Source organism: Lithobates pipiens, unplaced genomic scaffold, assembly GCF_037356315.1.
Source record: "Lithobates pipiens isolate NorthernLeopardFrog02 unplaced genomic scaffold, aLitPip1_a1.2 Scaffold_27, whole genome shotgun sequence".
Classification (NCBI taxonomy): Eukaryota; Metazoa; Chordata; class Amphibia; order Anura; family Ranidae; genus Lithobates; species Lithobates pipiens.
Window position 1 is genome coordinate 45411195 of NW_027507788.1, and position 72089 is coordinate 45483283.

The window sequence follows — 72089 nt, forward strand, 5'->3', positions numbered from 1 at the left end:
GCAGTTGAGGCGGGTGATGATGACGTCAGCACGCCGCTCACCTAGGCCGCCATCGGGTGTACCAAGATGGCCACCACTCCGGAGCTAGGCCAAAGCCGCGGCCTTTCCTATGGGCTCAATCCGCAGATCGGCACACCACGCGATCCGCGGATTGAGAGGCAGACCCGGAAGGAAGATGGGTGCAGATAGAAGCGGCCTCCAGTGATACATGCTTTGTTTTTAGTTAAGTAGCACATTATAGGAAACTCTGGACAGCCGCACTCCAAAAAAATCTTGTGCCTTTTATTGTAAAAGCACTCTTGGTATTGTGAAACGCGTTAGATGATATTGCTTTGCTGTGGCTTGTACAGTGTGATCCTGTTTTTACAATAAAAGGCACAAGATTTTTTTGGAGTGCGGTTGTCGAGTTTTCTAATTATCTTCATTGGCCGTATGGCTTTGCCTGTACCCGGGGCTCTTTGTTCCTGGAGGAGAGTTTTTTGTGTTCCTGTGGACCTCCGGTGGTACCCCTTCTCTTCAAGTAGCACATTATACCTTTACCTTGCAGATCTGAAAAAAAAAAGTACCCCGTGGTTTACAACTGCTTTAACAGAAGTCAATGCAAGTCACAATGAAATTACAAAAAAAAAGTAAAAGCTGATATATATTTATGTATCATTGATGTCCATTATATATGCATATGTATGCGCATATATATATATAGGATCTATACTTTTTACTTGTTTTATATCATTCATATGTATTTTTTACATCTTTTCATGTTATTAAATATGTCTTTACCAACCTCTGCCTCAAAATAAAAGTTCCCTTTATAATCTTCCTCCTCCCAGAGGAGAGTTTTTCTTTTTTCGCTGCCGGTATATCTGTTATATTTGTTACATGAGGTTGGTTTTGATTTGATTTATATGTTCATTTTAAAATGGTTTTATTTGATATTTCCTTTCTATTCTTTTTTATTTTTATTTTCTTTGATATTATGTTGATGTATTGTCATAAATGGAAAAATCCTTTGAATAAAGAATTATACTTTTAAAAAAAATGCTCTCCTGTGAACCAGAGCTTAGTGGTTAATCTACAATCATTTAATATAGAGACAACATTTATGGAAAGTCAGTTTGTAAAGATGTGGAAGTATTATTAGAACATTACAAAGGAGCTATTACATTGCATTGCTATGGCTGTGGTGTTCTTACAGATTGTGGCATGTTGCAGATTAACTATGATATTCAGGTGCAGTTATACTTTTTACACAAACCTAATGATTGTCAATTGTATTTTTAATTTTTTTTTGCTTGTCTTATTAATTTATTTTATATTGCTAATGTACTCTTAGCCCTTGTACACACGGTCGGAGAATCAGTCGGAATGTGTCCTATCTGACCGTGACGTCGGATAATCCGACTGTGTGTGGTATGCATCGGACTGATTCCGTCCGAATATCCATCGGACCCAATTTTCCAACATGTTGGAAATATTTCCCGACCAACTGGTTCGATCGGACATACTCCGATCATGTGTAGCGAATTTTGATCGGACCAAGTGCCACGCATGCTCAGATCAAATTCCTACATCAAAGCTATTGGCTACTAGCCTGAATGTAGTCCCATCGTAACGAAATTACATCATCACGTTCTGAACGATCGGATTTTTCGACAACTTAGTCCGACCGTGTGTATGCAACAGTTTCGGACACAATCCGTCAGACTAAATCCGACGGACAAAATCCGACGGATTTGGTTGGCAGAATCTCCGACCGTGTGTACAGGGGCTTAAAATGGTATTAAAGCCACATCTAATAATGTAATATATTGCAGGTTACTAATTAGATATGGTAGATATTAGTTTTCTTTGTTAAGCTTTTTCCCTTTTGGTTTCACCTGGTGATCTGGCCAGTAACACACCTCCTGTATTATGCCCCACACACACGGTCGGACATTCTGACTACAAAATCTGTTGGATTTTTTCCGACGGATTTTGGACGAAACTTGTCTTGCATACACGCGGTCGCACAAAGTTGTCGGAAAATCAGATCGGTCTGAAGGTGACATCCAAACAGGGGCGGACTGACAACTCATGGGGCCCCTGGGCAATAGGAGATTATGGGGCCCCCAGTCAATCAGACATTATGGGGCCACACACTATACACAAACACACACCCACAGTATACAATCACACGGTATACACAGACATGTTTCTATTGGCTGAGAAGATATTGGAGAGGTGGGGCAGCTATAATCTCGGGATTTTTAGACCAAAAGGTTGTTGGTAAGGGACATTTCAGAGACAGATGTAAAAAAAACATAGATTTTTACATACTGTCCCTGGTTTTACTGAGGCTGGCAACCCTGATGGGGCCCCTTAGTGGTACGGGGCCCTCGGGCAGTGCGCGAATGGCCAAATGGTCAGTCCGCCCCTGCATCCAAAACATACGACGGGACTATGTAGAGGCCAGCAGCCAATAGCTTTTGTCTCCAAATTTTTTCTGAGCAAACGTGGCACTTTGTGCATCGGAATTCTCTACACACGATCTGAAAAAGTCAGATCAGATTTTGTCGTCGGAAAATTTTAGATCCATCGCTCAAACTTTTTTCATCAGAAGTTCCAACAGAAAAAGTCCAATAGAGCCCACACACAATCGGATTTTCCGACAACATAATCCGATCGGACTATTTCTGACGGAATTTCCGACTGTGTGTATGGGGCATTAGAGTGTCTCCACTCTGGATGGAGAAAAACAGGGGCACCTCTGGACAGCAGCATTGTCAGTATGGGGGTGGGGAGTGTTAGATATGCTAGCAGCAGGGGCGTAACTATAGGGGGTGCAGCAGTTGCGACCGCAACCGGGCCCTGTGATGCAGGGGGCCCATGCAGCCCCCTCTACATATGGCCGGCAGCAGCATAGGCAGCTAGGGGTACCAGTGTACCATGCACACGGGTGGCTGGAGGTGGAGGGTGACTAGCAGAGCTCCATGCTCGACTATCGCACTGGCTGCTCTTTAGTTGTGCATTCCCTGCATGACCTGTGTCCTCAGCCGGCTCCTCAGAGTACCCCTCTCCTGCTCCATGCATTGCCGCTCAGTCCGATGTCTGTTCTCCCCAGCCAGAGTCTGATAAATACTGATACCAGTGGTGGAACTACAGGGCTCACAAAGGTCATACCTGTGACCACGCCCTGGAGTTCCACCGCCAGACTCGGAGGGAAGGGCCCTGGCTGTGGTTCAGGGGGGCCCTTCATGGTTTCTTGCATCGGGGCCCTGAAGGTTCTAGTTACGCCACTGGCTAGCAGTATTAAATACTGTAACAAAATCTAAGCCAAACTTTAGTTAATACTTTATAAAAATTACAGTGAATAGTTTTTTTCCTCTTGACATATTGGTTTTACATAAATTAAAGCTAATCATTGTAAGCACCCGTCAGTCTTAAATGGTTTATCTCATCCCCGTATTTGCAAGAGAGCTTGTTATTTTGAACAACAACATATTTACTGGCTGGATCACCAGTTGAAAATAGAAGAAAGAAAGCCTAATAAAGAAAATGAACGCATCTAAGAATTGGTAAGCTGCAATATAATAAATGTTTTCTTTTGGGTTTAAAGTAGTACAGGTATACCCCGCTTTTAAGTACACAATGGGGTTTATCTACTAAAGCTGGAAAGTACAAAATCAGGCTCACTTCTGTATAGAAATCAATGAGCGTCCAGGTTTTTTTTTACCAAAGCTTATTACCAATGAGCTTCCAGGTTTTATTATCAAAGCACTGTTACCGCTGCACAGGCTTCCATCTTCCCCCGGTTTTCCTTCTGGGTTCACAGGCTGCAGCCACTTGAATGGCCAAGCCGCCATGACGTCAGCCACGGCACAGAGCTCTGAAGGAATGGCACAGGTATGTCGTTCCTTCAGAGTGAATGCGCTGGTGACATCACTGACTGCTGCTCACTGGTAAATCTCCTAAACAGTGCACATTTAGGAGATATAATATATATCTCCTAAATGTGTAAAAATCTAAATGCAGAATTTACTACTGTTTTAATGCTGACCTCTGCCTCAAAATACCAGTTCCCTTTATAATCTTCCTCCTCCCAGAGGAGAGGCTCTTTTTTTTTTGGAAATCTGTACCTTTTTTGGTGGTACCGACTCCCACTTCCTTGTTCCTCTCCAAGATGACATCACTACTGGTAACTGCTGACTTTTACATTTCCTATAGCCAGGTCAAATTCTTCTTTAACCCCTTCCTGACCGCTGCACGAACATATATGTTGGGAGAATGGCACGGGTGGGCAAAAGGGCGTACAGGTACATCCCCTTTAAGAGGCGGCATTGTGGGCACGCACGCTTGCGCTGCGTGTTCCGTGACTGTGGGTCCCGTAGACTGGATTTCCGCCAGGTGCCCGCGATTGTGTCACGGAGTGGAAGAACAGGGAGATGCTTTTGTAAACAAGGCATTTCCCTGTTCTGCCTAGGGATATGACAGAGATCACTGCTTCGTGTCATCAGGAGCAGTGATCGCTGTCTTTTGAGTATTAGCCCATCCTCCCCACAGTTAGAACTCCCTAGGATACACTTAACCCCTTGATTGCCCCCTAGTGTTTAACCCCTTCCCTGCCAGTGTCATTTACACAGTAATCAGTGCATTTTTATAACACTGATTACTGTATAAATGACAATGGTCCCAAAATAGTGTCAAAAGTCCGATGTGTCCGCCATAATTTCACAGTCCCGATAAAAATCACAGATCACCTCCATTACTAATAAAAACGCCATAAAACGATCCCCTATTTTGTAGACACTATAACTTTTGCGCAAACCAATCAATATACGCATATTGCGATTTTTTTTTACCAAAAATATGTAGAAGAATATATATTGGCCTAAACTGAGGAAACCCCCTGGCGGTATTCCCGAGTCTGGCTCGGGGTGAAAATTTAGTACCATTAGAGGTAACCTCGAGCCAGACTTGGGACCGCATCTCTGGATCCAGGAAGAGGTTACCTTGTCCCCTGGATCCAGCGAAGTCCCCCCGCAGTGCGAGCGGCTCGTCCTACGCTCGATCTATCACATCGCCGGGCTCCGTTCCCTGCAAGCGTTGCGACGCACAGGGATGGAGAACGGTGCCAAATTCAAAAAGTAAAACACACACATTACATACAGTATAATGTAATCTTACAGATTACATTGCTGTATGTAATAATTACACATCCCCTTTGTCCCTAGTGGTCTGCCCAGTGTCCTGCATGTAGTTTTATATAATAAAAACTGTTATTTCTGCCTGGAAACTGGAGATTGTCCATAGCAACCAAAACTGTCCCTTTACATCAAAAATGGTTTTAGACCAGCTAGAAAACAGCGATAATAAATTAGAATCACTCGCAGAATTAAGCGATAGCGATTTGTGGGGAGATCCGTCATCAAATACTGAAAAGTAATGACAGCGACAATTCTGCAACTGAGCAAATTTCAGTGTTTTTGATTTGATTACATTATTGAATAATTTTTATTATTGTTATATTATTATTTGGTATAATTATTTATAGTTATTTATTATATTATAATTTATGATTTCATTTTTCAAACTTTATTATACCCGGGATGTCTGCTAGACTCTGGTTTGGACAGATTTAAGTGAGTTATTCCTAAGAATTACAGGACTACAATATAAAACGCAAAATTTTCATGTAAAATAATAGTACCGCTTTCAGCACCTAAAATCTGAAATAATCATACCGCCAGGGAGGTTAATATATTTTTGGGGGATATTTATATAGCAAAAAGTAAAATATATTGCATTTTTTTCAAAATTGATGCTCATTTTTTGTTTATAGCACAAAAAATAAAAACCGCAGAGATGATCAAATACCACCAAATGAAAGCTCTATTTGTGGGGAAAAAAGAACGTCAATTTTGTTTGGGTTCGATGTCGCACAACCACACAATTGTCAGTTAAAGCTCTGGTCAGGAAGGGGGTAAAATCTTCCAGGGCTAAAGTGGTTAAAGTGTTCCTATGGCTTCTCTGATCATCCCTTTCTTCCACTGTCCCCTGATAATTTCCTGATAACACAGAGTCTATGGAGTCAGGCTGCACATGCTCAGTTTGGTGTGTATTGCTAGAGAGTTTAAAAAAAAAATAGTATATGTGATCGGCACAGGGTCAATCAGCACTGTCCAAACAGAAGGTCAGGGGTCCTGCAGTCCAACAGGACAGTCAAAAAACTCCTCCTACAAGCTTTAACCAGACTCTGATAGAAGTCACACAGGGGCATGGCTAGGTCAAAATCAGGCACTGAAGAGGGAGTTTAATGCATCTTTTAGGGCGTGCCCCCCAAATATCTTGTTTGTCTATTGTAAGGATTCTGACCAAATCCCTTTGGGTGCGGAGCACCTTATATCAGTGCCTCTCATTAGTGTCCACCTGTCTCATGGTTAAGGTTATATGCTGGGTGCAGTAGTACCTCTGCTCCCAATTACTTTGATTAAATTACTAATTTCCCAGGAAGGAAATCCCAACTGCTCAAAGAGGCCATGTCCTGAGTGGGGGCACTGCCAACTTTATTATCAAACCCACTCTTCCTTTTAAGCTGTCAAATCCGTCAAGCCGTCAAATCTTGATTGGTTCAGCAGGCACCAGACGAGATTTGAACCATGTATGTGCAGGCTGAATTTACCAAAGCTGATCAATTTGGGTACGACAAACCTGCTGGATTTTACATGCAATTATTGCTAGATACTGCTATAACCACTTGAGCCCTGGATCATTTTGCTGGTCAAAGACCAGACCACTTTTTGCGATTCGGCACTGCTTCGCTTTAACTGACAATTGCGCGGCCGTGCGATGTGGCTCCCAAACAAAATTGACGTCCTCCTTTTCCCACAAACAGAGCTTTCTTTTGGTGGTATTTGATCACCCCTGCGGTTTTTATTTTATGCGCTATAAACAAAAATAGAGCGACAATTTTGAAAAAAAGCATTATTTTTTACTTTTTGTTATAATAAATATCCCCCAAAAATATATAAAAAAACATATTTTTTCCCTCAGTTTAGGCCGATACGTATTCTTCTACATATTTTTGGTAAAAAAAAAAATCGCAATAAGCAATTATTGATTGGTTTGCGCAAAAGTTATAGCGTTTACAAAATAGGGGATAGTTTTATGGCATTTTTATTAATAATTTATTTTTTACTAGTAATGGCAGTGATCAGCGATTTTTATTGTGACTGCGACATTATGGCGGACACATCGGACATTTTTGGGACCATTGTCATTTATACAGCAATCACTGCTATATAAATGCAGTGATTCCTGTGTAAATGACACTGGCAGTGAAGGGGTTAACCAGTGGGTGGCAGTGCAGGGGTTAAGTGTTCCTAGGGGTGTGTTACTAACTGTGGGGGGGTTGGGCTTTCATTTAGTGAACACTGATCTCTGCTCCAATCACATGGAGCAGAGATCAGCGTCACTAGTTGTTAGGCAGAATGGAGAAATGCTGTTTACAACGGCATTTCTCCGTTCAGCCACCCCGTGAGACGATCGCGGGTATGCCCGTGGTGATCGAGTCCGCGGGACCCGTGACCGGACTCACGGGGGTCCCGTGACGGCATTAAAGATTGGACGTACCTGTACGCCAATATGCCTGCCCGTGCCATTCTGTCGACATACATCGGCGTGCGCCTGTCGGGAACCGGATAATCACTGTGTTCTCCCAGCGGGGGCGGCTTCCCCTGCCCACCTTCCGGGAGAACACAATAGCTCCACGGGAGGGATTCCACTGTCAATCACTGACTGTGTTGCAGGAAAGAAATTTGCTCCGTCTATGGCCGCCTTAGTGAAAGTTCTGGTTCTCTTATTTTTTTTTTTAACAAGCAGAAACTGGTTCCTATTATTTACCTACAGGTTTAGTGCAATATTCTGTTTGGGAGGGCCATTTTTCATAACTCCCCAAAAGAGGGCTTTTTTTTTATATTTCAGGGGGAAAAAATCATCATAGTTTCATAGTTTCATAGTTAGTAAGGTTGAATAAAGACACCAGTCCATCCAGTTCAACCTAAATGAGTGTCTACAATTGTCCCTATCCCCGTACATTGGTCCCTACACTCAATGAGTCCACAATCCAAGGTCCCCATTCATATACTAGGGCCAATTTTGGACAGAAGCCAATTAACCTACCTGCATGTCTTTGGATTGTGGGAGGAAACCGGAGTACCCGGAGGAAACCCACGCAGGCACAGAGAGAACATGCAAACTCCAGGCAGGTAGCGTCGTGGTTGGGATTCAAACCAGCGACCCTTCTTACTGCTAGGTGAGAGTGCTAACCACTACACCACTGTGCCGCCCACTGTGCCATCCTTTTAGAACCACTTTAAAGTGTTACTAAATGCGTGACCCTGCATTCATTATTTCTGGTTTTCCACAGTACACAGCACATGGAAATGTAAAAGTTTTAGTACATATAAACTGCTAAATACCTTTTTCTCATCAACGGTATATAGCAGTCTTGTGACTTCTATCAGTGCCTGGTTAAAGCTTGTAGGACCCCGACCCTGTGTCTGGACAGTGCCGATTGGCCCTGTACTGATCACTAGGGATGAGCTCCAGCGTGTTCACACACTCCACGTGCAGAGATCGCCAGGAAGTCGGCGCAGCGCTGTGCTAATCACAGGCAGTGAGACATTGCCCAATCTCTGCAGCCGCGCATCGGGACAATGTCTCACTGCTTGCGATTAGCGCAGCACTGCGCCGACTTCCTGGTGGGCCAGGAGCTCATCCTTACTGATCAAACACATACACTCTCTCAAGAAAAAAAAAACTCTCTAGCAATACACACCAAACTGAGTATGTGCGGTGTGACTCCAAAGGCTCTGCCTTATCAGGAGATGGATTGGGGACAGTGAAAATACCCCTCCCTTCTTTTGCATTGGTTGCAAGGGGCCTTCTGCCCTGTACACACGGTCGGACTTTCCGACGGAAAATGTGCGATCGGATCCTGTTGTTGGAAAATCCAGTCGTGTGTGGGCCCCATCGGACTTTTTCCATCATAACTTTCGACACACAAAGTTTGAGAGCTGGATCAAAAATTTTCCGACAACAAAATCAGATTGTTTACATTCCAATCATGTGTAGACATTTCCAATGAACAAAGTGCCATGCATGCTCAGAATAAATTACGAGATGAAAACTATTGGCTACTGGCCTCTTTATAGTCCCGTCCTACATGCTTTACGTCACCTTGTTCTGAACGATTAGATTTTCTGAAAACTTTGTGTGATCCTGTGTATGCAAGACAAGTTTGGGCCAAAATCCGTTGGAAAAAATCCGACCATGTGTACAGGGCATTCCTTTTAACTGCTTCAGCCCCGGAAGATTTTACCCCCTTCCTGACCAGAGCACTTTTTGCGATTCGGCACTGCGTCGAATAATTGACAATTGCGCGGTCATGCAACGTGGCTCCCAAACAAAATAGACGTCCTTTTTTTCCCCACAAATAGAGCTTTCTTTTGGTGGTATTTGATCACCCCTACAGTTTTTATTTTTGCGCTATAAACAAAAAAAGTGTGACAATTTTGAGAAAAACGCATTCTTTTTTACATTTTTCTATTCTTTCTCCTTGTGAGACGTTCACGGGTATCCCCGTGGCGATCAAGTCCGTGGGACCCACGGTCAGACTCACAGAGGTCCTGGCCAGCATGCGCACCTGCGATGGCCCGGCGGAAAATTTAAAGGGCCCATTTGCTTGTCCGTGCCATCCTGCCAACGTACATCAGCGTGCGCCAGTCAGGAACCGGTTAAATTACTATTTCAACCTTCCATTGTTAAATACTACATATATATACCCAAAGAGTGGCTGCACATGTTGGTATCCAACTTTTACATTTTTCCCAATATATAATAAAAAAATATAAAATCCATATAATACCCGTACAATACTTCCATAATCTTGTTTATAACCACAATCCATAAATTGTAGAGAAGTTTAGTATAGGGAGCATGATACATCCATCCCACCCACGGTTTTTTAAGGGATAACTGCAGCTGGCCCGTGATATGCGTCTCAGTCAGAACCATTACATCAGCCCGTAACTGTTTAAGGTGGGATAGCACCGCAACCCTCTTTGATCTCTCCCGCAGGCCACGCACATTCCACGTGACTACCTTAAGGGTCGCCATAGCAAATGGAAGGCACAGTGCAGGATAATGAAACAAGTGGTACCCAGAATGCCCCAGCCACCCGCCCGTGGGAGCCCCCGCGAGGGGCGGCATACAGGGTGAGTACACCACCACCACCCATCACGGGGGCTATCCCCAGAATACAAACACATACCAGAGGTAGCACAGGCAATACATGAGATACATGAACAGGTAGCAGAGTATCTGTCAGACATGGATTGGTAAATTCAAACAGAAAAAAAACATGGTGTGTTAGCAACAAACAAGAACTGAAAAAAACAAAGATTAACAGTACAGTGCCTACACTGGACCGGCAGGGCAAACCAAGTGCACAGTAGCCCGCAAAACATAGGGGAACTGAGGCCGGCCAGGGAAACATTTCTTGAAATGACAGTGGGGAGTGCGCCCGGCCACCATGGGTAGCAGGAGAGGCGTCCAGGAGCGTAGAGCATATGTGACCGGGCACCTTCCCAGCCGGGATTGGGGGCGAACAGAAGTCAACTGTGCAGTGCGGCCGGGTAGGAGGGTTCGGCATGGAAAGGTCTTCGCCAAACACGGTGTCCATGTCCCCGGCTGCAATAATGTTTGTGGGACGAGGGGACCCAGGGAAAGCAAAGTCAGGGCGACATGCAGCACATGCAAGGGCATGCAAAGTACAAATAGAAGCACGCAGGCTCTGTAAAGTAGCAGGGGAGAGGGGGGGCCCAGCGTGCCAGGGGAGGGTGACAAGGAATCAAAGGTACTCACGGCTAGTGGCATGGTTGACGGTTAACTGTTGCAGAGAAGGAACAACTGCAGGGCCACATAGATGTCACACAGAGACCAGCAGGGTCAGGCAGGGGCATCGTCCGGGCGCTGCTCCAGCCAGGAAAGAGCAGCCGAGGGATCTTCAAAAAAGTGTGCCTTGCCATCACGCACCACACGGAGCCGAGCAGGGAACATCATAGCATACACTAAATGACGGATGCGGAGTTGGCGCTTGACTTCCGTGAACTGGGCCCTCTTCTTCTGAATCTCTGCGGAGAAGTCCGGGAACACCGCGATACGTTTGTCATCATAGGGGATATTACCCTTCTCCCTGGTGAGGCGCAGGACCGCGTCCCGATCGCGGTAATTGAGCATCTTTGCGATGAATGTTCGCGGTGGGGCACCTGGGGGCGGAGGTCTTGAGGCTAGGCGATGGGCGCGCTCAACAGCGAAGGTGGACGAGAAGGCCTCCCGGCCAAAGTTGGCAATTAGCAGGCGTTCAAGGAATGCGGGGGGGTCAGAGCCCTCCGCCTTCTCCGGCAACCCCACAAAGCGAAGGTTACAGCGTCGCATCCTGTTCTCGAGTTCGTCCTGTTTGCACAGGACAGCGGTGAGCTGGTGCTGCAGTCGTTCAGTGGAGATCTGAAGGGGAGGGATGTCATCCTCCAGCTGGCCCAGCCTGCGCTCCGTTTCACCGACCCTCTCCCTCAATTTGTGCATATCCTGGCGGATGAGGGAGATGTCAACCTTCACCTCCTCTATCCTGGAGGTGAGGGAGGTTCGGCAAAGGGTTACGGCCTCAAGAATGCGCGCCGTGTCGCCTGAGGGAGGATTCTCGGCGGCCGGGCCCGGAGCGGCGCCATCTTCCTCCACGAGGTCCGGAGCATCCGCGCGAAACTTTCCCAACTTAGCAAGGGCTCCCTGGGATTTCTTTGGCGGCGACATGAACGCGGGTGGTTCTCCCGAGGGAGGCAGAGTAGTGTAGCGGGTAAAGGAGTCTCTCGGGTCCGCAAGGATGGTAGAAAGGATGATAGGCAGCCGGAGCTCACAGAAAGAGCGTCCTACACCATGCAGCAGCAGGCCACGCCCCAAATTGTAGAGAAGTTTAAAGCAGAGTTAGGTTATAAAAAAATATCCCAAGCTTTGAACATCTCATGGAGCACTGTTCAATCCATCATCCAAAAGTGGAAATAGTATGGCTCATCTGCAAACCTACCAAGACATGGCCGTCTACCTAAAATTACAGGCTGGGCAAGGAGAGCATTAATTAGAAAAACAGCCAAGAGGCCCATGGTAACTCTGAAGGAGCTGCAGAGATCCACAGCTCGGGTGGGAGAATCTGTCCACAGGACAACTATTAGTTGTGCACTCCACAAATCTGGCCTTTATGGAAGAGTGGCAAGAAGAAAGCCATTGCTGAAAGAAAGACATAAGAAGTCCTGTTTGCACTTTGTGAGAAGCCTTGTGGGGGACACAGCAAACATGTGAAAGAAGGTGCTGTGATCAAATGTGTGGGTAGGGCTTTTTTTCAGCTGGAACTTGGTGCAATTCCGTTCTCCACCTCTGGCTAAGGCTTCTGTGTTTACTAGTGACAGCTTGTCTCTCAGCAGTCCCCACAAATCTGGTCTCCTTAATGGCTCCCACTGAGTGCAGGATGGGGACAAGGGGGAAGGTGCAAGCAGGGGCGTAACTATAGGGGTTGCAGCAGTCGCGACCGCAACTGGGCCCTGTGATGCAGGGGGCCCATGCAGCCCCCTCTACATATGGCTGGCAGCAGCATAGGCAGCTAGGGGTACCAGTGCACCATGCACACGGGTGGCAGGAGGTGGAGGGTGACAAGCAGAGCTCCATGCTCGACTATCGCACTGGCTGCTCTTTAGTTGTGCATTCCCCGCATGACCTGTGTCCTTGGCCGGCTCCTCAGAGTACCCCTCTCCTGCTCCATGCATTGCCGCTCAGTCCGATGTCTGTTCTCCCCAGCCAGAGTCCCCCCCCCCCCCCGAGTCCGGCCCACACTGCACTGCATACTTCTCTTTAAGCACACAGATGCAGTGCAGCCCTATGAGAGCCGGCTCCCGGAGGACACTGCAGGCTTGTCTGCCAGCCCCCCTCCTCCCCCTTCATACACAGATGATGAAAGGTCTTTCTGGGAGATATGCTGATCGCCTGTCCAGCACACTGGATGGAGCCCAGGGCAACATGGATGAATGCGTGGCCTGCAGCTTGGTCATGGTGAGTGAGAGGACCCCATCCCCCACACACCATTACTTACCCCCTCCATCTCCCCCTGGGGACAGGGGCCCCTTCTCACGTGGGGACAGGGACCCCCATCTCCCCTGGGGACAGGGACCCCTTCTCACCTGGGGGCAGTAACTTCATCTGCCCTGGAGAAAAGGACCTCATCTCTTCTGGGGACGGGGACCCCATCCTGCCTAGGGACAGTCCCCCAATGGGGCACCTAAAAATTAAAAATAAATAAATAAAAAAAAACTACTGATGCCAGTGGTGGAAGTACAGGGCTCACAAAGGTCATACCTGTGACCACGCCCTGGAGTTCCACTGCCGGACTCGGAGGGAAGGGCCCTGGCTGGGGTTCAGGGGGGTCCTTCATGGTTTCTTGCATCGGGGCCTTGAAGGTTCTAGTTACGCCACTGGGTGCAAGAGCAGATGCCAACACCCCCACTGGATGATCTCCCTGCAAGTGAGAGATGCAGAGCCATTTACAGTGCGGGGAGGTCCAAAAGCCAGCTGGGAAGAGGGGTGAAAGTGAAATGTGGATGGGGATGCAGAGGTAAGGTGGAACTCTGCACTCTGTGTGTAGCGCAGCCATGAACTCTGCACTCTGCACATGTGCTCCTGGTATTTAATGCCCCTTTAAGACCCACTGTTAGTGAAATATGACCACACCCAGTATTTGATGCTGTTTGGAGGGTGTGTGTGGGGGTCAAGGGGGTTTTGGGGGTCATGGTTGAGTTCTTGCACCTATTTTCTGAGAAAAAAAGCCATATGTGTGGAGGAAAACTAACACTGCACATCACCCTGAACACACCATCCCCACAGTGAAACGTGGTGGTAGCATCATGTTGTGGGGATGCTTTTCTTCAGCAGGGACATGGAAGCAGGTCAGTGTTCATGGGAAGATGGATGGAGATGGGCTGATAGAGCAAAATAAAGGGCAATCTTAGAAGAAAACCTGTTATGCCGCGTACACGCGATCGGAATTCCGGCCAGAAAAAAGACAGATGTGACCGTGTGTATGCTCCATCGGAATTTAGCTGTCCGAATTTCCGGCAGCAAAAAAATGATAGCATGTTCTCAATTTTCCCGATGGAAAAACTTTCTATTGGAAATTCTGATTGTGTGTATGCAATTCCGATGCGCAAAAACTCACGCATGCTCAGATTCAACTAGTAGATGGAAGCTATTGGCTACTGGGTATCGAACTTCCTTTTTATAGTCCCGTTGTATGTTTTGTACGTCACCGCGTTCTTTATGGTCGGAATTTGGTGTGGCCATGTGTATGAAAGACAGCTTGAGCGGAATCCCATCGGAATTCCATCGGGAAAATCATCAGAGCTTTTTCCGACCAAAATTTCCGATCGTGTGTACGGGGCATTAGAGTCTGCAAAAGACTTGAGGCCAGGGCAGAGGTTCACCTGTCCCAGCAGGACAATAACCCTAAACATACAGCCAGAGCTAAAATGGAATGGTTTGGATCAAAGAATATTTATGTGTTAGCCCTTGTATCAGACATTCCGACAACCAAATCCATCAGATTTTGTCCGAAACTGGTGTTGCATACACACGGTCGGACAAAGTTGTCGGAAAATCCAATCGTTCGTAAGGTGATGACGTTATTCCGTTACAACGGGACTACGTTCAGGCTAGTAGCCAATAGCTTTGGTCTAGGAATTTGATCTGAGCATGCGTGGCAGAATTCTCTACAAACGATCGGACAAAGTCTGATCGGATCATGTTGCCGGAAAATTTTATAGCTCAGCTCTAAAACTTTGTCAGTCGGATATTCCGACGGAAACAGTCCGATTGAGCCCACACACGGTCGGATTATCCGACAACGCGGTCCGATCGGACATTTTCTATCGGAATGTCGGACCATGTGTACAAGGGCTTAGAATGGCCCAGTCAAAGTCCAGACCTAAATCCAATTGAGAATCTGTGCTAAAACTTGAACATTTCTGTTCAGACACTCTCCATCCAATCTGACAGAGCTTTAGCTATTTTGCAAAGAAGAATGGGCAAAAATGTCACTCTCTGGATGTGCAAAACTGGTAGAGACATCCCAAAAAAGACTTGCAGGTTGAATTGCAATAAAAGGTGGTTCTACAAAGTATTGATTTAGGGGGGCTGAATGCAAATGCACATCTCACTTTTCAGATATTTATTTGTAAAAAAATGTGAAAACAATTTATCATTTTTTTTTCCACCTCACAATTATGTGTTGGTCCTTCACATAAAATAAATAAAGAAAAAATGTTGCGCTGTCAAAATAGTGATATATAATAAAGTCTTTCCTCAATATATTATCAGAGGATATAAGCCCTACTGCCTCACAGAAGATGTTCTATTGAACAAAACTTATGTCAGGCAAGACAAGGAATAGCGGTGACGTCTTCGCACTCATGGAGAGTGTCTGACTGATGTTTTTCCGATATGCCTGTGTAACTTATCTTTGCTGTAAGTAGATAGGCTATTAAACTCTTGTGCTTTTAATTGACGCTGCAAATGAGTTTGTTCCCTCTTTCTTCTGGTTTACTGCATGATCGCTGGTAAAAGAAGATAATGCAATGCTCAGAATCAGTGTAGGTCCTTTGCAAGCTTTTAATAAAATCCACAGTGGATGCTCTGGCTCTGATGCTCTCTCTCACACATGAATACATATAGAGCTGTAAAGTGAGTAAAAACATACAGGGCCTCATGCCTTCTGGCTTACAAGCCTTGTAAGCCGGAACGTGTGAGTCCCTGTATGTTTTTACTCACTTTTTTTATGTACCAATAAAGAAGCAACAAGGACGTTTGGAGTTGCCGGCTCTATTCTTTGTATCTATTACTGCATGATCGAGTCTGAGGCTCCTATGAGTAGGGCCAGACTTTCCATTGGGCTTGACTGGGCTCAAGCCCATGGGCCCCACCCAATAGGGGGCCCCTCCTGTTTATGTTTTAAATACCGTACCTTCTTTACGTTTTCAACACTAGGCGTCCGCGCTATAGCCGAAAGACGGATGCAGCACGGACTCCAATTGCCGGAAGGACGTCCCTGGGCGTCCTTCTGTTTACTTCCCTTGGACACAGACAATCACAGATCGTGCTAAATGGCCAATCACAGCGGCCATTTAGCACTTGATCGCAGTGTCCAATGGGAGATGATCTCATGTGTAAACATATGAGATCATCTCACATCGCCGGCTCTCCCTCCTCACACAGAGACATCGTGTAAGGAGGGAGACCGAATGGCTGCAGCGTCAAGGTAAAAAAAAAAAAGGGGGAAAATAAAGTGCTCACAGTGCCATTTGTCCCCAGTACCACCTGTCCCCACAATCATCTGTCCCCAGTGCCACCTGTCAGTGCCATCTGTCCCCAGTGCCAAGTATAAGTGCCATCTGTCATCAGTGTCATGTGTCATCAGTGCCACCTATTAGTGTCATCTGTCAGTGTCAAGTATTAGTGCCATCTGTCATCAGTGCCACCTATTAGTGTCATCTGTCATCAGTGCCACGTATTAGTACCATGTGTCAGTGCCACATATCAGTGCCATCTGTCATCAGTGTCATGTGTCACCAGTGCCACATATTAGTGCCATCTGTCATCAGTGCCATATCAGTGTCACGTGTCATCAGTGCCACCTATCGGTGCCATCTGTCATGAGTGCCATGTCAGTGTCATTGTCCTGGTGCTCCAGGGCCTTCAAAAGTGTAATAGGTAGTCAAGAAGTTAGATGTGCAACTTATGCTCCTAGAACACGTGATGGTGCTCCCTGCATGTTGGGCCTCTCTAAGTGGCCAGGCTGTGAAAAAGCCCCACACAAGTGGTATCATAATACTCAGGAGTAGCAGAATGTATTTTGGGGGTCATTTGTGGTATATATATGCCATGTGAGAGAAATAACCTATTACAATGACAATTATTGAGATGAATTTATCATTTTTAATAGACTTGAGCAATTAACATACATTATGTAATTTTGTTTAGTTGTTTGTTCAGAATCATGATCTCTATTTTTATTCTCAGTTTATCCTGAATTGTGTAGCTCTAATACATAGCTTGTGTATGTATCATTTAGTTCTATTTAAAGTAATGTGTAGAAGGTATGGCTGCAAAGTGACTCAAGCCCAGGGGCCCCCACCACCCTAAGCCCTGCCCTGCTTATGAGATTGATAGCTGCCATCCCTTATGAGCTGACTTATACCTCAAGTGAGGTGTGAATACTCATTAATGTGTGTATGGGCCTTGAAATGTCTTATTATTTGGTAAGAAGATATTTTTGTCTTACCTATCCACTGGGGAGCACCTAAGGATTAACTGGTGTTTGGACACTTTCATAATATTAAACATATAATGTGTTTTGGATTATGTGAAGGACGAAAGGTTTATATATTGAGGAAAGACTTTATTATATGTCACTATTTTGATAGCACAAATTTTTTTCTTTATTTATTTGCTTTTATGGTGTGTACATATTTATGAGTGCTGCTGTTGTGTCACATATTATCAATTACAATTAGATTGCTAAGTGCAATTTTCCCATATATACTATCACATAAAATCACAATAAAATACATTTACGTTTTTGGTAGTAACAAAATGTGGAAAATTTCAAGGGGTACGAATACTTTTCAAGCCTGTGTGTGTGTTAGGGGTGTGAAATTTAATCGCTGCATCGCGATTTGGGGGTCCCCAATGCAACATCGATGCATGCAACCCGAAAAATCGATGTCGGGTAACGTCATCCCGACTTGCTCCGTCCCTCCTGGAAGAGCGCTCCGAGCGTTTTTGTCAAAATGCATTTTGATAATACATGCAATGATCATCCATTAAGTGGCCACCCGATGTATGTTTTTTTAAAATATATGCACCTTTGTACCTCGTTTTTTTAGTGTGTGTATATAACTGTATACACCGCTCATGTGACTGCTCGGTCCGGCCAGCCCCTCTCCTCTCACGCCTCTCCTGACGTCAGCCCCGCCCGCCTCTCTTCTAATCTGGAGAGATGAGAGAGGCGGGCCAGAACGAGGAGAGCAGAGAGTAGTCACATGAGCGGCTTATACAGTTTTTCACACACACTAAGAAACGAGGTATAAAAAGCTGCATATATTTTAAAATGCACATACAGCATTGGATTAGCAAAGGATTATAATTGCATTTATCACCAGTCTCACCACACAGGTATTTTTTTAGCAGCAGTATGTAGAGTACAAGTATGTTTGTACTCTACATACACTGGCTCCTACAAGTGCTCTGTGATGACATTTACCCGCTCCCCCCTCGTTTGCACATTCCACTGTGTTAACTCCTAGTGTGCTGGAAGGTACAAACGAGGGGGGCCAGGTAAATGTCATCACAGAGACAGTACAGGGCTGTTTGTCAGTTGTGGATTTTGATTCAAATCCCTCCTGACCTCCCAGCAGCCGAGTGTGTGTAAATTCCTGTACCCTGTAGTGCACCAGATTAGTGCACTTAGTAAATCGAAGTTCCACTCGTTTTTTAGTTTATTAAAAGTCAGCAGCTACGAAAAGTGTAGCTGCTGACTTTTAATAATCAGACATTCAGCTGTCCCACGATCCATCGATGTGGCCGCACAGAGCATCGCTCCTCTCCCCCTCCTCTCCTCAGCGCCATCATATCTACTGTGGGTAGTGACACCCGCCCGTGACAGCTTACGGCTTTACGGCTAGGCGCGCACTGCGCTCTGCCATTGGCCAGCCAATGGTCCCAGAAGATCGCTGGCAGAGAGGGGCGACCTAGTAATTTTTTTGTTTATTGAAAGTCAGTCGCTACAAAAAGTGTATCTTCTGACTTTTAATAAAAAGACACTCACCTGTCCCACAATCCAGCAATGTGGCCACATGGACCCTCCATTCTCTCCCCTGCCTGTCCACAGTGCTGGCAATACTACTGTGGGCATCCAGGTGTGACATCTTGCAGCTTCACAGCCGGGTGCGCATGTCTAACTGCGCTGTCCTGCACAGCTGGGCAATATTCTGGGACCTGTGATGTGTCCCAGAAGATTGCAGAGAGGAAGGGCCGCCTAGGTGGCCCAAGCGGAAGTGGGAGCGTGTGAGTAATCATGATGCATCGCGGAATCTAATCGAATCGTTGACCAGATAATCGTAATCTAATCGAATCATGAGACCAGTGAAGATGCACATCCCGTGTGTGTGTGTGCATATATATATATACATATACATATACATATATATATATATATATATATATATATATATATATATAAATTATTCTAAAACAATAAAAAAAAACTATTACACTATTACTACTATTACATAGAGATTAACATCATTTATGTACACATACCGGTAACCTAGTTACCTCAAATATATCATCCCTTAAAGTGGTGTTCCGGCCACGATTTTTTTATTTTTATTTTTTAACCACTTCAGCCCTGGAAGAATTTATCCTCTTCCTGACCAGAGCACTTTTTGCGATTCGGCACTGCGTCGCTTTAACTGACATGTGCGATGTGGCTCCCAAACAAAATTGACGTCCTTTTTTTCCCACAAATAGAGTTTTCTTTTGGTATTTGATCACCCTTGTGGTTTTTATTTTTTGTGCTATAAACAAAAAAAAGAGTGACAATTTTGAAAAAAACGCATTATTTTTTACATTTTGCTATAATAAATATCCCCCAAAAATATATAAAAAAACTATTTTTTTCCCTCAGTTTAGGGCGATATGTATTCTTCTACATATTTTTTGTAAAAAATAAAAAATAAAAACGCAATTATTATTGATTGGTTTGCGCAAAAATTATAGCTGTTAAAAAATAGGGGATAGTTTCATGGCATTTTTATTAAAATATATATATATTTTAAATGGCGGCGATTTGCGATTTTTATCATGACTGAGACATTATGCTTGACACATCAGACATTTTTGACACATTTTTGGGACCATTGTCATTTATACAGCCATCAGTGCTATACAAATGCACTGATTCCTGTGTAAATAACACTGGCAGTGAAGGGGTTAACCACTAGGTGGCAGCATAGGGGTTAAGTGTGTCCTAGGGGCGTGTTACTAACTGTGGGGGGCGTGGCTGTGTTTTGCAGATCACTGATCTCTGCTCCAATCACAGGGAGCAGAGATCAGTGTCACTGTTGCTAGGCAGAACAGGGAGATGCTTATTTACTTTAGCATCTCCCCGTTCTTCCTCTCTGTGAGGCGATCGCGGGTATCCCCATGGCGATTTAGTCTGCAGGACCCACAACCAGATTCATGGAGCTTCCCACGGGTGCACTAACGCGCCCCCGCTGCCTCTTAAAGGGCAACATACAGGTATGTGATTCTGCCTGTATGTGCCCTTCTGCCGACGTATATTGGCATGAGGCGGTTGGGAATCGGTGAAAAGTCAGCAGCTACAAACACTGTAGCTGCTGACTTTTAATAATACCTGTTCAGCGAGCCCGCAATGTCGGCCGCCCGAGGCCAATCCGTCCATCGGATCGACTGCGGGGCCTCCATCTTACCGAAGGGAAACAGGCAGTAGAGCCTTGCGGCTTCACTGCCTGTTTCCTACTGCGCATGCGCGAGTCATGCGGCGCTTTGTGAATGGCCCCGTTGTTTTCTGGGACACACACATGTCCCCAAAGGCAACGGGGCCGCTCGCCGAAGAGGAGGAAGCTCCACGAAATAGGAAGAGGCAGATTAGGAAGACTGCCTAGCAAAAGCGGTTTCAGGTAAGTTACAAAAAAATAAAAAATTTCTTTTAAATTTTATGAATATTAATGCAATTTTTTATTTTAGGGTGGCCCTCCATTTTAATTGATAAACTCTTTCTACCTCTAGAATGAACGCCACCTAGTGGTGACATAACATATATATATATATATATATATTTTAAACTCAATATTGCTTTAGCACTAAATAGAAAACTATATAAAGATTAACTAAGACTTAATCCATTTGTCCCAGACAGATCCCTGGGACTCAAATACATCTGTTTGGTCATTTAAATTGAGGGTTTGTTACACATAAAGGATAATATCCCTTGCCTTTTACATGTTTAATAGAGAGGGGCCACACAATTAGTAATAATAGGGTATCTAACAATTTAAACTGATATCTATATTGAAGTCTGATGGACACAAGGAAGAAATCCAATATATCCACCATTCTGGAAACCTGTCTAAAGAGGTAACTCCCTCCCCAGTGCTTGAAGACTCTATCAATCGCAATAAATCTTAACCCAGGTGGATCCCTATTGTGTGTTTTCCTGAAGTGGTTAGACACGCTATGTTTAACATACCCCTTTTTTAAATTAATCACATGTTCATTTATGCGCTTATATAAGGGTCTAGTGCAGAGATATGCAAATAGGGGACCTCCAGCTGTTGCAAAACTACAAGTCCCATGAGGCATAACAAGACTGACAGAGTCTTGCTTACGCCCTGAGGCAGAGTCAAGCATGACACCCAGAGGCAGAGGCATGATGGGACCACAATGGCACGTGAGGAGGTATGTGACAAAACTAGTGTTACATGTTATAAATTTGTCAATAACATCATTTTTCCCATTGTAAGAGCTGAAATTTTCCACCTTTCTTCTTTTATCTCCAGTATTTCTACAAGAGATGCATTTCCCACATCTATAAAAACCTGTTCTTTCTAAAAATGTGGTCTTTCTTTTAGGAGGATCTAATACATTTCTTGCTATCCTTTTGCTTATTCCTGGGGCTTTTTTTAATATGGTTTTTGATTAGGTTTTAGTAATATTTTTTGTTTTTAGCGCAGCTCACTTTGTTCACTTATTTAGTTTGATATCGGAGTATTACGATTAGGGTTGCTGCTTATAGGATTTCTTAAAACATTTTTTTGTTTGAATAGCGCGGTTTACCTTTTGTGCCGTGTTTGTGATTCTTATACATTTACTGCAGCTATTCTACCTATGGATATCTTTGATTTTCGTGCCTCCAGGGTGGTAAACATCGAAGGGGTCTTTGAACCCTTTGCTGAAGGCGATGGGGATCTGGGTGGTCTATTTACAAGGTTAAAAAACCTAATAGTATCTGAGATCCACACCCAATGGGACATTGCGTTTTTGGAAACGTATATAAAACAACAGATGGTCCCTCGCAGCTTGAGGTGGGAGGTTTGCCCCCAGAAAGGGGAGGTAGATCTAGAGGGATGGTATAAATATTTCAATGAAGTTGGTGTTGCCTTTCTACGGTTTCTCGTGGAAAGGAAGAGTTTAAAACTTAATCGCCTAGATATTGAGATTAAAAGTTTAAAAGATAAAATATTGCCCTTTAAAAATAATGAGGAATATTTAGATAGATCCAAAGGTCTTCTTAAGTTATTGGAAAAAGAGGAAAAAGAACAAAAACTTAAAAAGAAAAAGAAGTACAACCGAGATATCTTGGACTATCAATCTCTGACAGTTTTTGAGTGGCAAAAGAGATTATTGACAGAACAAATAGATATCTCTGGTCCAGCTATGGACACTACCCCGGGGGCTATGTCCCAAGGTGGGATACCACCCCAGAACATACAAAACCAGACAGCACCATCTGTGAATTCTCGTTTTCGCTCCCCTGGTGAGGGAAAGAGAAATTACAGTCAAACAAGAGGTGGCAAACGAGGACCCCCTCAGGGGCATGATAACAGAGGGAGAGGACAAGGTGGGCAACGTCAGAACACCCCCTTCCTCCCTCAGACATATGCCCAAGCCCCTTTTTCTTATTATGGTCAGGTTGCTCCCCCTTCAAATTGGAGACAGGAGAGACCACTTGTACCTCCCCCTGGATGGATGGGAGGCCCTAATTCTAAACAGGGTTACTTCCCATCTCCGGCTTATAACCAATTACCCCTTCCTTCTCAATATCCAAAATCCAATCCACCAGTAGCCTATAACAACAGCCAAGTGGCACACTATGATGTTGACTACCAATCTCAATTCAATATCCCTACACAAAATAGTTTTTTGCCTTTACAGGATTCTGGGTTTCCATTAGAAAGAAACTATATATCGACGGAGGGTATGACTAACTTGAGGGCCAACAATATGGGTCCTTATACTGACACCCAGGGAGACTCTAGCAATAGTAACTTGGGTGCTAACCCAGGCCATAACAGTTGGGGTTTTCCCAGGCCAAACCAGGGCATCAAAAGAGTGGTCGAGCTAAGAGAGGAACTAGAGGGGGGAGGCGTACTCAGCCCAAAAAGACCAAGAACATAACTGGTGCGGGTATCTTTAACCTTAGCTCGGCCACCCTTAGCGATTGCGAACTGAGTGTCCTTGATAAGGGCCTCAAGTTTGCCCCAGCCAAAAATATGAATAAATTTCAAACATACATGGATATCCATAAGTATGTAAGGAAGCTTAATATTCAAAGATATGTAGCTTCAAATCCTACTAATTTTCTTAGGAATGTCTCTGGAGATTATTGTCACTCGGGACTTTCTAATGCATCACTTTTCAATCCACCTGGGCATTTGTGTCCCTCTCTAAAAGTCTTTCGTGATCTGGCCCTCAAAGATCTTGAGGACTTACGCATTAAAAAAGTCAAAAATAAAGAGGTGATCGATGCCGGCATTGAATCCCTCTGTAATAACAAAAATGTGGTCATCCGCCCAGCGGACAAAGGGGGGGGTATAGTCATCTTGAATAAGGATGACTATATAGGCGAGATGAATCGGATTTTGGGGGATAGGGCTACGTATATCTCCCTACCCTCTAATCCGAATGCACAGTACAAAAGAACCCTGGAGTCTCTTGTTACAGAGGGATTCGATCAGGGAATTTTGAATAAGAAGGAGAGAGCCTTCCTTGTTCCAAAAACTCCTAGAATCCCTATAATCTATTACTTACCTAAGGTCCATAAGAGTCTTACCTGCCCCCCGGGACGACCCATTATTAGTGGGATTGATTCCATTACTTCCCGGGTGGGCAGGTACATAGATTTCTTTTTACAACCTTTAGTGCGTCGAATGCCATCATTCATCAAGGACACGAGGCATATAATCAATCTCCTCGGGAGATATCATCCGAAACAAGGGACCCTGCTGGTAACTGCAGACGTTGCATCGTTATATACGAGCATACCTCAAAATATGGGTCTAGAAGCTGTTTTAGATTCCCTAGAGAGGTTTTCAGATCTCCCTCCAGAACAAATTGATTTCATCATGAGACTCTTAGATTATGCGGCTACGCACAATTTTTTCTGGTTTGGAGGGGACTATTTTCGCCAAATTAAGGGAGTTGCCATGGGGGCGAAATATGCCCCTAGTTTGGCGAACCTTTTTATGGCGAGATGGGAGGAGGATGTTGTCTATGCCCGGGTCAGGCCGCAGCTGACCTTTTGGGCTAGGTACATAGACGACATCCTCCTCCTATGGGATGGCAGTGAATCAGACCTTTCCCTGTTCATGAGTGAGCTCAACTCTAACACCAGGGGTATACACCTGACTTATGAAGCTAGTTCTACTAAGATTAATTTCTTAGATCTTACCATCACGATTGAAGGAGAGCGTTTTATTACTTTCTTTAAAACCACCCATAGGAACTCCTTTATACCTACCACTAGCTGCCATCATCCATCTTGGCTCAAATCAGTACCCAGAAGTCAACTTTTGAGGTTGAGACGCAACTGTACAGAACAGGAAGTTTTTATACAACAGGCCCGTGTTCTTACCCAGAGGTTCATCGATAAAGGTTACCCGTCTGAACCTTTGACTCGTTTGGTAGATGAGATCAGCCAGGTTGAGAGATCTGAGTTACTAAAGGAACGAGAAGGGGGCCGCCAAAATAATTTTCGCCACCCCTTCATTACTAATTATTCTTGCCAACAAACTAGGATCAAACATATACTTAACAAACATTGGCATATACTTAGGAATGACTCAGTATTGGGAACTATTTTGCCTGATAGACCCCAAGTAGTTTATAGAGGCGTGACATCTCTGAGGGATAGGGTGGCTCCTAATGCCTTAGACCCACCCACTAATCGCCCACATTTCTTCTCAAACCTTACTGGGTATTATCAATGCAGGAAGTGCCCGGTATGTAGTATAAATGGCTGTCGGTCTAGGAGAAGTACCACCTTTAGATCTACTGTTACTTCTAAGTCTTACACCATAGAGCCTTTCATCACCTGTTGTTCGGAGGCGGTGGTCTACATGCTGGAGTGCCCTTGTGGCCTCCAGTATGTAGGGCGGACCAAACGTGCCTTACATGTGCGTTTGAATGAACACATTGGGAATATCCGTAGGGGGTATACCCAACATTCGGTCTCCAAGCATTACCTGTTGGCACATAACAGAGACCCTACCAACACAATTTTTTTGGGAATTGACAAGTTCAATCCCCATTGGAGGGGAACCCATTTGGTAAGAAGCATTTCAAAGCTTGAAATGATGTGGATACATAAATTAAAAAGTTACATCCCTCATGGCCTCAATATTGAAGTAGACGTAAATGCGTTTATTGACAATGCTTGAACAATATATTATTGGTTGGAATAGCTTATATAGCTTAGGCCTCCTGCTGTTTTTTAGGATTGTAAACTTGGTGTGAGTTCCATGTGTCTCCGATAAGGGATTTTTTGTTTCTGTATCTGGGGCACCTTCATACATTTTTTCTATGGTGCTGAAATTTTTTTATTAATAATGTATCAAACAAAACATTATACATCTTGGCCATATAAGCCCCCTTGTCCACTCACCTGGATCGTTCTGTCTGTGTCTATTCACATCTAATATTATTTTATATCAATATTATTTTAATTAATATTGTTACATTTTTTTTAAATTTAATTTTAATTTTAATTTTAATATCAATTTTTGGGGATGGTTTTCCTACCCCCTTTTTTTCTCCCCCTTTTTTTTGGGTATATTCATTGAATTTTCATATTCAATGAATTCTTATGATATTTTTGTGTTTTTAGTCCATGGTCCTCAGATAACTTTGATGGTTATGGGTATAGGTCTGGCTTTACGTAGTAGTAGGGCAATTTTCATTTTTTCCCTCATGTAAAATGGTGGATTAGGTGACAATATGGGCATTCCAGTCCTTTTTCCCTCATCTAATATGGTGGACTAAGAGACAACATGGAGCTCAGACCGAGGCTGTCTGTTTAAGATTTGGTATATAGGCGGTGCGTCAGAACGCCGTCCCGCATCCCGTGAACACGTCCGTTCGTGACGAAACGCGCGTAGGGAGGTAGGCGTTCTGACGTCTCCGCGTTCTACGCCCAACTAGGAAGTGCGGGCGGCACACGAGTCCGGCCGGCTCGTTTTTTTTTTTTTTTTTTTTTATACGATCGTTTTCTTCTATACACATGTGAGTGTAATATTTTATATTTTATTCCATTAAACTAAGTGGTTTTACGCTATGCGAGTGCCTTTTAAATTTTTTTATATGATCCACGATACCCTCGTTTCCTGACTGGAGGCTTCGTATTGGAGATAGAAGCAGTGTGGTGCCTGTGACGGTTCATCCAGAACTTCTGTGCTGTTGCTTTGCTGATCTCATTAACACTGAGATCTATAACTCTGGTAAGCGGCCCCTCTTCTCACTGGTGGAGGATTGTTTGGATTATTTTTCACACAGGAATTTGTGGGTGTTTACACCTTAATATCACCTTGGAAGAACTAACACTATTCTTTGGACAATTTTTGTTTCAATATATATCAATTCTTTGTTGTTTTCGAATACTATTTATGCTAATTTCATTATTGGTTTTGATCTAGTATATTTTTTTCACTTATATGATGACAAAATATTATTCACATATATAATTTATTATTTGAATTTCATTACTTGCATTTTTGTCACAAAAAATTGTTTTTTTCTCATGGTTATTGATATGGTTTTTGATTAGGTTTTAGTAATATTTTTTGTTTTTAGCGCAGCTCACTTTGTTCACTTATTTAGTTTGATATCGGAGTATTACGATTAGGGTTGCTGCTTATAGGATTTGTTAAAACATTTTTTTGTTTGAATAGCGCGGTTTACCTTTTGTGCCTTTTTTTAATATAAATTCTATTTTTTTTTTTTTTAAGAAGCACCGTATTTTGTTTCAATTATTATCTGTTAGCAATATTGGCCAATATTTACGCATGATCTTCTCCACACTTATATATATATATATATTGCGTATTAAAACCTTTTGTAAAGGTCATCTTCATTGATTTTTCTTTTTTGTACAAGGAGTTCTGTTCTTTTCATTTTCTCCACTTCGTCTCTCACTTTTAGGAGCTCTTTTCTTTTATAGCCTTTATCACAAAATCTATCTATGAGTTTATTATATTGGGATAAGAATTCCCTAATATGGCAATTTCTCCTCACTCTTATAAGTTGTCCTTTAGGGATGTCTCTAGCCCATTTTGGGTGATGGCAACTCCTAGTGGACACATATCTGTTTGTAACTACCTCCTTAAAGTAGGTACGTGTAACCAACCGATTATCCATTTTGCATAACTCATGATCTAGGAACTGGACCACCTCTTTGCTGTCAATTTAATATTATAGGCCTTATTGTTTAATGAGTTTAAAAACATCTTTAATCTCTCCTCTGAACCACTCCATACAACCAAGATGTCATCTATAAATCTCTGGTAACATCTTAATTCTGGCCAATCACCAGGGAAAACATTCTCCTCTTTCCCTTTATTAAGAAAGATATTTGCTATGCTGGGTGCATACCTTACCCCCATTGCCATGCCTTTAATCTGATTAAATTATTCCCTCTAATGCCAGAAGTAGGGGCATATGTAATATGTAATGCATATATACTGGACATATGTAATGCCTCCAACAATAGTTTTTTAGCTCTGTCGTTGGTAAAGCGCCGCTATTTTTAGCGTCGCTTTACCGTCATTTCTTCGCTTTTTATCCCCACTAACGGCCGAAAAAGGGTTAAAACTGCCCACAAAGAGCCACTGTAGCGGAGCTTTGCCAGCAGTTCAGCATCACTGCCCATTCATTTCAATGGGCAGGGGCAGTTTAGGAGTGGTGTATACACAAGATGCAAAGATGCTATACAAAGATGCTGCTTGCAAGAGTTTTTTTAATGTCCTGCAAGCGCACCGCTCCAGTGTAAAATGCCCTCCGGCTTTCACACTGGAAATGCATAGGAGCCATTTTTCATCTTTCAAATATTTTTATTGACATAAAAAGGCAATACAAATAGAACCGTATAAATGATCATGGTCAGAACATGTCACATAGTCACATAGTTAGTCAGGTTGAAAAAAGACACAAGTCCATCCAGTTCAACCAAAAAAAAAAAAAAAAAAAAAAAAAATATATATATATATATATATATATATATATATATAAATATCATACCAGCCCATATACCCAATTCTATACCCACAGTTGATCCAGAGGAAGGCAAAAAACCCCTGCAGAGCATGGTCCAATTTGCTAAAGCAGGGGAAAAATTCCTTTCTGGCCCCCCGAGAGGCAATCAGATTTTCCCCGGATCAACTTTACCTATAAATTTTAGTACCCAGTTATATTACAACAAATCGGTACAAGTTCGGTATTACAGCAGAGTACAGTGTGGTACATAGTATAAATTTCAAGATCCAACAGCTTCACCAAAATGATTTAATTAGGCTCTGAAAGGTGGACCTGATATAAACAAGGAGAGAGTCCTGAAAAACAGAAAACCCCATAACAAATCTTGCTATCCCAAGAACTAGGGTTTAAGGACAATCCTAAGCCCTTGTACACGCGGTCGGAGAATCCGTCGGAATGTGTCCTATCGGACCGTGTCGTCGGATAATCCAACTGTGTGTGGTATGCATTGGACTGATTCCGTCGGAATATCCGTCGGACCCAATTTTCCAACATGTTGGAAATATTTCCCGACCAACGGGGCCGATCGGACATACTCCGATCATGTGTAGAGAATTTTGATCAGAGTATGTGCCACGCGTCAAGTGCCACGCATGCTCAGATCAAATTCCTATATCAAAGCTATTGGCTACTAGCCTGAATGTAGTCCCATCGTAACGAAATTACGTCATCACGTTCTGAAAGATCGGATTTTTCGCCAACTTTGTCCGACCGTGTGTATGCAACGGTTTCGGACAAGATCCGACGGACAAAATCCGACGGGCAAAATCCGACGGATTTGGTTGTGGAAATCTCCGACCGTGTGTACAGGGGCTAAGAGGGTGTACCCAATTATATTGCGGTTTCAAGAACAAGCACAAAAAGAAATATAAAGCCTAACGGCAATATAAGAAAAGGACGAGAAGAGCTAGAAACGGAAATAAGAGGAAAAAAGTGCAGGAAAGAAAGGGATCATGGGGGAAGAAAGAGAGAGAGGGAAAGGGTAAGGTGGTGGGTGGCCAGGCATCCAGGGAAGATTCAGGGTGCAGAGGAGCCATTTTTCAGGTGCTTTACAGGTGCTATTTTTAGCCCAAAAGTGCCTGAAAAATGCATCAGTGTGAAAGGTGTCTTAGTATATTTATGGAATGCTCATTCAGCTATGTTAAGGGCATTTTTCTGCTTAATATTTGTATAAAGCAATTCAACACCTATTGTGACTAACCGCGTGGACCCATCTACCTCCAGCTCTTGCAGCACAGAGATGATGTCACAGCTACCCTTCACAAAAGCTTTCCCTCTTGCTGCCAAAGGCTGAAGAAATGTGTCCAAATATTTACCTAGGCGAGCATAGAGCGAATTTATCCCATTTACCATGGGCCTCCCTGGTGGTCTCACCTCATTTTCATGCATCTTATTTGGCATAAATATTTAGCTTCCTTTTTGTTTAATATCTTTTTATCTTTCCCTTTTTTAATCCACTTATTTAGCTTCTTTTTAATCTCAGTGTTGGATCTCTCTTTAGTTTTCTGTATGTCTCCTTATCTTCAAGAATTCATTTTGCATTTCTGTCTCGTATTCTGTTTTATTTAAAATGACCCGACCTCCTCCCTTATCCGCTGGTCTTATCACTATCCCCTTTTTCTTTTCTAATTTCCTAATCGCATTCATTTCCTTCCTATTTTTAGTACTTTTTAATTCTTTCACCTCATCCTGTACCATATTCTTAAATGCTACAATGTATTTACTAGAGGTGGTTTTGGGATAAAAAAAGGTTTATAGGTCACTATGTATAAAACCCGAAGGTTTTTTCTCTGAATTTATTTTCATGAAAAACTTTTTTAAATTAAGCTTCCTTGAGAATTTTTCAATATCAATAAAAAGTTTGAATTCATCCAAAAACTTTGCAGTAGCAAATTTAAGGCCTTCCTTTAAGACCAATAATTTGTCATCAGAAAACTGTACTCCTGCCAAATTGAATATTCCTGTATCTAGACTGACCTTTTCCTCTTTCTTTCGCCTGCCTCTGCATCCTCTTTTTTTCCTTTTCTTCATGCATTCTTGGGGTATGCTGGGGTGGACAATAAGAATCTTTCCAACCTCTCCATTCCCCCGTTGCTGCCCCTAAATCTACCCCTCTGTGTTCTATATGTTCTATATGGGGGATTCTCCCTGTATCCATTTTGCCACTCTATTATGATAATACCTCGGCGGGGATCTCTCTCTATTATGATAATATCTCGGTGGGGATCTCTTTCTATTATGATAATATGTCGGTTGGGATCTCTCTCTATTATGATAGTATCTCGGTTGGGATTTCTCTCTATTATGATAATATCTCAGTGGGGATCTCTTTCTATTATGATAATATCTCGGTTGGGATCTCTCTCTATTATGATAATATCTCGGTTGGGATTTCTCTCTATTATGATAATATCTCAGTGGGGATCTCTATCTATTATGATAATATCTCGGTGGGGATCTCTATCTATTATGATAATATCTCGGTGGGGATCTCTATCTATTATGATAATATCTCAGTGGGGATCTCTATCTATTATGATAATATCTCGGTGGGGATCTCTATCTATTATAATAATATCTCGGTGGGGATCTCTATCTATTATGCAGGGCCGTTTTTTAAGGCAGGGCAAAAGGGACAGCTGCCCTGGCCCCTGTCATTGTTGTGGGGCCCAAAGCAGCTACCTCATTCTTACCGACTGCCCTGGTTTAAATTCCCTCGTCCTTTGAGGTTTTAGTCCTGTGCGGTGCCCCAATATCTCAGTGTGAAGTGATGTTACTAATGCAGCCCAACTCTGCCCTATTGTTGTGTACAGATGATTCACCTGCAGATCCTGTGTTTACATGTACATTACCGTCATTCATATGTAAATAGTGGTGACCGGTGGCATTGATATGTATAACATGCCCCCCTGAGGTCATATCCACAGTAATCTCTAGCAATCAATCAACAAGCAGAAATCATGTGCTGTAACCTCTAGCAACTAATCAGTGAGCCGTAATGTGTGCTGTAATCTCTAGCGACCAGTCAGTGAGCGGTAATGATACACTGTAACCTTTGGCAACTAATCACAACAGCTGCCTGATTTGATTCAGTAAACTGATTTTGAGTCTAGCTGCTATTTATTGTATGTCTCAGAGCAGGCGGAGAGCAAAACTGCATGAGGGGGGCCCCAAGAAAAGTTTTGCCCAGGGTCCAATCCCTATTAAAGACAGCCCTGCTATTATGATAATATCTCGGTGGGGATCTCTATCTATTATGATAATATCTCGGTGGGGATCTCTCTCTATTATGATAATATCTCGGTGGGGATCTCTCTCTATTATGATAATATCTTGATTTGGGATCTCTCTCTCTATTAGGATAATTATCTTGGTGGGGATCTCTAGCTATTATGATAATATCTCAGTGGGATCTCTATCTATTATGATAATATCTCGGTGGGGATCTCTCTCTATTATGATAATATCTCGGTGGGGATCTCTCTCTATTATGATAATATCTTGATTTGGGATCTCTCTCTATTAGGATAATTATCTTGGTGGGGATCTCTAGCTATTATGATAATATCTCAGTGGGGATCTCTATCTATTATGATAATATCTTGATTTTGGATCTCTCTCTATTATGATAATATTTCGGTGGGGATCTCTATCTATGATAATATCTCGGTGGGGATCTTTCTCTATTATGATAATATCTTGATTTGGGATCTCTCTCTAAGGGAGGGAATATTTGTTGCATGTGTTCACTCCATATCCATACACAGCATGCCCTCCATAGTGGTTGGACTGATCAGTCCCTGATCTATAGGGATGAGCCGAACACCCCCCAGTTCGGTTCGCACCAGAACTTTCGAACGGACCCCAAATTCGTACGAACGTTAGAACCCCATTGAAGTCTATGGGACTCGAACGTTCGAAATGAAAAGTGCTAATTTTAACGGCTAATATGCAAGTTACTGTCCTAAAAAGGGTTTGGGGACCTGGCTCCTGCCCCAGGGGACATGGGTCAATGCCTAAAATGTTTTTAAAAATGGCCGTTTTGGCGGGAGCACTGATTTTAATGACGATTAAAGTGAAAAAAAAAGTGAAATATTCCTTTAAATATGGTGCCTGGGGGGTGTCTGTAGTAAGCCTGTGAAGTGCCACGTGTTTCCCGTGTTTAGAACAGTCCCTGCACAAAATGACATTAAACGGAAATAACACCATTTAAAACTGCTTGCGGTTTTAATGTTATATCTGGTTCCTGCAATATGGTTGAAAATCATTGAGAAAAATGGCATGGGTAGCCCTCCCTGCCCATTACCAGCCCCTTTAGGTCTTGTACGCATATTAAGGGGAACCCCGTACCCATATTAAAAAAAGGAAATGCGTGTGGCCCCCAGGCCCTATATACTCAGAACAGCAGTATACAGGCGGTGCAAACAAGACAGGGACTGTGTAGGTTTGTTGTGTTAAGTTGAATCTGTTTGTAATTTTCAACTGGTACATTTTTAAAGTGTAGCTCCAGTCAAAAAAACTATTTTTAAGCTTTTTGGAAAACATAGGGAAGGGTTATCATCCCTGTATAATTTGTTTTGTCGTCCATCTTTTTTCATCTCACTTGCTGTTGTCTCCTTCCGTTTGCAAGTAGGAGATGTTTGTAAATTGGATGTTTGAAAGTAGGGGCCTGCCCTATATGCTCTGCAGAAATGGCGGAACAAGGTGTTGGTTTTGCCACAACATTGTAAGCCCTCAAAGTGACTCTTGGTGGGCGCTGGAGCGCCCTGCTGTGAACGATTATATCAAGAATTGTAATTACATGCCATTGTTGAACAGTGGTAGAAAAATTGACCTTTGGTGGTTGTGGTGCTGGTGCCACAACACTATAAGTCCTCACCGTTACTCTGGGTGGGCACAGGAAGGGGCCCTCCTGTGAAATATTATATCAAGAATTGTAATTACATGTCCCTGTTAAACAGGGGCAGAAAATTTTGGCCTTAGGCACTGCTGCTGGTGCCACCACACTGCAACCTCTGCCATATATTCTAGTTTTAATGCAGGAATTAGCCCTGCTGCAAAGCATTGCATCCAAAATTGTAATTAAACGCCCCTGTTAAACAGGGGCAGAAAAATTGGGCCTTAGGCACTGGTGCTGGTGCCACCACACTGCAACCTCTGCCATATACTCTAGTTTTATTGCAGGAATTAGCCCTGCTGCAAAGCATTGCATCAAAAATTGTACTTAAACGCCCCTGTTAAACAGGGGCAGAAAAATTGGGCCTTAGGCACTGGTGCTGGTGCCACCACACTGCAACCTCTGCCATATACTCTAGTTTTATTGCAGGAATTAGCCCTGCTGCAAAGCATTGCATCAAAAATTGTACTTAAACGCCCCTGTTAAACAGGGGCAGAAAAATTGGGCCTTAGGCACTGCTGCTGGTGCCACCACACTGCAACCTCTTCCATATACTCTAGTTTTATTGCAGGAATTAGCCCTGCTGCAAAGCATTGCATCAAAAATTGTACTTAAACGCCCCTGTTAAACAGGGGCAGAAAAATTGGGCCTTAGGCACTGGTGCTGGTGCCACCACACTGCAACCTCTGCCATATACTCTAGTTTTATTGCAGGAATTAGCCCTGCTGCAAAGCATTGCATCAAAAATTGTAATTAAACGCCCCTGTTAAACAGGGGCAGAAAAATTGGGCCTTAGGCACTGGTGCTGGTGCCACCACACTGCAACCTCTGCCATATACTCTAGTTTTAATGCAGGAATTAGCCCTGCTGCAAAGCATTGCATCAAAAATTTTAATTAAACGCCCCTGTTAAACAGGGGCAGAAAAATTGGGCCTTAGGCACTGGTGCTGGTGCCACCACACTGCAACCTCTCCCATATACTCTTGTTTGATTGCAGGAATTTACCCTGCTGCAAAGCATTGCATCAAAAATTGTACTTAAACGCCCCTGTTAAACAGGGGCAGAAAAATTGGGCTGATGGCATCAACCAGAACCAGAAATGTTCTTCCAACATATCAGCGGAGGAGGAAGAGGATAGACAATCAACATAACAGGACAGTCACTCAGCATCAGCATAGGCAGTCTTGAAGGGATGTGATATTTAAAAAAAAAATATTCTGTTACATCAGCTTCAGGTAGCTGTGGGTGATCCAAGACTGATTCATCTTGATGAAGGTCAGTCGATCAACTGATTCGGTGGACAGGCGCACCCTGTGATCGGTAACAAAGCCACCATCATCACTGAAGGTGCGTTCCGAAAGAACGCTGGATGCAGGACAGGCCAGTAGCTCAATTGCATACTGTGCAAGCTCTGGCCAGTGATCCATCCTCAAGACCCAGTAAGCCAGAGGTGGGAAAGGTGTCCAAGTCTGACCTTGCCCCTAGGTATTCCTGCACCATGTAAATCAGACGCTGGCGATGGGTGCTGGAACCGATCATACCTTGGGGCTGCGGACTAAAAAATTGTCTGAAAGCATCAGTCAGACGGCCACCTTCTCCACCGCTCCTTCTGACCGATGCCTCATCAACACGTTGTCCAGGACCAGGAGTTTGTAACCTCCCAGTCTCTGGGAACGCATTGCACAGACCTTTCTGCAAGGCCTCCCGGAGATGTCTCATCCTCTGCTCCCTCTACGATGGCAAGATAAGGTCGGCAACCTTACCCTTGTACCGTGGATCAAGGAGAGTGGCCAGCCAGTAATGGTCCCTCTCCTTGATCCGAAGAATACGAGGATCCTTCCGCAGGCTTTGCAGGATCAGGGAGGCCATGCAGCGTAGGTTAGCTGAGGCATTCGGTCCGGAGTCCTCTGGGTCACTAAGGATAACATGATCCGCAGCTACCTCCTCCCAGCCACGTACAAGTCCACGTGTTTCTTGGGACTGTAAATCATCCCTACAAGACTGCTGCTGCTGCTGCTGCTGCTGCTGCTGCTGATCTCCACCTCCATGCTGACACAATCATCCTCCTCCTCCTCTTCCTCCTCCTCATCCTCTTCCTGTGTGATGGGTGGCACAGCAGGAACACTGTCTGGATAAAGGGGGCCTTGAGAGGCAAGGGAGTCCTCCTCTTCCTGCCTCTGTTCTGCCTCAAGTGCCCTGTCCATTATTCCACGCAGCGTATGCTCCAAGAGGTGGACAAGAGGTACAGTGTCACTGATGCATGCACTGTCACTGCTCACCATCCTTGTGGCCTCCTCAAACGGTGACAGGACAGTGCATGCATCCCTGATCATGCCCCACTGGCGTGGTGAGAAAAAACCGAGCTCCCCTGACCCTGTCCTGGTGCCGTAGTCGCACAGGTACTCATTGATGGCCCTCTGCTGCGTGTGCAGCCGCAGCAGCATGGCCAATGTTGAGTTCCATCTGGTGGGCATATCACATATAAGGCGGTTCTTGGGCAGGTTCAACTCCTTTTGGAGCTCAGCCAGCCAAGCACAGGCATTAAATGATCGGCGGAAATGCACACAGACTTTCCTGGCCTGCTTCAGGACATCCTGTAAGCCGGGGTACCTGCCCAAGAACCGCTGCACCACCAGGTTAAGGACGTGAGCTACACAGGGCACATGGGTCAGTTGTCTCTGTCGGAGGGCGGAGAGGAGGTTGGTGCCATTGTCGCAAATCCCCATTCCTGGCTTAAGCTGGCGTGGCGTCAACCACCTCTCGGCCTGCCCCTGCAGAGCTGACAAAACATCCGCCCCAGTGTGGCTCCTGTCCCCCAAACAAACCAGCGCAAGCACGGCATGGCATAGTTTTGCCTGCGTACTTGCGTAGCCCCTGGAACGCCTACGGAGCACCGCTGGTTCTGAGGACAGAGCACTGGAAGAGGCCATGGAGGAAGAAGAAGAGGAGGGGGTGGAGGAGAGAGGTGTGTCACAACCAATAGTAGCATTTTGGAGGCGTGGTGGCGGAACAACCTCCAACACTACTGCACCTTGTCCTGCATCCTTCCCAGCTGCCAGAAGAGTGACCCAATGGGCCGTGAAAGACAGGTAACGTCCCTGTCCATGCCTGCTGGACCATGAGTCAGCGATAATATGCACCTTACCGCTGACCGCCCTGTCCAGCGAGGCAAGGACATTGCCTTCCACATGCCGGTAGAGAGCCGGAATCGCCTTCCGTGAGAAAAAGTGGTGTTTGGGGACCTGCCACTGAGGAACCGCACATTGTAAAAACTCACGGAAGGGGGCCGAGTCTACCAACTGAAAAGGCAGCAGTTGAAGTGCTAGTAATTTAGCCAAGCTAGCATTCAACCGCTGGGCATGTGGATGGCTGGGAGTGAACTTCTTCCGCCGGTCCAGCAGCTGGGGCAGGGACATTTGCCTGCTATAATCGGACGTGGGTGTACCGCTAGCAGAGTTCCCGGAAGCACTTGGCTGTGACACACCTAATTCTACACCTTCATTCCTCTCAGAGCAGGTTTCAGAGAGGACTGAAGGTCTAGTGGGGTTGGAGATGCCAGCTGATGAGGAGCAAGGAGAGGTCCGCTTTGTTCTTTGGTGTGGGTCTTTGAGGTACGCTTGCCAACGAGCTGCATGGCAGGTCAACATATGTCTGGTCAAGCATGTGGTGCCCAAGCGGCTGATGTTTTGGCCACGTGAGATACGCTTGAGACATATGTTGCAAATAGCAGCGGTGCGATCTGATGCACTCGTCTCAAAAAAGGCCCACACCAAAGAACTTTTAGAATAACGCGCAGAGGCAGCGCTCTGCACAGGCGGAGCTCTGCGGTGTGATTCAGTCGGTGTGTTGCCCCTAAGCTGGCCCCCGGAGGGCATCCTGCCTCGTTGGACATGTGCCTCCTCCTCCTCCTCCTCCCTCCTTCCAGGCACCCACGTGGAGTCAGTGCCCTCATCATCCCCTCCCTCTTCATCGCTGTAGCAAACCTGGCAGTATGCTGCAGCTTGTGGAACATGACTGCCAGATTGCTGTCCTTCTTGAGCATCCCCTCTCTCTGCGCTCATGCTACTGCCTTCCTCTAGCTGAGTGTCATCATCAGAGCCCACAAAACACTGGGCATCCTCCTGGAGCATGTACCCAACACTGTGCTCAAAGAGTTCAGGAGACTCCTCAGGAGGACGTGGTGGGTCTAGGGAAGGAGTCACTGATGATGACATTGAGAGGAGGGAAGACGATGCGTTGGCAGCTGCTTTGCTAGTACCCTGAGACTGGGTGAGAGAGGATGAGGAGGATGAAGAGGGCTTGGTCATCCACTCTACCAAGTCGTTGGCATGTTGCGGTTCAACATTTCCAGCTGCCGAAAAGAAGGACAAGCGTGTCCCATGGCCACGTGCTGATGACAATGCACCGCGTCCACGACCAGCACTGTTGTCTCTAGACACAGAGCCTGCTTGCTCTCTTTTATCGGCTCGCGCCTGTCTGCCTCTCCTTGCTGGCCTTCCAGACATGGTAATGGCCTGAAGGGAGTTGGGTAAAAAAGCAGTTGGGTAGTGTATATTGTGCTAGAGGCACACAACACCCACTAACTCCTGCAGATGCCTTTATTATAGAACACCAGAGATAAAGGGGTATATACAGATGTATACTGTGCTGTGCTGGAGGCACACACAACTTCCAATAACTCCTGCAGATGGCAAGTGGGCTCAAATAGAGAACAGCTATGTAGGTGTATAGCGGTATGTACTGGGTACAGAGCACGCAGACAGCACGCACTAGCTCCTAACACTACTGACTGCAAGCTCTATTATAAAAGATAGATCACTAGCTATATAGGTGAGGTGAATATAGCGGTGTATACTGCGGTCAGGGCACGCAGACAATAACCAGAGAACACCAGAGATAAAGGGGTATATACAGATGTATACTGTGCTGTGCTGGAGGCACACACAACTTCCAATAACTCCTGCAGATGGCAAGTGGTCTCAAATAGAGAACAGCTATGTAGGTGGATATAGCGGTATGTACTGGGTACAGAGCACGCAGACAGCACGCACTATCTCCTAACACTACTGACTGCAAGCTCTATTATAAAAGATAGATTACTAGCTATATAGGTGAGGTGAATATAGCGGTGTATACTGCGGTCAGGGCACGCAGACAATAACCAGAGAACACCAGAGATAAAGGGGTATATACAGATGTATACTGTGCTGTGCTGGAGGCACACACAACTTCCAATAACTCCTGCAGATGGCAAGTGGTCTCAAATAGAGAACAGCTATGTAGGTGGATATAGCGGTATGTACTGGGTACAGAGCACGCAGACAGCACGCACTATCTCCTAACACTACTGACTGCAAGCTCTATTATAAAAGATAGATCACTAGCTATATAGGTGAGGTGAATATAGCGGTGTATACTGCGGTCAGGGCACGCAGACAATAACCACTACACAACAGCAAGATCGAAAATCGGCCGAAAACGATCGGTGTGTACTGTGTTGAAGGTACACAGAACACCCACTGCTTCAGACGCCAACACACTACACGAGGCCGCCGCGCTGGCGGCCTTATATAGTGTGGGGCGTGCACTACACAGCCTGAGCTATGATTGGCCACAGGCATCCTGCCTGTGGCCAATCATGGCTCTCCTCGCTGCTGGCGCTGCGATTGGCCAAGAATGCGGGGTCACAGTGCATGCTTGGCCAATCATGAGCCAGCAATGCACTGCGCCATCGCAGTGCATTGTGGGCCGTGAGCGCCACACGAATTTGACGCGAACGGACCAAAATGTTCGGACTTCGCCGAACGGACGAACAGCCAATGTTCGAGTCGAACGTACGTTCGACTCGAACACGAAGCTCATCCCTACTGATCTACTATAATTCACCTTTATTCTCTCTCCAATGAGATGGTGCCTGCTCTTGGTATCCTTATATGTCTCTAATATTAACATTTGTCCCTCCCTTTATGTTTGTAAGTACAGTGGTGTGAAAAAGTGTTTGCCCCCTTCCTCATTTCCTGTTTCTTTGCATGTTTGTCACACTTAAGTGTTTCGGAACATCAAACCAATTTAAACAATAGTCAAGGACAACACAAGTAAACACAAAATGCAATTTGTAAATGTAAGGTGTTTATTATTAAAGGTGAAAAAAAATCCAAACCATCATGGCCCTGTGTGAAAAAGTGATTGCCCCCCTTGTTAAAGACATACTATAACTGTGGTTGTCCACACCTGAGTTCAATTTCTCTAGCCACACCCAGGCCTGATTATTGCCACACCTGTTCACAAGCAAGGCATCACTTAAATAGGAGCTGCTTGACACAGTAAGGTCCACCAGAAGATCCTTAAAAGCTACACATCATGCCGAGACCCAAAGAAATTCAGGAACAATTGAGAAAGAAAGTAATTGAGATCTATCAGTCTGGAAAGGGTTATAAAGCCATTTCCAAAGCTTTGGGAATCCAGCGAACCACAGTGAGAGCCATTATCCACAAATGGCGAAGACATGGAACAGTGGTGAACCTTCCCAGGAGTGGCCGGCCGCCCAAAATTACCCCAAGAGCGCAGCGACGACTCATCCAAGAGGTCACAAAAGACCCCACAACAACGTCCAAGGAATTGCAGGCCTCACTTGCCTCAGTTAAGGTCAGCGTTCATGCCTCCACCATCAGGAAAAGACTGGGCAAAAATGGCCTGCATGGCAGAGTTCCAAGGAGAAAACCACTGCTGAGCAAAAAGAACATCAATGCTCGTCTCAATTTCTCCACAACACATCTTGATGATCCCCAAGACTTTTGGGACAACATTCTGTGGACCGATGAGACAAAAGTGGAACTCTTTGGAAGGTGTGTGTCCAAGTATATCTGGCGTAGAAGGAACACTGCATTTCATAAAAAGAACATTATACCAACAGTAAAATATGGTGGTGGTAGTGTGATGGTCTGGAGCTGTTTTGCTGCTTCAGGACCTGGAAGACTTGCCGTGATAAAAGGAACTATGAATTCTGCTGTCTACCAAGAGATCCTGAAGGAGAATGTCCGACCATCTGTTCGTGTACTCAAGCTGAAACGAACTTGGGTTCTACAGCAGGACAATGATCCTAAACACACCAGCAAGTCCACCACCGAATGGCTGAAGAAAAACAAAATGAAGACTTTGGAGTGGCCTAGCCAAAGTCCTGACCTGAATCCTATTGAGATGTTGTGGTATGACCTTAAAAAGGCCGTTCATGCTCGAAAACCCTCTAATGTAACTGAATTAGGACAATTCTGCAAAGATGAGTGGGCCAAAATTCCTCCAGGACGCTGTAAAAGCCTCATTGCACGTTATCGCAAACGCTTGGTTGCAGTTGTTGCTGCTAAGGGTGGCCCAACCAGTTATTAGGTTTAGGGGGCAATCACTTTTTCACACAGGGCCATGATGGTTTTGATTTTTTTTCACCTTTAATAATAAACACCTTCATTTACAAATTGCATTTTGTGTTTACTTGTGTTGTCCTTGACTATTGTTTAAATTGGTTTGATGTTCCGAAACACTGAAGTGTGACAAACATGCAAAGGAACAGGAAATGAGGAAGGGGGCAAACACTTTTTCACACCACTGTACATTCCTCTTTTCTTGTGCTCCTGTATCTCTTTCCATTGAAGTCTCCCTATATATTATGGCCTTAGGGTCAGGGCCATCTTTAATATTGATTGGACCCTGGGCAAAAATTTTCTTGCGCCCCCCCCCATGCAATTTCACTCTCCACCTGCTCTGAGACACACAATAAATAGCAGCTAGACTTAGCATCAGTTTACTGTATCAGATCAGGCAGCAACTGTGATTGGTTGCCAGTGGCTACAGCATATCATTACTGCTTACTGACTGGTTTCTAGAGATTACAGCACACATTACGGCTCACTGATTAGTTGCTAGAGGTTACAGCAAATGATTTCTGCTACTTGATTGCTTGCTAGAGATTACTTACATTAATACTGCTCACTGATTGATTGCTAGAGGTTACAGCACATCATCTCCTCACTGCAGGGGAGCATGATATACATATGAATGCTGCCTTTATTTACATATCAATGCTACAAGCCGCAGCTATTTAATTAGTAATGCTGCCACTATTTATATATGAATTCTGGTTATTTACATGTAAACACAGGGTCTGCAGGTGAGTCATCTATATACAACAATAGGGCAGAGCTGGGCAGCATTAGTACCAGCACTTCACACTGAGATATCAGGACACAGCACAGGACTAAAAAATCAAGGGACAAGGGAATTTAAACTGGGATATTTGGCAAGTATGAGGCAGCTGCTTTGGGCCCCACAACAATGACAGGGCCCAGGGCAGCTGCCCCTTTTGCCCTGCCTTAAAGACGGCCCTGCTTAGGGTCATCTTGCCATTCATACACCTTACCCTCCTTATACTGTTTTGAGTCCCTCTGGTGTTTTTTAATCTTTTTTCTCTTAATCTCATTATCATATATATATAAAGTAAAAAAGACGGTTAAGTCACGTCTTTACTGTCCCTGACCACCCACCAAAAGCCTACAATAAATAAAGGGGAAACTAAAACTCTAAAATGATGTACATTAGTCACTGCCCAACATAGTGTAAAACTTTACTACTGAAGATATATTCAATCTCTGCTGGGGGGTTCCATCTGATATACTGGATAACTGATCGAACGACATGCCTCCTGCTAATTTCATTCCTCCCAAGTCTTCTTAATCATTTACACTGAACAATACAAAGTTAATCATCTACAGAAAATATATTGTTTTCATCAACATAACCCAGAAGTGTTCCATTATTTGATTAATATTCAATAAAGAGCTCTAGCCTAATCACTGAGATCACTGAATACAAGGTTTATGTGCTTTCATTACTATTACTAGTAGCTGATAGCTATATGAAAACGTTGGTTTGTCTGTGTCCCATTTCCTGCACCCCGGTGACTGACAGCTCCGCTTGAAGCTGCTATTTTGTCAGGTGAGGATTTTTTTCTGGTTCAGGACTAATTAGCTTCATTATGTAGACTACAAGTCATTATTACAGGCCTATAGATGTTCACAGCACAGTTTGTACAGAACAGAATATTATTTTCTTTACATCTTTTAAAGGATTCATATCATCTGTTCTGAGCTCCTGCAGGCTGACATGATTTATTTACAACTCATTTTCAGTAGAAACCTTGAAAGTTTATTTTTCATTTAAATGTAACCCTCCAGGTTATTCCTACATAATGCACTGATTTAACCACTTCAGCCCTGGAAGATTTTCCCCCTTAATGACCAGGCATTTTTTGCAATTCTGCACTGCGTCGCTTTAACTGATAACTGCGCAGTCGTGCGATGTTATACCCAAACAAAACTGACGTCCTTTTTTTCCCCACAGATAGAGTTTTCTTTTGGTGATATTTGATCAACACTATGGTTTTTATTTTTTTGGGCTATAAATAAAAAAAGCTAACAATTTTGAAAAAAAAAACAAAAAAAATATATATTTTTTACTTTTTGCTATAATAAATATCCCCCCAAAAAAATTAAAAAAATCTTAACCACTTTCAGACTGGACCATTTTGCTGGCTTAAGACCAGAGCACTTTTTGCGATTCGGCACTGTGTCGCTTTAACTGACAATTGCACGGTCGTGCGACGTGGCTCCCAAACAAAATTGATGTTCTTTTTTTCCCAGAAATAGAGCGTTCTTTTGGTGGTATTTGATCACCTCTGCGGTTTTTATTTTTTGTGCTATAAACAAAAAAAAGAGCAACAATATTGAAAAAAAAATGAGTTATTTTTTACTTTTTGCTATAATAGATATCCCCCAACAATATATAAAAAAAAGTTTTTTTTCTCAGTTTAGGCCAATACGTATTCTTCTATATATTTTTGGTAAAAAAAAATCGCAATAAGCAATTATTGATTGATTTGCACAAAAGTTATAGAGTTTACAAAATAAGGGATAGTTTTATGGCGTTTTATTAATATTTTTTTTTTACTAGTAATGGCGGTGATCAGCGATTTTTATTGAGACTGCAACATTATGGCGGACACATCGGACATTTTTGACACATTTTTGGGACCATTGTCATTTATACAGCAATCAGTGCTTCCCTGATGAAGTCACGTGACTAGTGACGATACGCGTCGGAACTGGAGGAACTAGGATACCGGAAGTGACGTTCACAACACGAGCGGAACGCTCGTTCGTTTTTAAAGCTGTATTTTACTACATGTTTGTGAGTACCTTTTCAATATATTTCTATAATAAAATTTACGAACGTACTTCACTATCGGAGCATACCTCTCTCTTTCCTATGAGACCTCTATGGATGCTATTGAAGCCTAAGATCCATATGGAAACTATCTGAGAAATAAACCCAGCCGAGGGGACCAATACCCATCTGCCAGAAGTTAGGGCACAACCCCTGGACCCTGTTGTTTGCTTGATTTGCTGTTTACCTTACAGCAGTAAGGTAAGGGGTCACTTTACTTAGTGTGCCGTGGACACTGGAGACACAGGAATCACAAAACATGGTTGTTGGCACCTATCATTGAGAAGCACTGAATAAGCCACTGGTCACTTTATTTCAGCTCACATATAGACTGTTTTATTTCATCTCCCTTATTAAGGAGATCACTGAACAAATAATCACTGGTCACTGTATTTTATTTTATTTCACTAAATATTTTTATTTACATAGCTTTCCTGTTCAAGTATGCACTGTGTGTTGCACGTTTTAATATAAGGGAAATTATTTTATGTACCCTGCTTGGAGATATTCATGTTTATGTAAAGCACATGATATTTTTGACATATGAGTTGTAACAGATAGGATATCCCTTTCACTTGATTATTCTAGGATTAATTTGTTGGAAAAACTTCACAACCCTTGGATTTTCCCATATTATAATTGTGCACAATTTTATATTATAATTTTTTTTTTTATTCATCACATATTTATTTAAAGGAATAATTTACTTAATAAGAAGGAGACACTGCTCCCGGGAGTGGGTCACTCATTTAACACTATTGTTTTTTATATAAGCACAAAGCACTCTTACTCGAATTTAGTATAGTTTAGTCATACGGTTTTAGGCAGTGCACTAATATCTATCATTATATTTTTAATACTGTCACTCTAAGCATAAGCACTTTAATTATATTTAATCCAGGTAGCGCAACACCATTTGTTTGATTTTTATATATACAAATGCACTGATTCCTGTGTAAATGACACTGGCATTGAAGGGGTCAACCAGGAGGTGGCAGTGTATGGGGTTAAGTGTGTCCTAGGGGCGTGTTGCTAACTGTGGGGGCGTGGCTGTTTTACAGATCACTGATCTCTGCTCCAATCACAGGGAGCGAGATCAGTGTCACTTGTTGCTAGGCAGAACGGGGAGATGCTGTTTACATCGACATCTCCCCGTTCTTCCTCCCCATGAGATGATCGTGGGTATTCCCGCAGCGATTGAGTCCGCGGGACCCACGGACATCCCGACCGATGCGCGCATGCAATGACACGGCGGCAAATTCAAAGGGACGTACCTGTATGCCCATTTGCCTGTCCGTGCCATTCTGTGGATGTACACCGTCGTGCGCCGTTCGGGAAGCAGTTAATACGTTTAGGCTATTATGTATTCTTTTACATATTTTTGGTAAAAATAAAAAATCTAAAATCGCAATAAGTGTATATTGATTGATTGTTTGCGCAAAAGTTATATGGTCTACAAAATAGGCAATCTATTTATGCCATTTTTTATTAATATTATTTTTTTCACTGGTAATGCCGGTGATCAGCGATTTTTAGTGAGGGTGCGACATTGCTGCGGACAGATCAGACAATTTTGACACTGTTTTGGGAGCAGTGACATTTATACTGCAATCAGGGCTATAAAAATGCACTGATTACTGTATAAATAACACTGGCAGGGAAGGGGTTAACACCAGGGGGCGATCAAGGGGTTAAATGTGTTCCCTGGGAGGTGTTTCTAACTGTGAGGGGAGAGGACAGGCTGGGAATATAGAGTGATCGCTGTTCCTAATCACTAGGAACAGACAATCTCACTCTACTTCCCTGTCAGAACAGGGATCTGTTTGTTTTACATTGACAGATCCCCATCCTGGCTCTCTGTGGAACGATCTCAGGTGGCTGGCGGACACTGCCAGCCACGCACATCAGCTCCCCCATCTGCTATAGCTATTGAAGGGACTAAGGTTTAGCTACAGCGATTTGCAGGAATGCGCCGACCTGCCGCAGTATAATGACGGTGGCCGGTCAGCACACGTTTAGACTTTATAGAAATCTTACCTGCTTCTGTCCTGCAGGTACTGTGAAGCAGGAGTGTCTAAAACTGACTGCTAAGCTGGGAATCCCAATTTAGGCTCCATTCACACCAATGCGATTTTTTTTTTCATGCTTTTTGCAGAAGCACAGGACATTTTTTTAACATGTCCTGCGTCCATGTTTCTGCATTTTTGGGAATGGTCAGGGACTTTATTAAATGCAAAACAGTGTTTTTTTGGTTCAATGGACTTCAATGGAGATGCTGCAGAAAAAGCATGTAGTGCGTTTTTGGCACGTTTGAGACTTGTTTTGCATTTTTTTTTTATCTGCCTAACAACAAACTGGCCAAATGAAAGAAAAAAAAACCCCATAAGAACTGCAAAACGCATAAAAAACGTGTCAAAAACATGCGTCCAAAAACGTGGAAAGCACAGCAAAAAGTACTGCAGAAATGCTCAAAAGCAACATGTGAATCGAGCCTAAAACAGTATGATCGGGATCATAGTTGTACATTGCAGTTAAAATATCCCATTTAGGCCTGTGAGAGTATCTCACCAAATGTAATATATTGCAGCTTACCAATCCCTGGATAGGGTGGGTGCATTTGTTTTCTTTTTTAAGACTTTATTCCCTTCATTTTCCCCTGGTGATCTAGCCTGTAACACGCCTCTTTTCTTATGGCTCGTTTACAATTATGGTTGCAGGGGTTGGTAAAAACATTCGATTGAGCCACATTTATACCCCTCGCCCCCTCTAAGTTGCAATGGCTGCAGACAGGGGAGTACACACTCCATGGCATGACTCAAACCCCTTAAAAACATTCAGCAGGCAGTACCACCCACCGAATGGGACCCATTCAACTGAATGGGTCACATCACAACTGTCCGACAACCACATGCAGGATTTTAGGGTTTAAAACAAGCAGTGAGGAGGTGACATAACACCTCCTCATCACATGTCAAACACCCTCTGAAAAGCAATCTACTACAGATTGCAGGCGGACGCTTATGTAAACTAGCCCTTAGAGTATCGCTATTCTGTATGGAGGAGCAATGAAGACACCTTTGGGCAGCATAGGGTTGCCACTTGTCCAGTTTTGACCTGGATAGGCTGGGTTTTGACACACGTGCCTGGGTTTCCACCTGCTGGAAACCCGGGCACACATTCCACCGTCCTGTGGCCAGTGGCAGCCGGATCTTTGTCCCCAGCCGCAATATCTAGAGGGGCTATCATTGTCATCAGTGCTCTCTGAGCCAGCGGGTGCCCTGTGATTGGCCGAACGGGCCATGTGTGGGGCGGGCCGGGCGGCAGACATGGGGGTCTGCGAATGGCCCTACGGAGCTGGTGCTGGTCATGTGTGGAGGTGGGGGTGGGGCTGGACTGTGGATTTGATAATCATGCCTGCTTGCTCCCGGAGTCCTGCCTCACGAGGTGTGTTTCCTGAGGTCTCATCTGCTCTGTCAGCTCCTCTGTGTCAACCCCCCTTCTCCTGTGTCACTCCCCCTCCTCTGTGTCACACCCCCCTCCTCTGTGTCACACCCCCTTCCTCTGTGCCAGCTCCCCCTCCTCTGTGTGACCCCCCTTCCTCTGTGTCAGCTCCCCCTTCACCTGTGTCACACCCACCTCCTCTGTGTCACCCCCTTTCTCTGTGTCACACCCCCCTCCTCTGTGTCAGCTCCCCCTCCTCTGTGTCACCCCCTTTCTCTGTGTCACACCCCCCTCCTCTGTGTCAGCTCCCCCTCCTCTGTGTCACCCCCCTTCCTCCGTGTCAGCTCCCCCTTCCTCTGTGTCACACCCACCTCCTCTGTGTCACCCCCTTTCTCTGTGTCACACCCCCCTCCTCTGTGTCATCTCCCCCTCCTCTGTGTCACCCCCTTCCTCTGTGTCAGCTCCCCCTTCCTCTGTGTCACCCCCTTTCTCTGTGTCAGCTCCCCCTTCTCTGTGTCAGCTCCCCCTTCTCTGTATCACCCCCTTCCTCTGTGTCACACCCTCCTCCTCTGTGTCACCCCCTTTCTCTGTGTCAGCTCCCCCTTCTCTGCGTCAGCTCCCCCTTCTCTGCGTCACCCCCTTCCTCTGTGTCAGCTCCCCCTTCCTCTGTGTCAGCTCCCCCTTCCTCTGTGTCAGCTCCCCCTTCTCTGTGTCACACCCACCTCCTCTGTGTCAGCTCTCTTCCTCTGTGTCACCCCCCCTTCCTCCGTGTCAGCTCTCTTCCTCTGTGTCACCCCCCCCTTCCTCTGTGTCAGCTCCCTTCCTCTGTGTCAGCTCCCTTCCTCTGTGTCAGCTCCCTTCCTCTGTGTCACCCCCCGTGTCACACCCACCTCCTCTGTGTCACACCCACCTCCTCTGTGTCAGCTCCCCCTTCCTCTGTGTCACGCCCCTTCCTCTGTGTCACCCCCCTTCTCTGTGTCAGCTCCCTCTTCCTCTGTGTCAGCTCCCCCTTCCTCTGGGTCAGCCCCCTTCCTCTGTGTCAGCTCCCCCTTCCTCTGTGTCAGCTCCCCCTTCCTCTGTGTCAGCTCCCCCTTCCTCTGTGTCACACCCACCTCCTCTGTGTCACACCCACCTCCTCTGTGTCAGCTCCCCCTTCCTCTGTGTCAGCTCCCCCTTCCTCTGTGTCACCCCCCTCCTCTGTGTCACACCCCCTTCCTCTGTGTCACACCCCCCTTCTCTGTGTCACCCCCTTCCTCTGTTTCAGCTCCCCCCTCCTCTGTGTCAGCCCCCCTTCCTCTGTGTCAGCCCCCCCTCCTCTGTGTCAGCTCCCCCTTCCTCTGTTTCCCCCCTCCGCTGTGTCACACCCCTTCCTCTGTGCCAGTGCCAGCTCCCCCAGTGGGGGTCTTTCGGGGCATGGGACACTGATGGGTGGGTTCCCTGATCTAATTGGGGCGGGGTCGATATAAGGGGAGGGGAGTCTGTGAGGAGGGAGGTGGATGGTGTCAGTAGAGCAGTGGACGGTGTCAGTAGAGCAGTGGACGGTGTCAGTAGGGCAGTGGACGGTGTCAGTAGTTACTATCCACACTAAGCATGATGCATTATTGCTCTCCTCCAGGTCTTTAAAATCCTATAGTGTAAACCTCAAAAAAATCTGCCATGCGCCGCTAAAGTGTTCAGGTTTGGCTTGAGGAAAAGATGGCAACCCTAGGGCAGCAACATCGTCAATCGGTTGAAGGGAGCAGTGTTGGATGTACTAGCAGGTTTAGATGGATTTGACTAACAAATTCAAGATAAACTCCAGCTAGGTCTCCATTCACATGTGCATTTTTGCTGCCCGTGTTTGGCGTGCCATCAACAATTTACGGGTCATGTGACACTGAGGTGTGAATGGGGCCTAACACTTTATAAGCAGTTACAGCAATAGTTTTTTTATTTTTATTTAGGGGTTTACACAAGGCTTTTTTTTCTCAAACAATAGATTCTGGAACTCAACCAGTACCCCCCAACCCCCCCCCCCCCCCACACACACACCCTCCAAATCACATCAAATAGTGGGTGTGGTCAGTCAAATTTCACAAACAGTAGGAGGGTCTTAAAGGGGTATTAACCACCTCCCGCCCGCCCTATAGCCGAATGACGGCCGTAGAGCAGGCGGGTTCCTTCGCCTGGCCGTCCCTGGACGGCCTTGTGTTTACTTCCGCAATGCGCGCCGCCGGGGGCAAGCGTCGCGGAAGTTTTGTATTCGCTGTGTCTCCTGGAGACAGGCAAACACAGATCGCCGTGAACGGCCAATCAAAGCGGCCGTTCACAGCGCGATAGCAGCTGCCAATGGGAGATGATCTCAAATGTAAACATATGAGATCATCTCCCATTGCCGTGTCTCTCCCTCCTCACACAGAGACAGCGTGTGAGGAGAGAGAGGATCTGTGAGTTAGCCCCAGTGCCAACTGTCAGCCCCAGTGCCATCTGTCAGCCCCAGTGCCATCTGTCAGCCCAGTTCCATCTGTCAGCCCAGTGCCATCTGCCAGTAGTGCCAGTGCCGCCAGTGCCACCTGCCAGCGCCAGTGCCACCTGCCAGCGCCAGTGCCACCTGCCAGCGCCAGCCATCAGCCCCAGTGCCGTCAGCCCCAGTGCCATCAGCCTCAGTGCCGCCAGTGCCACCTGCCAGCACCAGTGCCACCTGCCAGCACCAGTGCCACCTGCCAGTCCCGGTGCCGTCAGCCCCAGTGCCGTCAGCCCCAGTGCCGCCAGTTCCAGTGCCGCCAGTGCTGCCAGTGCCACCTGCCAGTGCCAGTGCCACCTGCCAGCACCAGTGCCACCTGCCAGCGCCAGTGCCATCCGTCAGCCCCAGTGCCGTCAGCCCCAGTGCCGTCAGCCCCAGTGTCGCCAGTGCCACCTGCCACCTGCCACGTGCCAGTGCCACCTGCCAGCACCAGTGCCACCTGCCAGCGCCAGTGCCATCCGTCAGCCCCAGTGCCGTCAGCCCCAGTGCCGTCAGCCCCAGTGCCGCCAGTGCCGTCAGCCCCAGTGCCACCAGTGCCGCCAGTGCCAGTGCCGCCAGTGCCACCTGCCAGTGCCAGTGCCACCTACCAGCACCAGTGCCACCTGCCAGCACCAGTGCCACCTGCCAGCGCCAGTGCCACCTGCCAGCGCCAGTGCCATCCGTCAGCCCCAGTGCCGTCAGCCCCAGTGCCGCCAGTGCCAGTGCCGCCAGTGCCATGTGCCAGTGCCACCTGCCAGTGCCAGTGCCACCTGCCAGCGCCAGTGCCACCTGCCAGCGCCAGTGCCACCTGCCAGTGCCAGTGCCATCCGTCAGCCCCAGTGCCGTCAGCCTCAGTGCCGTCAGCGCCAGTACCACCAGTGCCAGTGCCACCTGCCAGTGCCACCTGCCAGTGCCACTTGCCAGCGCCAGTGCCACCTGCCAGCGCCAGTGCCATCTGCCAGCCGCAGTGCCATCTGCCAGCCCCATTTGCCAGAGCAATTAGCCAGAGCAAATAGCCAGCACCATCTGCCAGTGCCAGTGCCATCTGCCAGTGCCAGCCCCAGTGCCATCTGTCAGCGACATCTGCCAGCGACATCTGCCAGCCCCATCTGCCAGCCCCATCTGCCAGCCCCATCTGCCAGCCCCATCTGTCAGCCCCATCTGTCAGCCCCATCTGCCTCCAGTGCCATCTGCCTTCAGTGCCATCTGTCAGTGCCATGTGTCGTCAGTGCCATGTGTTGTCAGTGCCACGTGGGGTCACTTTGTGGGCATTTCCATTGTCCTGGTGCTCCAGGGCCTTCAAAACTGTAATAGGTGGTTGAGAAATAATGTATAATTTATGCTCCTAGAACGCCTGATGGTGCTATTTCAATATTGGGCCTCTGTTTGTGGCCAGGCTGTGTAAAAGTCTCACACATTTGGTATCGTTATACTCAGGAGGAGTAGTAGAACGTATTTTGGGGTGTCATTTTTGCTATGTACATGCTATGTGTTGGAAATATCTTATAAATGGACAACTTTGCGTAAAAAAAATGCGTTTTCATTTTTTTTCCACATTTTCCCAAAACTTCTGGAAAAAAAATTAACCATTCAAACGACTCATTATGCCTCATAGATTATACGTTGGGGTGTTAGCTTTCCAAAATGGGGTCACTTTGTGGGCATTTCCATTGTCCTGGTGCTCCAGGGCCTTCAAAAATGTAATAGGTGGTTGAGAAATGAAATGTGTAATTTATGCTCCTAGAACGCCTGATGGTGCTATTTCAATATTGGGCCTCTGTATGTGGCCAGGCTGTGTAAAAGTCTCACACATTTGGTATCGTAATACTCAGAAGGAGTAGCAGAACGTATTTTGGGGTGCCATTTGTGGTATACACATGCCATATGAGAGAAATAACCTATTACATTGAAAATTTTGTGAGAAAAAATAAAAAATAAAAAAATCTTAATTTTGCAAAGAATTGTGGGAAAAAGATGACAACATCAAAAACCTCACCATGCATCTTAGTAAATACCTTGGAATGTCTACTTTCAAAAAAGGGGTCATTTGGGGGGTATTTGTACTTTCCTGACTTGTTCGGGTCACAAGAAGCGAGATAGGCCACCAGTACATCAGGTGTGATCAATTTTGTGCGATCCGCACCACAGCTTGTAGACTCTCTAACTTTCACAAAGACCAAATAATATCCAATAATTTGGGTTATTTTTACCAAAGATATGTAGCAGTATAAATTGTGGCCAAAATTTATGAAAAAAAAATTATAATTTGCAAAATTTTATCACAGAAACAAAGAAATATGCGTTTTTTTTCAAAATTTTCGGTCTTTTTTCATTTATAGCGCAAAAAATAAAAACCCCAGAGGTGATCAAATACCACCAAAAGAAAGCTCTATTTGTGGGAAAAAAAGGACACAAAATTCATTTGGGTACAGTGTTGCATGACTGAGTAATTGTCATTCAAAGTGTGAGAGCACCAAAAGCAGAAAATTGGTCTGGTCAGGAAGGGTGTTTAAGTGCCCAGTAAGCAAGTGGTTAAATACCAGGAATGCATTACATACAGAGTGCAGAGCTGTCACTTGTAAACACAGAAACCGGACGTCTGTGTTTACAAGTGCTTGTGATGAGCAGGTTCCCCCCCCCCCCCCGATGGTCTGAGCCAGAGGTAGTGGAATTGAGTTCCACCAAGTTCCCCCTGAAAAAAAGCCCTGGGTTTACATAAATAAAATCTGAGCGTTGTAAGCAACCATGTGAGTGGGAAATGTTATTTCTCAACCCTCTAAGGCCCCATTCACACCTCAGCGTTTTGTAGCTTTGAAGCTCGGAGCTCCAAAACCCTGGAGGAGAAAAAAAATCAATCATTCTCTATGGAGATGGTTCACATCTCCACTCCGAATCGCATAAAGCCAAAAAAAGTTCTGGATCTTTTTTTGTAACAAGAACTGGGCAGATTGGTGCGTTTTTCAAGCATTGTTTGTTCTATAAAATTGCATTGAAACACTTCATTAAAGCCTTTTTAAATGTTTTAGTGCATTCTGTCACATGCTTTTTGAGAGTTTTTCTGCTCTAATGTAATAGTTAAATAAAAATCAACAATAATAAATACCAGTAAATAAAAATAAAATAACTAATAAATAAATAAATAAAACTCATATTAACCCCTAATATTAAACCCTATCCTAACAAAATGAATAATTAGCTAATAAATTAACCCCTTAACCCTAACTTTTAAACCCTTAACCCCTTACAAAAAAAATAAAAATAAATAATAAAAACAAAAACGCGCATACAAACATTTGAAAAAACTCAACGCTCAGGTGTGAATGCAGCCTAACTGCTAATTTTGCTGGACAGCTTGATCTTTTAAAGGAAGCTGCAAAATAGACTTATTGGCAGGATCATCAGGTAAAATAAAACAAAAAAGGCTAAAAAAGAAAACGAATGTAACCACCACATGCTATATAATACACCAAGTGTATTAAGTGTTTAACCTCTTGGCATCCCCGCTATAGCCGAATGATGGCCACAGCACGGACCTGAATTTCCAGGAGGCTGTCATATGATGGCCTCCCCTTTGCACGCGCCCCACGAGCCATGTGATCACAGAGTCACTGAGACTCGGGAGATCACAGATCCGAGTAAGGTGCTGGTCCCAGCCCCTTACCACGTGATCAGTGTCACACTGGCGGGAGTGCTGTATACACTGCTCCCACACTGCCCCTGCCCATTGAAAGGAATGGGCACTAATGCCAAAGTTACATGGGCGCCAAGAACCCTTTCTCCAGCCACTAGTGGGGGTTAAAAGTGCCCCCCCTAGTGGCCGAAAAGCACCACTATAACAGTGTTAAAGTGCCGCTTTACTGCTAACGCTGGCACCGCCCGGGTGTGAAAACGGCCTAATACATTTTTGTTTTGGGTTTTAATACTACTTTTTTATTTTTTTTATTGGATGCCTGCAACATGGCCACTCGCTCTGTGCAGATGTCTGGATAATACATTATTCTGGTTATAAGAATAGAGGCATGGCAGTTCTGGGCAGTTCAGCAGAATGAATGCATTTTTAATATCACCAAATTACAGGATGGCTTTAACAGCAATTATATAATTTTTTGTATTTTTCTTTTTTTAAGGAAGGTGAGTTTCCTTTAGACTAGTATGTTAAGATCTCACTTAGGGCTTGGTTAACATTCCATTTCACTAATCTCCCCTCAGCGCACACAAGATAACCTTTTGGAAATATTTCATTCTGTTTTGCTTCGAATCCCTTGGATCAGGTTGCCAAACCAACTCATCAAGCAAACATCTAGATTTTCCGCCTGCGTTTTGCATCCCTCTGAAGTTCAGTAAAACCTTGTGTTGACTTAACACAGATGATGTGCATATGCATTAATTACAATGATGGGACCAGACCTGCGCTGGCTGATTTCTCTGAAGTTCAGGCCAGACAGAGACCTGGCAGCCTCTGTGTTTCAGGTACAGGATTAGGAAGCCGCACTTTGAAGTGTTGTTTTATGAGAAAATATATACAGGTGTATCCTCCCCTAGAATTGTGTGCTCAGAACTTTTTCCTCGTATGCCGTCCTTTGATTGTCTCTGTAGGAAATCAGAAAAACCATCACAGAAATCACAGAGCTGTGTAAATAAGACTAATGTACAACATGTGATGATGAAGGTAGGTGGCCAACTGCCAACTGTTTTCAAGGACCAGTGTTTCTCAACTCCAGTCCTCAAGGGGTCCCAACAGGTCATGTTTTCAGGATTTCCCTCAGATGAAATGGCTGTGGTAATTACTAGACATGTGCATTCATTTTTGTCTGAATGCATTTTCGTCCAAATTTCCGGTATTTTCGTTATCGTTTTAACAAACGATAACGAACGTGCAGAATCCGAAAAATGAAATAGCCGACATAAACAAATACTTTATTTTCATTTTCGTTGTGACAACAGTTCGAAATAGATAGGAGATTCGACATGACGCTGACACTAGCAATCCAAACTGTGGTCGAATGTGCCTAACCTTAGCTCTATTAGTCCAAGATTATTCTACATAGAGAGAAAAGATTCGACATAAAGAGGAAAGATTTGACATTATAGAGAAAATAGCAAAAAAGGTTGCATGCGCCTAACCTAACTCTATTAGTCCAAGGTTATTCGACATAGAGAGAAAAGATTCGACATGAAGATTCGACGAAGCAGTCGCTGCGAGCGGACATTTATGGTCAAATGCTCCGCCAATAGGCTATAGAAAAATTCTAATGTTGGTTGACTAGCAATAATAATAGCAATAATAATGCTATAGTAATAATAATAATTAATAAATTAATAAATAATAATAATTAATAAACATATGAGATCATCTCTCATCGCCGCCTCTCCCTCCTCACATAGAGACAGCGTGTGAGGAGGGAGAGATGAACGCTGCAGCGTGAGTAAAAAAAAACTGAAAATTAAGTGCCCACATGTCCCCAGTGCCACCTGTCCCCAGTGCCACCTGTTGTCAGTGCCATCTTTCCCCAGTGCCACCTGTTGCCAGTGCCACGTATAAGTGCCATGTGTCATCAGTGCCACATAGTGCCATCTGTCATCAGTGCCACATCAGTGTCACTTGTCATCAGTGCCACATATTAGTGCCATCTGTCATCAGTGCCACATATCAGTGCCATCTGTCAGTGCCACCTGTCAGTGTCCCGTGCCATCTGTTATCAGTGTCACGTGTCATCAGTGCCATGTATCAATGCCATCTGTCATCAGTGTCACATTTTAGTGCCATCTGTCATCAGTGCCACGTTTTAGTGCCACGTGTCATCAGTGCCACATATTAGTGCCACCTGTCATCAGTGTCACGTGTCATCAGTGCCACGTATTAGTACCATCTGTCATCAGTGCCACGTATCAGTGCCATCTGTCATCAGTGCCACGTCAGTGTCACGTGTCATTGTCCTGGTGCTCCAGGGCCTTCAAAAGTGTAATAGGTAGTCAAGAAGTTAGATGTGTAATTTATGCTCCTAGAACACGTGACGGTGCTCCCTGCATGTTGGGCCTCTCTAAGTGGCTAGGCTGTGGAAAAGTCCCACACACGTGGTATCGTAATACTCAGGAGGAGTAGCAGAATTTATTTGGGGGTGTCATTTGTGGTATACACATGCCGTGTGAGAGACATAACCTATTACAATTACAATTTTGTGGCAAAAAAAAAATCTTTATTTTGCAAAGAATTGTGGGAAAAAATTACAACACCAAAAACCTCACTATGCCTCTTAATAAATACCTTGGAATGTCTACTTCCCAAAAAGGGGTAATTTGGGGGTATTTGTACTTTCCTGGCTTGTTCGGATCGTAAGAAATTAGATAGGCCACCAGTACTTCAGGTGTGATCAATTTTTTATGATTTGCACCATAGCTTGTAGACTTTCACAAAGACCAAATAATATCCACTAATTTGGGTTATTTTTAACAAAGATATATAGAAGTATAAATTGTGGCCAAAATTTATGAAGAAATATTAATAATTTGCTAAATTTTATCACAGATACAAAGAAAAATTTGGGTTTTTTTTTCAAAATTTTTTGGTCTTTTTCCATTTAAAGCGGGAGTCCACCGGGACTCCGCGTTTTTTTTTTTTTTTTTTAAAGCCAGCAGCTACAAATACTGCAGCTGCTGACTTTTAAAATAGTGACACTTACCTGTCCAGCGCGCCCGCGATGTCGGCACCCGAAGCCGATCTCTAGATCGTCTGTCAGGTGCTGCCACCGCCATCTTGGGTATGGGAATCAGGAAATGGAGCCTTTCGGCTTCTTTTCCCGGTTCCCTACTGCGCATGCGCGAGCCGCGCTGCGCAATAAGGACGGTCCCCGCTGCCTCTGGGATCTGTGTGTTTCCCAGCAGGCAGCGGGGCACTTGCGGAAAGGGACGGGCACTTGCGGAAAGGGGCGTAATCTACGCCCCTTTCCGCAGAGAGCTATCCCGGAAGTGGGTGCAGAATACCTGTACTGTACAGGTATCTGCACCCCCCTCCCCCCTGAAAGGTGCCAATTGTGGCGCCGGAGGGGGGGAGGGTTCCGATGAGCGAAAGGTCCACTTTAGGGTGGACCTCCGCTTTAAAGCGCAAGAAAATAAAAAACCCAGAGGTGATCAAATACCACCAAAAGAAAGCTCTAGGTGTTTGAAAAAAAGGACAAAAAATTCATTTGGGTACAGTGTTGCATTTAATTCAAAGTGTGAGAGCACCGAAAGCTGAAAATTGGTCTGGTCACGAGGGGGGTTTAAGTGCCCTGTTGTCAAGTGGTTAAATTCTTCTAGGTACACTTGCACAGAGTTTTTGAAGGTAAGTTGTTCCAAGCATCTTGGAGAACTAACCACACATCTTCTGTGGATGTAGGCTGCCTCAGATCCTTCTGTCTCTTCATGTAATCCCAGACAGACACAGTGATGTTGAGATCAGGGCTCTGTGGGGGCCAAACTATTACTTGCAGGACTCCTTCTGCTTTATACTGAAGATTAGATCGTTCTTAGTGAAATTGGCTGTATGTTTGGGGTTTTGTCCTGCCACAGAAAAACTTTGGGGCCAATCAATTGCCACCATGATGGTATGGCATGATGGATAAGTATCTGCCCGTATTTCTCAGCATTGAGGACACCATTGATCCTGACCAAATCTCCAACTTCATTTGCAGAAATGGCGGCTCAAACGTGCAAGGAACCTCCACCATGCTTCATGGTTGCAGTCCCTCATTATTACACGGCTGTCCAACCCTTTGGCAAACAAAATGCCTCCTGCTACAGCCAAATATTTCAACACCTGCTGCCTGTTTTCATGCATAGTTGAGTTGCTTAGCCTAGTTTCTACGTTGGAGGTATGGCTTTTTGGCAGCAATTTTTCCATTAAAACCACTTCTGGTCAGACTTCCACAGACAGTAGATGGGTGTACCTGGGTCCCACGGATTTCCGCTAGTTCTGTGCTAATGGCACTGCTGGACATCTTTTGATGTCGAAGAGAAGTAAGCATGATACGGCTTTCTCTGCTGCATTAAGTTTCCTTGGCTGACCACTGCATCTATGGTCCTCAATGTTGACCGTTTCTCTGTGATTCTTCAAACAGCACATCCTGAAACTCCAGGCTGCTTAGAAATCGTTGCCTGGGAGAGACCTTGCTGATGAAGTATAACTACCTTGTGTGCTCAGTCTTGCTATTATCTGTGACATGAGACTTCCTTCTACAACCTCACCTTAGTGGCAGAGTTTGGTTGTTCCTTACCCAGTTTTAAGCCTCCTTCGCAGCTGTTTCTGTTTGTCTTAATGACTTTGTTTCAACCAACATATGAAATAGCTCCATACAACCAATTTATTTGTCATGGGACTTTAAACGAGGCACAGCACATACAACCAATCAATAACTAGTTTCCAACAGTTTTTAACTGCTTCTGGACCGCCCCATGTACATTTACTGCGGCAGGGCGGTCCGGGTGTGCAAAATCAAGTAGCTGTACATGATTTCATGCACGTTGTTCAGGGGGGCAAGCGTGCGCGTGACACTTCCACTGTGATTGGACACAGCGGGTCCGGCAGCCGCCTCGACCTGTCGATCATTCACAGGTGAGACGGAGCCGATGTTAACAAAGCACACCGCTGATTTGTCAGGAAGCAGAAGAGAGAGATTGTGTTTCAGCTAAGCTGAATCACGATCTTTCTTTTCCTCCAGTAAATCCACTCCCCCCAAAGTTAGGAAACACCTCCCATGGAACAAATTTAACCCCTTGATCGCCCCTGTAGTTAAAACTTTCCCTGCCAGTGTCATTTATGCAGTGATAAGTGCTTTTTTTTTTAAGCACTAATCCCTCTATTGGTGTCACTGGTCCCCAAAAAGTGTCACATAGGGTCAGATTTGTCGCAGTCCTGCTAAAAATCTGAGATTACCGCCATTACCATTAAAAACAATTAAAGTCCCCAAATCTTTCCCCTATTTTGTAGACACGATAACTTTTGCGCAAACCAATCAATATACCCTTATTGAGATTTTGTTTTTGTTTTTTATACCAAAAATATGTAGCAGAATACATATTGGCCTAAATTGCTGAAGAAATTCGTGTTTTTAATTTTTTTAGGATATGTATTATAGCAGAAAGTAAAAAATATATATATTTTTTTTTCAAAATTGTTGCTCTTTTTTTGTTTATAGCACAAAAAATAAAAACCGCAGAGGTGACCAAATACCACCTAAAGAAAGCTCTATGTATGGGAAAAAGGGGCATCAATTTTATTGGGGTACAGCATTGCATGACCGCGCAACTGTCAGTTAAAAAGACGCAGTGCTGTATCGCAAAAAATGGCCCGGTCAGGAAGTGGGTAAAACCTTCCGGGGCTGAAGAAGTTAATAAATAAATATTGCATACAAAAAGGGGATAAATTGGTAACAAGCCGATTTGTAATGAATCAATATAAATGTATTTATATTTATTTATTATTATTATTTATAAACAGAAAGCTCTGGTTATAAAATAAAGGAGTGACCCTACATGAAAAAGGTTACCATCAGACAGCATAATTTAATATATACAATCTGGGTCTTTGAGTTTCCTTCGTCAACCCTAAAACATACTTAATTGGTTTGCAAACAAATTAAAGCAAGTGAAAGTTAATGTCTTGTAGAAACCATTCACCCTTTCAAACAATGCTTTCATGTAGTGGTAGTGGCATTTCAAATAACAAGATAAAAGAATCCACTTTCACACACCAAAAGCCTTGCTCCATGAAACACTTATGAGTCAAATAAATACAACTACACTCTATTTCTAAAACCTTAATTATTTGTCACCGGATGTAGCTGTATTCTTTGTTTTTGATATAAGCCTTCCAAAGAGCAAAGCTTTTTAGTATTTGGATTGTGAATTCATTAGTGACAGCTTCCAGGTTGCAAAAGACTGTCAGCATCTATGCCAAAACAAGATAATAATGTTAACTTATCCTAGAACAGTTTTCTCAAACTATAGTTGTGATGAAAACGGGGTAAACTCACACTAAGCTGTCACAAACGTGGTGATGATAGGGTCAACTTCAAAGATTTTTCAGCTTGCAGGACCATTATTTGGGGTACATGTATACACTATACCGCACCAGGATAAGTGCACTTTTTAAGGTGAGTTTTTATATTATTGGCTATTCTTTTAAAGGGTAACTCCCTTTCGTGGGAAAAAAATTTGCAAAGAAAGAACAATAACATAGCATATACAATTGGGACTCAAGTCATATCCTGAGTATTTAAAAGGGGCCTACCCCTTACCAGCCCATTTGCTGGGGATTGACTGGGGCCCTCCTCAATACTCCAGTCAGCTCCTCCTAACCTCCCTCCCATTCTTCTGGAAGCTTCTCCAAGGTTCCAGCAAGTAGGGGGAGGTATCAGAGGTGCTGCCTGATGAGTCATCCAGCCTCCCTGAGTCACACACCCTGACCCAGATTCAACACAGGCTTGGCTGCCAGCCAAGCTTTAATTTACCTACATCAACAGAAAACCCTATTTACACTTCTAGCACACTAGAGGGTGCTACACACATTTACACATGCATAAACGATGCCAAATTACTCTTCTCCAAGCACAGGATTTGAGCATTTTAGCTATTGAGGCCCGTTCTTTATCACAGAGCTAAAAGCCCTACAATATACATGGACACATTGGCTATAATAGAGCTGCGTTCCTAAAATATTACATCAAAAAAATAAAATAAAATGATGTACAGATCTGAAAGTCACCTTAATCTATATGCATGACCCCTAATCCTCAGTGGATCCAGAAGAAGGTATAGTTACAATAAATCATAATTGAAAGTAGAGGGTAAAAATTTGTTCTTAAAACTTGCTTTTTTAATTGATGTGGTTTTATAATCTTACATTTGTGTTTTATTTCCTTCAAGGTGGCTGTCAAGACAGTTTAATATAATATTTGTCCCACGTCACTTTCCAACAATGTAGGATAAATCAGTTTGCCTTTTCAATGTCTGCAATCACTAGACTGCTACTGTATTTGTGATGTCTCCAGTCTGAATCTGAAAGTAAATATCACAGAGGAACCCAGCCCCATTTACCTTAGGTCTTATGTACATTACTTCTGGAACAGCTCAGTCAAGTCTAACCATTTCAGTGATAGTGATGTAATGTTCCACTTGCATGAGCCTACATGGACATTTGGTGACTATGCAGGCACATCAGCTCCAGGAAAAAATCTGATAACTAACTAGAATAATACACTCCAGTACGTCACAAAATAGCACACATGGATAAAAGAGGTCAACTGTAATTTCTAATGTGTACTAAGCTGCTGTAGCAGCTTTTAAAGCTTTTAAAGTGAAAGTATAATGGTTTATACATTTTTACTTTTTTATTGCAGTCATGACTTAAAATATAAAAATTTTTGTCAGTTAAATTTTAAATATTGCATTTTAATATTATTTACTTTTCTATCTTGCCATCAGATGACCCTCTACTCTCTTTTTCACATATTCAGCTATTTCAGTTTTTAGCTGTGCTGCAAAAAAGTCCCTTGTTTTCAAAACTTCAGTCACTTTTTGGGAAAATTACCTTATTAGACAATTAACAAAATTACAATGGCAGTACCTTGTGTAGAGTGCAATATTACACTTAGCCCATTTGCTAAAACCTCACTGCCACTGCCATTGATCCTATTGCACACTTCTGGTGGTGTAGAATAGTGTGTCCTCAGCTAGCTGCTTTGTTTTCTAGCAGGGCCTGAAGAGAGATTACTGGGAGCAGTAGTCCACCATAGGACAGCTAGCACTAAAGACTTTCTATTGTTTTTTTGCTACACATAAGGGGATCTGTTGTCCCTGCCTACAAATGGCAATTTCTAAGGTCTGACTGAGTCAGAGTTGAACCTAACCATGTACTAGCTGTGGCTGGAGTCAAGTGTTGTGCCTGAAGAGGGATTCCTGGGAGCAGTAGTCCCCCATAGGACAGCTAGCACTAAAGACTTTCTATTCTTTTTTTGCTACACTAAAAGGGACCTGTTGTCCCTGCCTACAAATGGCAATTTCTAAGGTCTGACTGAGTTGAGCCTAACCATGTGCTAGCTGTGCCTGGAGTCAAGTGTTGTGCAGGAGGAAGAGTCCCTAAATGTGATGACTGTATTCGTTTTATTTTTTTAGTCTTTCTTAGACTAAACGTACATGATGTGCAGAGCCCTGTGTATAATGTACAGTCTGGTATATGATGTAAAGAGCCCTGTGTATAATGTACAGCCTGGTATATGATGTACACAGGAGACGGAGTGGGTGGATTCTATAAGGGGTGTGGCTTGTGAAAAGTGGGGGGGGTCAGAAAGGAAGGGCGGGGTCTGGCGCCCCCCATCTTAAAACTTCACCAGCCGCCACTGGAAAGAAGAAGCCACACGTTGTTGGGTTTACTCAAAGTTTTTTCACATGTGTGTTAGAAAAGGGTTTTGGAACAAACCATCTTCGGTGTATATTTTTTTATTTCATATTGTAAATATCCTTTTTTTGTTTAAACAGGCAAGTTTCAAAGCATAATATACACAATTCAGGAACTTACAAAGTTCAACTTTGACAAAGTGAAGGCAATATCAGACATGAGTATGTCCAAACTGTGTTGGTTGATCTTGCCTTCATCAGATGGGGTGATGTCACCCCTTTAAAAGCCACATTTTGAAGATGCACACAAATTGGGATTCAAACTGGGGATTTCCCTCCTGATCCCATGCCTAATATCAACATGTGCTAGCTCCCATCATGGGGGGGAATCAATGGATGTGTATTGGGGATGCAACCCCTTGCTCTCACCTAATTGAGTTGGGAGGAAGGGGGTTGCACCCACAAAATGCATACATTGATATCCTGTGATGGCAGATAGCACATATTGACACACTGTGTGCATCTTCAAAATTTGGCTTTTAAAATATTTTAAAAGTTTTTTTTTAAATTCAAAAATACACGAGAAAACTGTACAATTTTTGTGCGTTTAAGATTCTGTCTAAAACATTGATGATGTTCTTAATTTTTTTTTTTTTTTAACATCATTGATGTTTTCCTTTATATTTTCTAAATCACGATTGCACCCCTTTTTCTCCTGATGAGGATCTGGGCACTTTCACTGGTGACATGAGACTCTTCTTCCACAACATCCGCATCACCTAAAAGAAAAAAAGCACACCATGTATTAAAAATATGCAGGAACAGATATCTTACCTGAAACTGTGTGGTGACAATTTTACTCACTTCATAGACCTCTCTCTCCTCATCCTCTGCTTGTGGTGTGGGGATTTTCCCTTCTTTAGGAGGTGGGGGTACCCTGGTGTCCTCAGATGTCCTGATTCTTTTCTCCCCTATGTGAATAAAAAATAGGTATACTTAGCACACAGATATTGGAGGGCAGAAATAGGAATAGGAAACATTGCTTGGAAGTGTCGTACAATTGTCTGTTTTGCAGAGTTCCAAGCTGAAGAACATTTTATTTCCTTTCTAAAGCTGGAATGCTTACCTTTTTCGTTAAAGTATCACACATGTAGTATCCACTGGAGAACCTGTGTGGAACACCCCAAAAAGTTTGACTCTGGTGTCCCACACTAGTGCTCCTGCATCCAGATATGCAAACAGCTGCTGAGTGTCCTCTACTTACACTAGTTACAAACCCATCTAGACAACAAACTTATTTTAATACAAATAGGCATGAACAGGGGTGTGGCCTGGCCGCACACGAAAATGGCCGCTGTAACACAGAGCTCTGCTCTTCCACAGAGCTACACACTGGCATCCAGCATCTCAACTTAACCCATCATCCCCCACAGAGGGGCAGCTGACAACTCGCATCCCCAGGAGTGTGAGCCATGGACGATCCGACTCACACAGATCATGGAAACTGCTAGACTTCTACATGAGGGTCTCCAAGTCACCAGCCCAAGATGGCGCTGGCCAAGACAGAGCTCCCTCACCGCAGACAACACAGGCAGTGCCCGCACAAATCGATGACCCTATCTCAGACATAGAGGAGTCAGAAGAGCAGCAAACTTAGCCAGCCTCCTCTCCGGCAGAAAGAAGTAAGAGGTCTGCAAACTCCCCAGCGCACTCTCCCACAAAGCATCCCCCTGTGAAGAGGCAGCATGGTGCTGAGACCTGTAGTGCCATGGCGGCTGATATACCCACCACATCTCTAGCTGCATACGCAACTACAGATAATCCTGCCTCAGAACACACATTGAAAGCAATGCTGCTCTCCCTACAATCTGACATGCAAAAAGGGTATAGATCCTCAATTAATCATCTACTTGATAGAGTGGATAATCTAGAGGACCGTATTGATCATATTGAGCAACACCTAGCAGCAGTTACCATAGCCCATAATACCACTGTAGACATACAGGATGAACACTCAGAGGCTATCCAACAATTGCGTCTGAAAATGGCCGACCTTGAAGACCGTTCCAGGTGGAACAATATTAAAATTAGGGGAGTGCCAGAAGCAATAACACCTGCTGAGATAGTTCTGTACCTACACCAATTATTCTGCAAAATCTTACCGACATTAAGACCACAAGACCTCCTCATTGACAGAGCCCACAGGATTCATAAGCCACAGCACTTACCTGAATCCCTGCCTAAGGATAATCTGGCCCGAGTCAATTTTTTTTCATTCTAAAGAACAAATTATGAGAGCAGCAAGATCTCTGCGCAACCTCCCTGAACCGTTCTCCAAAATATATCTCTATAATGACATTTCTGCCTCTACCTCGCAGGCACGCAAAGCACCAGTTACATCGATCCGCGTGGAGCACAAAATCACATACAAATGGGGATTTCCTATCAAACTTCTTGTCAATTACTAGCGTCAGCAAGTCACAATCTTGATAAAACAGCTGCATAACTGGGGTATTGTCCCTAATCCACTTCCAACAACCCCCTTAAACAAGAGATCTTCCAAGATCTCCAACAAATGGGTGGCAAGTAGGGATGAGCTTCGTGTTCGAGTCGAACGTACGTTCGACTCGAACATTGGCTGTTCGGGCGTTCGGCGAAATCCGAACTCTTGGTCCGTTCGCGTCAAAATTCGTATGGCGCGCGTGGACCACAATGCACTGCGATGGCGCAGTGCATTGCTGGCTCATGATTGGCCAAGCATGCACTGTGACCCCGCATGCTTGGCCAATCGCAGCGCCAGCAGCGAGGAGAGCCATGATTGGCCACAGGCATCCTGCCTGTGGCCAATCATAGCTCAGGCTGTGTAGTGCACGCCCCACACTATATAAGGCCGCCTTTGAGGTGGCCTCGTGTAGTGTGTTGGAATCTGAAGCAGTGGGTGTTCTGTGTACCTTCAACACAGTTACACACCAATCGTTTTTGGCTGATTTCCTATCTTGCTCTTGTGTAGTGGTTATTGTCTGTGCCCTGACCGCAGTATACACCACTACACTATATTCACCTCACCTATATAGCTAGCTAGTGATCTATCTTTAACCACTTAACAACCGCCCATTGCCGATTAACGGCTTCAGGGCGGTTGTTTAACTCTGAGAGGCCGTTAATTAACGGCCTCCCAGAATTCTGCTCTCGCGCGCACTCGAGAGCATCCTGTGGACCCGGCGCATCACGGATCACGGTAAACGGCCGCTCGTCGCGGCCGTTTATCACGTGATCACTCCGTCAAATGACGGAGTGATCACTTGTAAACAAACCGGCGTCATGTTATGACGCCGGTTCCTCCCTCCCCTCTCTGTACCGATCGGTACAGCGGAGGGGAAAGAGATCGGTGTCAGCAGCGATGTGGGCTGCATCTGCAGTGCCCACATCGCTGCTCACCGAATTTAACCCCTCAATTCCCTGCCAATACTCTGCAATACCAGTGCATACTCTGCAGTACCCTGCCATTACTCTGCAGTACCCCCCATTACTCTGCAATACCCTGCCTTTACTCTGCAGTACCCCCATTACTCTGCAGTAACCCCCATTACTCTGCAGTACCCTGCCATTACTCTGCAGTACCCCCCAATACTCTGCAGTACCCGCCATTACTCTGCAGTACCCCGCCATTACTCTGCAGTGCAGTACCCTGCCATTACTCTGCAGTACCCTGCCATTACTCTGCAGTACCCTGCCTTTACTCTGCAGTACCCTGCCATTACTCTGTAGTACTCCCCAATACTCTGCAGTACCCTGCTATTACTCTGTAGTACCCCGCCAATACCCCGCCAATACTCTGCAATACCAGTGCATACTCTGCAGTACCCTGCCATTACTCTGCAGTACCCCCCATTACTCTGCAGTACCCTGCCTTTACTCTGCAGTACCCTGCCATTGCTCTGTAGTACTCCCCAATACTCTGCAGTACCCTGCTATTACTCTGTAGTACCCCGCCAATACCCCGCCAATACTCTGCAATACCCTGCCATAAATTGCCATACCCAGCCATACTCAGAGATACCCAGCCATACTCGGTGATACCCTGAAATACCCAGCCATAGACGCCCCCCACCCCTCACCGCCCTCCGGTGCTTCTACCAACTCGCCAGTACGATCAAAGCCAGAATCTTTTTTTTATTTTTTATTTCAGGCTTCCCAGCCTAGAGGTGAGATGTGGGGTCATATTGACCCCCAGATTTCACTGTAAAGAGGACCTGTCACCCCATATTCCTATTACAAGGGATGTTTACATTCCTTGTAATAGGAATAAAAGTGATCAAAAATATATTTTTGGGGAAAAAAATGTCAAACTAAAATAAATAAAGTAAAATGAACAATAAAAATAAAAATAAAAATTAAAGCGCCCATGTCCCCATGTGCTCGCATGCAGAAGCGAACGCATGCGTAAGCCCCGCCCACATATGAAAACGGTGTTCAAACCACACATGTGAGGTATTGCCGAGAACGTTAGAGCGAGAGCAATAATTCTAGTCCTAGACCTCCTCTGCAACTCAAAACATGTAACCAGTAAAAAAAAATGTATGAAGAAAAAATTACTAATCTGCAAAATTTTATAACAGAAACAAAGAAAAATTCATTTTTTCGCAGAATTTCCGGTCTTTTTTCTTTTATAGCACAAAAAATAAAAAAACTGAGAGGTGATTAAATACCAAAAGAATTGTTACCAAAAGAAAGCTCTATTTGTGTGAAAAAAAGGACAAACATTTCATATAGGTCCAGTGTTGCATGACTGAGTAATTGTCATTCAAAATGTGAGAGCACCAAAAGCTGAAAATTGGTCTGGTTAATAAGGGTGTTTAAGTGCCCAGTGGTCAAGTGGTTAATAATAGAGCTTGCAGTCAGTAGTGTTAGGAGATAGTGCGTGCTGTCTGCGTGCTCTGTACCCAGTACATACCGCTATAATATAGGGCAGGCCCCTACTTTCAAACATCCAACTTACAAACATCTCCTACTTGCAAATGGAAGGAGACAGCAGCAAGTGAGATGAAAAAAGATGGACGACAAAACAAATTATACAGGGGTGATAACCCTTCCCTATGTTTTCCAAAAAGCTTAAAAATAGTTTTTTTGACTGGAGCTACACTTTAAAAATGTACCAGTTGAAAATTACAAACAGATTCAACTTAACACAACAAACCTACACAGTCCCTGTCTTGTTTGCACCGCCTGTATACTGCTGTTCTGAGTATATAGGGCCTGGGGGCCACACGCATTTCCTTTTTTTAATATGGGTACAGGGTTCCCCTTAATATGCGTACAAGACCCAAATAGGCTGGTAATGGGCAGGGAGGGCTACCCATGCCATTTTTCTGAATGATTTTCAACCATATTGCAGGAACCAGATATAACATTAAAACCGCAAGCAGTTTTAAATGGTGTTATTTCCGTTAAATGTCATTTTGTGCAGGGACTGTTCTAAACACGGGAAACACGTGGCATTTCACAGGCATACTACAGACACCCCCCAGGCACCATATTTAAAGTAATATTTCACTTTTTTTTTTCACTTTAATCGTCATTAAAATCAGTGCTCCCGCCAAAACGGCCGTTTTTAAAACTTTTTTTTGCATTGACCCATGTCCCCTGAGGCAGGAGTCAGGTCCCCAAACCCTTTTTAGGACAGTATCTTGCATATTAGCCGTTAAAATTAGCACTTTCCATTTCGAATGTTCGAGTCCCATAGACTTCAATGGGGTTCTAACGTTCGTAACGAACGCGGGGGCCGTTCGCAAGTTCTGGTGCGAACCGAACCGGGGGGTGTTCGGCTCATCCCTAGTGGCAAGGGATAAACCCTAGCTGTTAGATCACATAGGGACAACCTTTCAAGGTCATCCCTAAACCCAACTGGATATCATTTTGTTTTAAAATTGTGGATATTCCTAGCTACTAGAGAAATTCCAGCTGAATCATTAGAAGCTACCATCACCACCATCCACAAACCAGGAAAGTCCTCCCATGACCCAGCCAATTATCGCCCCATCGCACTCCTCAACACTGACCTCAAGGTGTATGCCAAATTATTAGCCATATGCTTATCACAACACAAGCCCCACCTTGTACACCCAGATCAGGTGGGATTCATCCCACAACGTCAGGCCTCTGATGGCACCTGTCGCTTTGTGGATCTCATCCATTGGGCTGAACATCACCAAACGCCTTCTCTGCTGATCTCTCTTGACGCAGAGAAGGCGTTTGATAAGAGTCCACTGGGGATATCTAGAAGGTGTGCTGAGGAAATTTGGCATAGAGGGCAAATTTTTGCAAGCCATCTTAGGTCTCTATTCCTCACCCAGTGCTAAGGTATGGACTTCAGGTATTGGCTCTATCTCTTTTACAATCACCAATGGCAACCGACTGGGGAGTCCGCTCTTGCCCCTAATCTTTTCCTTGGTGATTGAGCCCCTAGCCCAAGCCATCCGAACAAACCCCCTCATTTCAGGGATCCTAGTTGGAAACACCCATCACAAAATAGGCCTCTATGCAGATGACATTATTAACACATTTATCGACCCTCTGAACTCGCTCCCATTCTATGTCAAGTATGTGATGATTTTAGTAAGATTTCAATGTATAAATTAAACCACTCTAAGTCATCCATGATTGACATTTCAATATCACCCTCAACCAAAATGGAGATTTCCAAAACTTCCCCTTTCTCCTGGGCCTCCGGCTCCTCAATGACATAGCTGGACATCCAAATTTTATCTCCTTCCTCAATGCATATTCGCACTAACTTCTCTTACCTTCATCAGAAACTACTAATCATAACCTCGGCTATGTCATCTATCAAAGCATCATGGGCTGGATGGATAGCCCTGACCAATATGTTTCTTCTCCCACATGTTCTTAACTAGTTTAGGATGCTACCATTATTACCGATATTACCAACAGAACTATCCAAACTTCAACAAATTCTCAACTCCTTTATTTGGACAGCTCGCAAACCACGACTGAAAGCTTCAATACTATGCTTTTCTACTACCTACGCTGTGATGGGTGCAGCCAACATCAAACGGTACTATAAAGAAGTCACCTTAGATCAAGTAAAGCAGTGGTGGTCCCGCACCCTACTACATTGTGCCATCAAATTGAGTCAACTGCTATATCAAGTACCCCACCACTAGTATTATCAGTAACCTGGATGAACTTTCCTGCATAGCGCTCATACCTTCCTACAGTCAATGCCTTTATCACAACATAGAAAGCTGTAAGTCACACCTATCAAGAAATACACATAGATACCTTGAAATTATTTCCAATTCCCACATTGCAACTCCTATTTCCGAACTTCAACACTATTTCTCCAAATGAACCTCAAAAGTTACCAACAACTCACCATGGAATATGGTTTATAAAGCAAAGACTTTTACATCAATCTTAGGATCCGACACATACTCTCAAAACTACCTGCTCCTATAGAAACAACCTCCAGGGACCTGCTCTCCTACTATGTCCACCCAACCAACAAAATCAAGGGCATCTCCCACATCTATGCTCTCCTCTCTTGAGCAGCAACCACACACAAGCCAGCCAGTATGGTATACTGGGAATCAAAATTAAAGTCCACCTTCCCTGCAGAAGAATGGTACTTCGATTCCCATCTACCTTTTCCAAAACTGTATCTCATTGGGAAACCCTCATGAAGATTTACCACAAATGATATTACACACCTGCTAGACTGGCATCCATATTTCCATCTCAAACTTCAAAATGTTGGAGGAATTGTGATTAGGGATGAGCTTCGTGTTCGAGTCGAACGCATGTTCGACTCGAACATCGGTCGTTCGTGCGTTCGCCGAATTCCGAACGTTTGGGCCGTTCGCGGCAAAATTCGTGTGGCCCACAATGCATTGCGATGGCGCAATGCATTGCTGTCTCACGATTGGCCAAGCATGCACTGTGACCCCGCATGCTTGGCCAATCGCAGCGCCAGTAGCGGGAAGAGCAATGGTTGGCCACAGGCATCCTGCCTGTGGCCAATCATAGCTCAGACTGTGTAGTGCACGCCCCACACTATATAAAGCTGCCTTTCAGGCGGCCTCGTGTAGTGTTTGTTAGCATCTGAAGCAGTGGGTGTTCTGTGTACCTTCAACACAGTTACACACCAATCGTTTTTGGCTGATTTACTATTTTGCTCTTGTGTAGTGGTTACTGTCTGTGCCCTGACCGCAGTATACACCACTATATTCACCTCACCTATATAGCTAGTGATCTAGCTTTAATAATAGAGCTTGCAGTCAGTAGTGTTAGTGCGTGCTGTCTGCGTGCTCTGTACCCAGTACATACCACTATATACACCTACATAGCTGTTCTCTATTTGAGCCCGATTGTCATTTGCTGGAGTTATTGGAAGTTGTGTGTGCCTCCAGCACAGCACAGTATACATCTGTATATACCCCTTTAACTCTGCTGTTTTCTTGTTATTGTCTGCGTGCCCTGACCGCAGTATACACCGTGATATTCACCTCACCTATATAGCTAGTGGTCCATCTTTAACAATAGAGCTTGCAGTCAGCAGTGTCACTCAGGAGATAGTGCGTGCTGTGTGCCTGCTCTGTACCCAGTACATACCGCTATTATCCACCTACATAGCTGTTCTCTATTTGGGCCCGATTGACATCTGCTGGAGTTATTGGAAGTTGTGTGTGCCTCCAGCACAGCACAGTATACAGCTGTATATACCCCTTTAACTCTGCTGTTTTCTTGTTATTGTCTGCGTGCCCTGACCGCAGTATACACCGTGATATTCACCTCACCTATATAGCTAGTGGTCCATCTTTAACAATAGAGCTTGCAGTCAGCAGTGTCACTCAGGAGATAGTGCGTGCTGTGTGCCTGCTCTGTACCCAGTACATACCGCTATTATCCACCTACATAGCTGTTCTCTATTTGGGCCCGATTGACATCTGCTGGAGTTATTGGAAGTTGTGTGTGCCTCCAGCACAGCACAGTATACAGCTGTATATACCCCTTTAACTCTGCTGTTTTCTTGTTATTGTCTGCGTGCCCTGACCGCAGTATACACCGTGATATTCACCTCACCTATATAGCTAGTGGTCCATCTTTAACAATAGAGCTTGCAGTCAGCAGTGTCACTCAGGAGATAGTGCGTGCTGTGTGCCTGCTCTGTACCCAGTACATACCGCTATTATCCACCTACATAGCTGTTCTCTATTTGGGCCCGATTGACATCTGCTGGAGTTATTGGAAGTTGTGTGTGCTTCCAGCACAGCACAGTATACATCTGTATATACCCCTTTAACTCTGCTGTTCTATAAAAAAGGCATCTGCAGGAGTTAGTGGGTGTTGTGTGCCTCCAGCACAATATAAACTACCCAACTACTGTTTTACCCAACTCCCTTCAGGCCATTACCATGTCTGGAAGGCCAGCAAGGAGAGGCAGACAGGCGCGAGCCGATAAAAGAGGGCAAGCAGGCTCTGTGTCTAGAGACAACAGTGCTGGTCGGGGACGCGGTGCATTGTCATCAGCACGTGGCCATGGGACATGCTTGTCCTTCTTTTCTGCAGCTGGACATGTTGAACCGCAACATGCCAATGACTTGGTAGAGTGGATGACCAAGCCCTCTTCATCCTCCTCATCCTCTCTCACCCAGTCTCAGGGTAGTAGAAAAGCAGCTGCTAACACATCGTCGTCCCTCCTCTCAATGTCATCATCAGTGACTCCTTCCCTAGACCCACCACGTCCTCCTGAGGAGTCTCCTGAACTCTTTGAGCACAGTGTTGGGTACATGCTCCAGGAGGATGCCCAGTGTTTGGTGGGCTCTGATGATGACACTCAGCTAGAGGAAGGCAGTAGCGTGAGCACAGAGAGAGGGGATGCTCAAGAAGGACAGCAATCTGGCAGTCATGTTCCACAAGCTGCAGCATACTGCCAGGTTTGCTACAGCGATGAAGAGGGAGGGGATGATGAGGGCACTGACTCCACGTGGGTGCCTGGAAGGAGGGAGGAGGAGGAGGAGGAGGAGGAGGCACATGTCCAACGAGGCAGGATGCCCTCCGGGGGCCAGCTTAGGGGCAGCACACCGACTGAATCACACCGCAGAGCTCCGCCTGCGCAGAGCGCTTCCTCTGCGCGTTATTCTAAAAGTT